The sequence below is a fragment of the Alligator mississippiensis genome, chromosome 4 (assembly GCF_030867095.1).
Source record: "Alligator mississippiensis isolate rAllMis1 chromosome 4, rAllMis1, whole genome shotgun sequence".
Classification (NCBI taxonomy): domain Eukaryota; kingdom Metazoa; phylum Chordata; order Crocodylia; family Alligatoridae; genus Alligator; species Alligator mississippiensis.
Window position 1 is genome coordinate 161,662,237 of NC_081827.1, and position 69,435 is coordinate 161,731,671.

Below are 69,435 nucleotides of genomic sequence, written 5' to 3' on the forward strand. Positions count from 1 at the left end.
CTGGTGGCAGCAGGGGTCCAGCAGGTGGCATGCCATATAAGTGCTGTGACCCTTGACAGGTGTCCTCAGATGCTGTAGAGAGACTGGTGGGGGCTGAGTCAGGGGCATGCTCCCCTCGCAATCAATGCTGACCCTAGGGCTGCAGCACAGGAAGTAGGGCTCTGAGCTGCATGTGATGACATAAATGACTCCACTTGGGCCTCCCTCTTTCCTGACCCAACACCCCAGTGCTGGAGGAGGGCTATAGGACATTGTGGGGGAGGGCCCAGGAAGAGGCACTCTGCCCTCTGAGTCAGCACTGACCCTAGAGATCCAGACCAGGGCTGAACTGGAGGTGCTGATATGTGACACCAAGACCCTAAATATCTGTGAGCATTAGAGCCTCCACCATCCTTTCTCAGAGAGGGGCCTGCATGTTAATCCTACTGTCTCTGCCAGGCTGAGCCCAGGGAACAGCTTGTGTCTCCCTACCTCCCTCTGACATTCTGTCTGGGTACAGGAATCTTCCCCAAATCCAGCCCCATCCAGCTGCGTGCTCTTCAGTACTACAGCTGGGGCTGCACTGCAGTGGTAGGTGACCCAATTCCTACACTATCGGGTTTCTTTGGGATCAGGACAATGCAGAAATGCCAGAATTGTGTTGTTTTCTGCAGCCTGGGAGCTGAGGTGGGTCTTGCCACCTGCTGCCTCTGCCATTGAGCTACCCTGTGCCCATTGTTACCAGCAGTGCTTGGGACAGGGACCCCAGCACTGGAAAAATATCAGTGGATTTGGCAGCTATCAGGCAACTGGTCTTTCCAGTTTTTAATTTTTTCTGGCCTCTTCATAAACAAAGCCCTCATGACCAAGTCTTCTCAAAACCAAATGTTAGCTACCTGTGAAAGGACAGGTGGAGGCCCCTGTTCCTCAAGCCATGAGACTGCAGTCAAAAACATGACCATGGCAAAACCAGCACAGCAGGGTCCATCTAAGTCTGCTGAAAACCCAAATAAGAGCCTGAAACCCTGTTGGCACACAATGCAAGGAGGTCTGCCTGAGTCTGCTGAGAGCCTGGCCCAATTGACCTGAGGAGGAGCGATGCCCAAGTCTCAGTGGGTGCATCCCAGCTCCTCAGTAAAGTGTCACCATCTACATGTGCGGCACTATTAAGCCGAAGTAAAGTAATTAATCTGCTGTAGGATAGTACTGCCTGACACAAGTACTATCCTATGGCAGAGTTATATACTCTGCTGCAACAAATGTGTAGACAGTGACCGGGGTTGGCTGGGACATATAGGTGCTACAGGGTTGGGCTGCCGGTTGGCTAGCCCTGTACTATTGCACCCTTGTGCCCCAGCCAGCCCCTCTGCAACATGTTGAGTTGGGTCGGAGTAGACCTGGCCTGGCAGGGTGACACCTGCACCCCTGCCAGCCAGGGCTGCACTGCCCCAGCTCAATGTGCTGCAGTCCCAGGCACACGTGTAAACACTGCACCTGGGAGCAATAAATTCTGGCACAAAGTGTGCCGGAGTTTATTCAGGCACACTAATATCACATGTAGATGCACCCAGTGAGTACTAACTCCAAGACACACATGTATGACAGGAAAAGAAGATCCAGGCAGCTCTTCCACCCGCTCCTGCAGATATACCCTGGCTGCTGGGAGAAGTACAGAGGGGTGCCCCTGGTGTTACTCCTGTATGGAAAATGAGCCCATGCTCACTGCCTCTCAGGGAGCTGAGAAACCCTTACCCACTACCACTTCAAGGGGGGAATAGGTCTATAGTGCAGGATGGGTCTGTGGGGGTGGTGCCACAGGGCCTCTCTATCAGGGCATGCTAAGGATCCTGGGTTAGCTTTGCCCTCTTGTCGTGGTTAGGCACCTACCTCAGCAGCAAGCCAGCAGGGTATGTGCTGATATGCCACAGTATGGTGCCGCCAGTAGCTCCCATTGATTTAAGCACCTGCTTTAGAAATGTTTTCTCACTACTGGTTTCATTAGGATTAGCTGGGCGATGCTGCAGTGCTGAGAAACAGGCAGGGTTCGGGGCCCTTCTAAATGCTGCCTGCCAGCAGGGCACGTGCAGTAATATTTTTATATCTGCCTTCATCTTGCTGTGTTAAGGCCTGGATATTCCTTTCATAAGTTTGTCCCTTATATTTCGATGTATAATTGCGTAGCCTGTCACTCTTTCAGAGCTGCTATCTATCTCCGCTTCTGACCCACTGGCTTTAAGCATGATATTGGCTGGTGTTTTGAATGGTAGGCAACATCTTATTATTTATATATGCAGCACTGTGAGCGCAAAGGAGACAGCAAGGGGGGCTCTTTGCATTATTACATTTTCTAATTTAGCGCCTTTCACTTATAGGGTATTAAAAGGCCATAACATTGTTCTCCAAATTGGCCTTAATAGAGCATTATTGGTTCAGAAGATGGCGGGTTTAGGGGTTTTTTTCCTCCCTGGGCACTGATTGTTAAAGGACATTGAACAAAATTATCCAGGAGAAAGGGAAGTATTCAGAACTGCTCCAATTTCCAACACAAATAAGCCTGCTGCTCCAAAGGACTTGCTGGAGTGCAGCTGCCCAGGCAATTAGGCAGGAGGAAGAACAGAAAAGGCAAATAAAAAGGAAAATTCTGTAGACTAACAGAACTGTGGACTCAGCTCCTATCCAGCAATAAAGTCCACCCCATCTTCTCCCTGCCCCAGGCCAGCACTGTTCCCTGAAGTGATCCTGCCATCCCAATCATCTCACTGTCACTGCATGCTCCTCCTGGCTGGCTGTATTCCCCGGCTGCCTCTTGTCTTAAACGGAGACTGTCAACTCTTTGGGGCAGGGACCGTCTTTTTGTTCTATGTTTGTACAGTGTGGTTATAACAGCACACAATATCCTTGGCATCTATGGCTCCCATCACTCAAGTACCTCACATGTAATGCTAGGGGTCAGTTTTATCTCTGCTTTACAGGTGGGGCACTGAGGCACAGAACAGGAAAGCAATATATCCAAGGCCACGTAGGGAGTCTGTGGCAGAGCTGGGAAGGCATCTGGCCCTCCTGAGTCCCAGCTCTGTGCTGTAAGCAAGAATGTCTTTTATCTCTTGAGGCTACTGTGGGGAGTGGATACCTTTCCTTGTGTTTCACTATACAAGCAACAAGCCAGCTTTGCAATCTGGCCTCAGATTGCTACAGACCAGGGAAGCACTGATCAGGAGTCCCTCCTCCATTTTCTCCAGTTGCTGGAGCAAGTGTGGAGGCTGAAAATCAAGTCACAAGTGCATTGGGTCCTGACCCTGGCCTGGCACATCTCTGTTGGCTGAGTGGGAAAGTTGGATCTAGGGCCATCCAGTGCCACGGTCACAAGGGAAGAAATTCAGTCTCCCTTAGGCTCTGGGAACACTGTCCTTCCCACCTGACCTCTCAAGCACACCTCAGCTCTCTCTTCTGCCTGGACCTAGCTCTGGCACAGTCTGCCTCACTTCATCATGTACTGTTCCTAGCTGCTGTGCTCATGGTGTGCTGTTACTGGGGTCCAGACCCTGTCCACTGTCTAGCTGTGCCTTTGAGTTGCTGGGTACTTCACTCCAGTACTTGAGAAGTCTGTGCTGGGAACTGCTCTGAGATTCACAAATAAGATCCTGGCATAACTGCCTTGAAGTCAGTGGGGTTTCACCAATAATGGATCTGGCCCTCCGTTAGGACACTAAGAGATGCTAAGTACTACTGGCCTCAGGGTGAGGTTGCTGGCACTTAGTGTCCCTCAGGGTTAGGCTGGTATCTATAGAATCAGGCACTTGGAGAGGACTGTGGTCACAGCATCAAGCCCTGTGCTCACTGAAGTGTAGGAAGCCGAGGACCCTTTGTTCCTTTGAGCTCTTCATCCCTAAAGCACAGGCCATGGGATAGTGAACCAGCTCATGGTGGGTGGTGGGGGAAGAGATGGTCTTCTCACACCAGGCCAGGACAGAGGAGATTCTGCTGAAGTCAGTGAAATGACAGCAGTGTGGGAGTGAGGTAGAAGAAGGAAGAATGAGGCCTCCACTCTAGCACCAGCCAGAACCCACCCCCACTTTCAATAGCCAACCATGCACAGAACTGCCCAGGTCCAAGGAGGTTCTCAGATGTGCTACTTCCTCCCGAGGGTCCAGGTGTCACCCGAAAAAAAATCTTCTGTTGGGATAGGGAGCTGTTGTGGGGCCAACCTCAGGGGAAACCCTGATCTCTCAAGATCTCTGGCAGAACTGGTCAGTTCCACGTCTTGTCCATCTAAACCTCAGGCCAAGTCCTCCCCACTCAGTCACAGGGGTGAAGCTGGGCTGATGAAATGAAGGCTCTTACTCAGCCACTAGCGAGGGGCTGGATGCAGGAACCTCTGAGTATAACCCTCTGGCTATGCATACAGGTTCTAAAATCTCTGATACTGCATATACACGGGGCTGAGGCCAGTTGGAGATTCCTTTGGGAATCTGGGACATTTCAGACACTTACTGGGGGGGAGAAGAAAACCGTATCATATTCTGTGAGGACTTCCATGGAGGTCATTGGTTTGGAGAGCCTCAGGTGGAGCCTCCTCAGAGCATCTGCTGCTCATACCAGCAGCCTGGACCTACCAAGAATCTGTTTCAAGCTGGGGGCCCAAGAAAAGGAGGCACCCCACATTGAAGGCTGCCTTTGAAAACACTGGTGGCAGCGGGCAGGAGTGAAAATGATGGATCTTCACAGAGGGCCTGGCCCTCCAAGGTCCCTAGCAGCCGCACACAGATCTCTGCTGCCTCTGTGGTGAACTGTTCAGCTCCCTATGGGTGATTTATTGCTGAGACACAGCGCGAATGCACTTTTTCCTTTTAATTATCAGCAAGAGAGAGGAAGAAAGCCCACCCTGCCTTCCTTTCCTGTGCAAGTCATTGGAAGCAGTGGCAGCAGCAGCTCGTGGGCCAAGATGGCTGTTAATTAAAGTGCTGGCGCCTTCTCCTCTGTAAAGTTTGAAGCTGTTATTTTCCACTCCAGCGAAGCGCAGAAAATCCGTCTGGGGCTGACAGGAATGACACTGTGGTGGTGAAGGGAGCACTCTTTGTGAGGGGGGCAATTTGAATAAAGAGCTGTCCCTGCTGACAATGCCACCCAGGCACAGGCTGCCCTGACCTGCCAGGAGACTAGGTGTGGGGACCTGTCCTGCAGGGAAAAGCTGGGGTCTTCCCTTAGCTCCCATGGGGGGCACTGTGGCCTGTTTGTCATGTGGTGGCCAGGGTCCAAAGACAAGCAAATAAGCAGGGGTGTGCAAGGGAGGGCAAGGAAAGAAACAGCCCCCAAACAGACAGTTGCATTCATCACCAGCCCAGATGCCACCAGAAGGTAGGGGCAGGGTCAGGGACAGGCTATGATAAGGGCAGCAAGGCCACTTCCCCACCTGTTTCTACCAAGTGGGAAACTTCCTACTTACCCCCTCAGCCCAGCCACTGGGCCTTGGGCCTTCCAGGCTGTGCCCTTCCCCTGTGTGGGGGCTGGCAGCACTGGGAGGACTCTGGGGGTAGGGGGCTGTGCTACTCCAGTGTGACCCAGCTCAGGGATGCACGAGGTGGGGGGGAACTAAACAAGGCAGCAGCAAACTCTGCCTGGGCTAATTTGACAAATATCTTGATGGAAGGAGACGCATCTCACTTTATGCAACCTAAACACTTTAATGCAATAAAGTGGCTTGTGAACCAAAAGCAAACCACAACAGACAAAACAGAGCAGACAGGCACAGAGCTGGGGGGGGGCTTTTAACCCCCTCGCTACTGCCTCCCGCTCCATCTCTCCTTCCCAAGTGCATCTCAATCAAATCGTTACTCCAGGTTGGGGAGGGCTGACATGCCTGGAGAAATAAATCAGGGAGGAAAGGGATCCCGTGCAAGGAAAGCAGCAGAGAGGGAGCAGGCAGCGGGGAGGGCTCTGATATGTCTCCCAGCCCTGGAAACAATGAAAATGTCTCACCTACAGAATCACTCTGGTGGGGATCAGAAGGGCCCCAGTGTCCTAAGCCCTGACTAGGATGCCCCAGTGTCCTAAGCCCTGACTAGGATCTGCACTGGTAGGCCAGGAGGCATCACGCTGCCCACAGCCGTTCTAATGAGACATGCATAATGCAAGGCAGCAAGGGAAGATTGATATGTCATAATAGCTAAAGCTCCCTGTGGGATCCTGCCCTGGGAGCCGGGCGGCGCTGCCCAGGGGGCAAAGGGCACTGTCTGGCTGCAGGTGGGCACTGCAGGGTGTGACGCCCTGCAGGCCACACTGGCCACTGTGCCATCAGGGCAGGGTGCAAGCTGTCACTGCCCCTCTGCTTTGCCCCTGGAAGAGCAGGAAATCATTTCTATTTGGCTGGCTGGCAGAGGGATCAGGGCACTGTCCCACCACAGGAGTCTCCCTCCCTGGCAGCACCATACCTAGACTCCTGGCAGCCCCAGGTGAACTTTTAGTATCAGGCCCCGCTTTGCCAGAGATCATGATAACAACAATCGTTATTTTCACCATTTTCGGGCCCCCTTTCTGTCCAGGCCCTGGGCAGCCACCCAGGCTGCCCATGCCCATGTCCTGCCTGGCTCCCTGGGGACAGGGGAGGAGCACAATGCCTTCCCTCACCCCTATCTTCAACTTTTCCAGTGTTACAGAGAAAGAAAGTGTGTGTGTGTGTGTGTGTGTGTGTGTGTGTAGGGGGGTGGGATATGGTCAGTGCATCTGTCTCTGGCTACAACTCCTGACAAGGGATCTCCACTAACCGCTCCTGGCGAAAATCAAAGCTCTCTAATCACTGGAGCGATCAATCACCCGATCCATCGATTAAATGCTCCCTCTCGCACCGGGCTAAGTTCCTCCGCTCGGGTCCGCTTGTCACACGCTGCCTTTGTGCATGAGCAGAGAGTCCTATCACCGAGCTCGCGCTCGCTCTCTCTCTTCTTTTTTTTTCAGAAGTGGGTGGAGGTTGGGTGCACTGGGGGGGGATCAATGGGCAGATAACATCTCACTTGAAACGCCGGCGAGCGCCAGGCGGGGAAGGGAAGGGTAGGGAAGGGAAGGGAAGGGAAGCGAAGGGACCACGCGGAGCCCGGCTCGCCGCCGCCGCTCGTTGCCCGCAGCCGGCCGGGGGCAGCCCGGGGCAGCCGGAGCATCGCGCCGCCCTGCCAAGCCGGGGGACGCCTGGTCCGGGAAGGCGCGGCCGGGCCCCCTGCTGCCCCCGCTTCCTCTCTTGCGCCGTGCCCCCCCCCGCAGGCACCATTGCCCCCACGGGGAGGCAGCGGACTCAGCCCCTTCCGCGGCTCAGCATTGGAAGGAAAACTTTGATCGCGGCTGCCATCGGCGTGGTGATGATCCTGGTCCTGGTCATCCTCATCCCGGTGCTGGTGAGCTCGGTGGGCGCGGAGGGGCACTACGAGATGCTGGGCACCTGCAGGATGGTCTGCGACCCCTACCTGGGCAAGACCGCGGCCACCACGAGCGCCAGCATCCGGGCGGACGCCGACACGCTGAGCGACCACAGCGGCGTCCCGCCGCCCTCCACGCTGGTGCAGGGCCCCCAGGGCAAGCCGGGCCGGCCGGGCAAGCCGGGGCCGCCGGGGCCGCCGGGCCCGCCCGGGGCCATGGGGCCGCCCGGGCCGCGGGGCGAGCCGGGGAAGCCGGGCCCGCCCGGCCTGCCGGGGCCCGGGGGCAGCGGGGCCATCAGCACGGCCACCTACACCACGGTGCCGCGCGTGGCTTTCTACGCGGGGCTCAAGAACCCGCACGAGGGCTACGAGATCCTCAAGTTCGACGACGTGGTCACCAACCTGGGCAACCACTACGACGCGGCCACGGGCAAGTTCACCTGCAACATCCCCGGCACCTACTTCTTCACCTACCACGTCCTCATGCGCGGCGGCGACGGCACCAGCATGTGGGCCGATCTCTGTAAGAACGGGCAGGTAAGCGCGGGCCCGGCCCCCCCGGCTCCGATCGCCCCGGGAAAAAGTTTCTCTGCACCCCCCGGGCCAGACCGACACAGCCTGCCCCAGCGGGCTCCCAGCCCTGCCTCCCACCAGCTGCTGCTGCAGCCGCCCCGGGCGCCTCGCGGAGCCGGCGCTGTCCCCCGGAGCGGACACACGCACATGGCTGTCTGCCCGCTCTGCCGCGGGATGGACGGGGCTTTATCCCTCCTCCTGCAGCAGCGGCCGGAGCTGGGGGGAGGGCGGGGAGCCGCATCTCAGCGGGGAAGATCGCTGGATGGCAGGGACCGGAGCTGCCTGATCTGCCCGGGTCGGCAACTTCTTCCCGAGCTGCCTCTGCCCCGGTGTGAGGCTCGGAGGTGCAGGGATCGGGCTCCTTTGCAAGTTCCTCGCAGTGCCTGGCTCTGCCCCTGGCCAGGGGCTGCTGCTTTCCCCGGGGGGCCGCCCGGGTCCTCCCACCGTTCACAGCCACCCGCTCCACTTTCCTCAAGTGTCTCCAGGAGCCCCAAGCCCCAGCTCCCAGCAGCAAAGGTCCACTCTACCCCTCCCTGCCAGATCCCCGGGGTGAAGGTGGCAAGGAGAAGCTGCGCCCAGCTCCTCTGACCTTCTCTGTTAGGAGATGCCTGAAGGACCTAAGTGCCCGAAGCCCCCCGGTGCTGGGGGCTGCACAGACAGCGAGAGGCTTGGCTCTTGGCCCCCAAATAGCCTTGGATCTAAATCTGATCTAAAGACTCATATCTAAACAAGGCAGGAGAATGGGGAAGCAGCCAGGGGCTGCATCTAAGTCGCACTGCTAGGCAGTGGCAGGAGCAGTATAGGAAAGTTCATTTGGGTCCCAGTCCTGCTCTGAAGCCAGGCCCCCGCACCCATGCTTTCCCTATAGCCCAGGCCATGGAGACATGGGAAGAGTCTCAGTGCCTCAGTTTCCCCTTCTGTAAAATCATAGAAAATGAGGGTTGGGAGGGACCTCAGGAGGGCATCTAATCCAACCCCTTCTCAAAGCAGGATCAGCCCCAACTAGGTCATTCCAGCCAGGGCTTGGTTGAGGCGGGCCTTCAAAACCTCCAAGGATGGAGAGTCCACCACCTCTCTAGGTAACCCCTTCCAGTGCTTCAATGGGATGACCAATCATACCCTCCTTCCTAAGGCACTTCAAGGCCCAAAGCTGAAAAGTGTGTTAAAAGAACGGGTTGGTTCCTTCTTTCAGCCACATTCAGTGTTGTTCTATTGGCCCAGGAGGCCAAAGGACTAGAAGTGCCCTGGAAATAGACCTCAAAGAGCTCACATCAAATGGGGCACCCCTCCCTTACTGTCCGAGCCCCTAAGGTCTGGAATAGCCTGCCATTGGAGCTGGTTCAAGCACCCACACTGAACACCTTCAAGAGAAATTTGGATGCTTATCTTGCTGGGATCCTATGACCCTAGCTGACTTCCTGCCCCTTGGTCAGGGGGCTGGACTCGATGATCTTCCAAGGTCCCTTCCAGCCCTAATGTCTATGAAATCTATGAAAAGGGAGGCTCAGTCAGACAGAGTAGGAATCATGGATGGGGCTCACCAGTCAGCACTATGTAGGGTCATCCCAGTGGCCCTTTTGAGCCTTTCTATCAATGAAGTTGCCTTGTCAGGAGCATCTCCCCTGGGGTAAGAAAGTGAGGTCCATCGGCTGTGTGGGAAGTTAGGTCTGGGCACACACAGATGGCTTAGTCCCTCCAGTTCCTAATTCAGCCCCTTTGCCAGGATTAATTTCCATGCAAGAATGTTAACAATAAGAGCACCCAGGCTCTTGCCACATGGGCGTGAAACCGCTCTCCAAAGGGGTTTGCCCCAGTATCTGGCAAATGTCCTCTCCCCTCCACTCATTGTCTGTGTTCTCGCGAGCTGTCTGTCCCCTCTTCCCCCCCACGCCTCAGCCCTGGGCTGGCAGCATGGCAGTGCTGCCCCACAATTGGTAGAGCTCTCTGAGATCCTACTAGGAATGCCCAGAAAATGTAAGAGGTTGTTTTAGACTCTTAAATCTGCCTTTCTGTACATTGTGTCACTGTAATCCCGCCTCCCCAAAGAAAAACTGTGTGCGATTTAAGGCACAGATTGTCAGCGTTAATGGTGACTTTCCTGTCACACTTTAAATGTCACCTGAGCTTAATATTCTTTGGTGTCACACACTATTATAGTGGTGCAGTCGTGCCACCATAGTTAGGGCTGCGTTTCAGTGATTCATTTGTAGGGAAAGGAAGTCTGAGAATCACTCCCCTCCCCTCCAAGGCTGTATATTCTGTGGCTGTACATATCTACCAGAGGACGTGCTTTTTCCTCCTCCAGTATTTCTTCTGAAGTTTTCCTTAGCATATACTAAAGAGCAGGGTCTGGCCTCAACAGCAAACTTGTCCTTGGCCTTTCATTCCTAGAGGATAAGGTGCCCTTTGCCTCTGTCCACAACTTGGGGCTGTGGCCTGGCTCCTGCCTGCTGCGGGACTGATAAAACTGCTCATACTATTTATTAAACAGGAGCCACTGGAGGACCTACCTAGGATAAACCACCTTGTGTCAGGATGAGAGAGACCCTCCCCCAAGGGGCTCACAATCTGCAGAGACAACAAGGCAGGACTGGCGTAGAGAGGGGAGGTGGCTTGCTTAAGTGATGCAGCCAGTCAGCATCCAATCCAAGCAATCCTGAATCCCAACTGGGTGCCCTGGCCACTGGTCCAGCTCCCTTCCAGCCCCTGCACTCCCTTAGGAGACTCCAGTTGGCAGACTTGGCTGTTACTCCGTTACCACGACCAACTGATATTCTGTCTGAATTTCCATACATGGGCTCAGGCACACAAAGGGCTGAGTCTTGTGGCCCCAGATCACAGAAGCACTTAAACAGCTGCTTAACTTCAAGCAGGCAAGTCATCCCATAGAGATCAACAGGACTGAGTCATGTGCTTGAAAGCTAATCATAAGATGCTGTGCCTGAGTGGCTTGAAGCCTAGGTATTTAGCACCTTGCAGGGTCAGATGGTATTTGACAGCTAGGATTTAACCCCACACCCATCATTTGTCATTGATAGCAGTGAAGGGGCCAGAATCAAGCCTATATACCCAGTATTTTCACCCTATATGATTACCTGAATAATAGCCCTAATTAAAAAGCACACTCTCTCAGCTCAGTTTGTTGCTCTTATGAACTGAAATCTGGAATCCACAGTTTTGATTGGATGGTGAGATTATGGCAACATTTTAAATGTGTGTGTTTACTTCTCTTATTAATATATACTGTAATGCCAATGATGTTGATATTTTGCCATTAATGGAAATAGCTTCCCCCCTATTAATAGCATTGCTTCAGCCACATTCCCAAGGTACCCATCTCTGCAGCTTCAGACTGAGAGATGTATTAAAATGCAGACACAGTGACAGGGTCCTGTTCATGAAGCTACAGGGAAGGAATGTTCAGCGGGTCCCAGGTAGATCTTGGCACCACACTCCCTCAGGCTTCTGAGGAAACCTTGGTCATTGCTAATATTTAATACATTTTTCTCACTTTACAAAGCATTTCTGTGCTAGCCCATGCCAATGCTGACCTGAGGGAGGAGCTGAGTGGCTTGCTGCCCTTGGAATCAAAAGGGAAACTCATGGCACTCCAGCGGCACAGGATGGAAGGCAAAGTCAGCACTGAGCCTTGCCCCAAAGGATGAAAAGCTACATCCCTCCCTTGCTTTATTAGGGTCTGATCTTAAACCCATTGAACACAATGTAGTACTCTCTCTCTTACCTTCCTTGGCTCTGGATCAGGCTTGCTTGGTTGCAGCGGCACATGCACATTTTAAATGTTTAAGAGCTGGATCCAGCAAACAGTTATTTATTCTTGAGAAGCTCTTTGTAGCTGCTGTAACTTCCCAACCCTGCAGGCACTAACTACCAAGTGTACAGCTCTCTGCTGTGAACCGATCAGTTGAAGTCACTGAGATGACTCAACAGCAAGCATGTTGGCCCTGATTCAGGGAAGCATTTCTATTCCAGACAGCAACGAAGCTGGTGCTTCATTTTAAGCCATTGAAGTCAATGGGTTAAACACATGCTAAAAGTTAACTGTGGGCATAAGCGCTTTCCTGGATGGCAGCCTCTGCTCCGTAGTTGTGTTTGCAAAATCAGGTACTAACAGATGAATTTATAGGAGCTGCAAAGCTCCTCGTCAAGAGTAAATAAAATCAGTTGCGCGTGCCTCTGCAATACAGCTTAATCATCTTAACTGCGTTAATAATCATGGTTCTGAATCAAAGCCATTTCCACACACTGGTTACTAATTACTAACAAAATATCTCTGTTAAAATATTTATAAATCTACAGCTTACAAGGGTGCCAAGTGCCTGGGCACGAAAAGTGCCATTGGAGGGGCTAAGTGATCAGTTCTCAAAGGGCTTGAATTCAAAACGCTGCTGAGATATTTTTGAAAGCAAATGACAGAGTAGTTAGATTCCCACTAAAAATAGAATGATGTTACTTCCCCTCAAATAAACCCAAATGGAAATAAAAGGCACAGGGGATCCCGCCACAGACTTACAGACCCACACCGCCTTCCCAGTCCTTAGTAAACCCTTGTGATTTTGAGTTGCATGATAAGTCAGGGATAATTGTCTTGTCACTGGACCCCATGCCTGCTGAATCTGGTAGGAATGCTGCCCTTGACTTCCCTGCGGGCAGGATCAGCCTGTGAAGCCCCAATTAGACACAGCACATGGGGATATTCTTATCTAGAAGCAGACAACTGGACCCATTGTCTTTAATGGGAGCTGTCCATGTCAGGGATGTGCTGAACTGTTCTGTAGGATTGTCACCTTTCAGGATTGCTCAGCACTCTGCAGGATGGAGCCCCAACGATGCTTAAACTGCAGATCTTTTGGAGCAAAGCCCTTCGTTTTGTTTGGACAACTCCTGCCACACTCAGTCCTGATCCTGATTGTGGTGTTGCTGGAATACAAATAAATTGTAATACCACACAACACTCCTGCTCTTCACAAAAACCAATGGCAAACAATTTACTACCTTCTACTGGCTAAGGATCGGGCCCATAATTCAGTCTACTGAAACTTGAGGGGGGTTTAGAAGGAAACATTGTAAATCACCATCCCATTAAACTCCATAACCTGCACACGTGCAGAGGTGATGCCCCTGGGGAAATGCTAGACATTTGTTTTTGAATGAATAAACGTCGAACTCTGCTAAGCTTTGCCTGATCTATGGGGGCAAAATGTATCTTCCCAAACTCTGGTAAGATGGATGTGCAATCCTTTAAAAGGCATCAGACCTGCACCAAATGCTGAATGTCATTTTTATGTATAATAATAATTTGTGTGTGTAAATGAGAAGGGAAAAGAAAGAGAGTTAGGACTCCTGGGCTCATTTCCCATATCTTGGCAGTACTATTGTACATCTGTCTATTTAACTGAAGTCCTTGTGAACTTTTTACTGTAGTGTCTAGGGCTCAGGGCAGAGAGTAAGGGGGGTCTCATGGTTAGAGTGGAGTCCTGGGAGTCAGGACTCCTGGATTCTCTTCCCAGCCCAGGGAACGGTGACATCTCAAGTTTCTTATGGAGGAGGAGGGAAAAGGAGTCACGGATTCTATTTCCATTCATCTTTGATCTCAGAGAAGTTACTTCACCTCTCCGTGTCTCAGTTGCCCTGCTCTCAAATCCTGGATCCTAATGCTGATCTTGTCTCATGCAGCGCTGTGAGGCTAGATTCATTCAGGTCTCTAATGTGCTCAGCTGGAGGGGCTGCAGAAGGGTGGATAGGTATGAAAATAGGAGGCATTAAAATGGAAGGGTGAGTGCTTCTGTTTGAACGGGCAGCAACAGAGACGCCTCTATAACAATAGAAACCTCACTGTAACTAGCCACATGGGAATAATGATTACCTAGATCATGCCACGGCACTGTTGGTGATAGCATCTGCTGGACGTGAGCCCACATTAGAAAGAAATAAGGTCCCCCTGGCAGCAAAGGGCTGGCGCTAATTGCTGATGACATGATTGGAATCCATTGCACATCCCCTTATGCTCTGAAAGGAGGGTGCTGAGGGGCCGGCAGACACATTGATTCCCACATCTCTGGCAGGGCTGATCTTTCCCACCTTGCATTTTCTGTAGGGGAAGGCAGCTAAAGATATTCCTAGAGCATGTGGGGAGCAGTCTCTGTCTGCTTTGTGGCACCTGCTGGGCCACCTGCTGAGCAAGCCTCTCTGAACTGAGGCAGCAATTGTAATCATAACAAACCCAGTTTTACACAGGGTCTGCACCCCCCACCCCCTCCCATCAGGTCCCAGTGGGTATGTCTCACCCCATGGCACACAAACCCCAGGATGAGATTGAGCTGTCACCTACTGCCTGGGCTGGGCTGAGGCAGTGCTGAAACCTAGATCCTGATCTTAGGTTTAGGGCAGTGGGTCTCCTTCCTTTTAGTCTCAAGGCAGCCCTCAGAAAATGCCAGCTCTTAGCTTCTCCATGCCTGAAGAAGGGTGTTTGTGCCCAAAAGTTTGCAAAGAACAATTTTTCCAACTTTAATTGGTCTAATAAAAGATATCACGTCTACCCAAAAAACCTTGTCAGCTCTTAGCTTGCACTCTTTTGTTGACTAAAAAAAAAAAAGGAATAGAGCAGTTTTATTGCAAAGAACTCAAAAACACCACAACAGGGCAGGGTTTTTTCTTGTGAATCATGCATATCTTGTGAATCATGCTGTGGTGTCCTGGTTAAAAATCACTGGTTTAGGGAGTGGGCCCATCTCTGCTCCATATTGAGTATGCAGGGCTGCATCCCACTCCCGAGCAAGTACAAAAGCTCCCCCACAAGGGGAAGGCTTGGCCTCTGTTATGTGTTATGGCCCTGATCCAGCAGAGCAGAGGAGCACATTAAATTCCACGGGATGTAATCCCCTATAATTTGCCAGGTCCCTAAAGTACTCCCACTTTCCCCTCACAGTCTTCTACCACCCCACTGGCCCACTATGCTCCACTACTCCCCTGCCTCACCATCTGCTTTCTGCCCCGCTCCATTCTCCTGCTTCCCCTCAGCCTCCTTCTGCACCCCATTCCTCTGACTCCTCATGGTTTCCTGTACCATTCTCTGCCTGCTGCCCCATGGCCTCTCTTCTCCCCATCTCCCTACCCCATTTCTGGCTCTTACAAGGTAACCAAGGGACCACCATCTTCCTTTCAGGGCACCTATGGCTTCATTACTTTAGACAGTTATGGGAGATGGTAGCTGTTTGGCTACAGTGAGACTGGAGGCAGGAATCAGACCATCATTGAAACTCCTTTACACACCAAATATCCCAAACCATTGTTACTGCTGCAGCTAGGGCCAGGAGTGAACCAGAAGAATCCCAAGGTGGCAGAGAGGTAGCTGCCTTGGGGCTGAATGTGGCTGGGGGGCTGGAATGTGACACAAGGTGTGGTCCCTGGGGAAAATGCCCAGGGTTGTGGAGTGAGCACAGCCCAGTGCTCAAATACCACGGTGGTGAGAATGATACCCTGGGTGGCATAAAGCAGACCCATGTCCCCTGTTCCCTCCTGTTGGACCTGTCCATCCCTTTTCATAGGTAAAGGGAGGAGGAGGAAGAAAGAAAGGAGCTGACACCTGCACCTGTGCCTGTGCCTGTGTGTTACTGAGGGAACTTGGCTCTAACACAGGGGTAGGCAACCTTTGGCACAGGTGCCAGAGCATGGCACTCAAAGGTATTATGCTTGGCACATGCACCTTGGGGCAGACAGTGGGGAAAGGGCTGGGGCTGCCACATCAAGGATTCAGGTCTCGTGCAGGTTGCCTGCCACCCTGGCACACCAGCATTTTACAAGTCAAGGTTGCAGGTGTGTTTAGCGCTCTGCACAAAACATTGCCAACTCCTGATGTAACACTTCTAACTGAAACAGGCAAGCAGGGCCAGGGGAAAGGTCAGCTAACTCACCGGCCACTGACTTCTGCCTCATTACAAACCAGGAGCTGCAGCGGGTGGGCAGAGGTAGCAGTAGCAAGAAAAGGGCTAGTGGGCTGAGAGCCTCTCCTAGAAAATGATTCCAGAGTTAATTGGGAAGAAGCACTGCAGAGTCTGTGAAGGTTTAGCCCTTCAGAGAGCCCATCACATCCGCCACCCCCATGGAGGGCCAGGGCCCTTAGTGTCCTTCACTCAGGGCTGCTCTGGGGGTGAGGCATACCCTGAAGGTCAGAGCCCACCAGTCTCAACCCACAGCTCATGCCCTTAATTAAATTCCAACCCTCACCCAAACATGAGGCTCTGGCATGGGATGGGAGGTGTGTGGTCAGTGTCACTGTGTCCTGGGCAGGAGTGTGCCCACAGGCCAAACCTTGCAGTGTGAACAGGACAGGAACAGTGAATGGGAGTGAGAGAAGAATGATCTCCCCTACCTCTTTGGGTATTTCTAATATGTGCGTGGCTGCTACCTGGGCCCAAAAGGCGCCTGTCTCTTGTTTTAGCCTGTAATACAGGGGTTGACAATGTTTTTGGATAGAGTGCCAAAAACACCCACAACCTCAACCTGTAAGATGTTGGCATGCCAGGGGTGGACAGTGTAGAGGCTGCAAGGGGCCCAACCCTTGTTGTAGTGGCAGAGCCCTGGCCCCTTCCCCACATCTGCCCTGAGGGGCATGTGCCAGGCAAAATGCCTTTGCGTGCCACACTGGCACCCGTGCTGGGGGCTGCCCACCCCTGCTGTAACATGTAAGATTGTTTTAGCCTGTAACATGTAAAAAAAATCCCCTAGCTCCTTACATTTAAGCTTGATAACTTATTAACCCCAGGTCCAGGGTTGCTGATCTATCTTTCATTTTAGCTGAATTCCTACAGGAATGGGTCCATCTCATCCCTCATTTGGGGATTTTGTCTGCCTCCTGATTTTAAAGCAGTAGCCTCCCGTGCTGGTCTGAAGAGAGTGAGGTCTCACTCTTTTAGCCTGGCAGTTGGTTCATGTATATGCATAATGGCTTGCATGTTATGATATTGAGGACTAAAGAAGTACTGGGATAGAGAAATTTGGCCCCTGATTTTATTCTTAGAATTAGTATTATGGGTTTTAGTGAGCAGTAGTAGGATTGCAACATGCCTGTGGTCTGTACAGAAATCTAAACCACGGTACAACTGAAATTGAGTAGACTATGTAACACGATCTAGTGACCAGGGGCTCTAGATGATAAAGATTACAGATTTATCCAGAGAGAGATTCCAGACCCATAGACCTTGGGGACTCCCGAGTTTTGCTACCAGAGCTATCTTTCCTATGAAGTGCTGCTTGTATATAGGGTAGTCCCAGGCTGCATTACAGCCGTGCACTGCATTTTAGGGGTTTACTGATCCATCTTTAGGAACATAGGGCCAGACTTACAAACGAGCTCAGCAGGTTGGGAGCTTAGTTCCTTCGAAAACCTAGCCCTTAATAGCTAGAACTGTCAGGACAATTAGCTTAGAACAGGCTGGGTTGTAAAGCTAGTTGTTTCCCCCTCTCATAATGCAAGCTGCATTCAGACTATTGTCAGCTTGAACCTGGGACATTTAGCACCTGCAGCACAGGGCTGAAGCAGCAATCACATTAGCTGCAAAGAGGCTAGTTCTGGATGGTCACTAGAAGAGACAGGATCAGTGCGCTAAACCAATGCTAAGCCTGAGCTTCTGCAATCACACACTGAAATCTGCACATGTACCAGTTTAGCCCTGCAGAATGAACCCAGGTGCAACTGAGCACTGAGGCATGCTGCCACCATTTCCCCTGTGCAATCTCAGCAGTAGGCATGTGCCTTTTCTAGAAAAATCATTGACAAAGGTGAAAAATGCTGGGTCAGTTGCATTATAGAGAGGGGCCTATATTGGCTTGTATGCTGAGAAGAAACCTTAGCTATGCATATAGAGACTTGCAGGCAGTTATCACGGTGTAAGTGCAGAACTCTGGGAGCTAGGATCAACACTGCACTGATTACCATCTGAGCTGCATGGGTTTGTTCGATGGGAAGCAACTTCCTGAATATGTAACATCCCTCTCTTAAATGAGCTGCTAGTCCAGAATATTCTGCCTGTCATCCAGCAGGGCTGACGGACTCTCAGCTCTGGTGCCTGCTCAGATCAGCCTGCTCAGATCATCCAGGGCTGATTTTCTGGGTTTCAGAGCATGTGTTACCATCCCTGAATAAATCTGAAACTGGTGTATTTGGGTCCAGATCACTTACTCTTCTGGGTTTGCTCTGTGTGTAATGATGACAGATCTTAGCTATGGCATCCTAGCAGGGCCCGTCAATTTACTTGAAATCCAAAGAACCTGGGTCATGCAGTTTCGCTTCAGCGTTATGGAATCAACTGAGCTACAAGGCAAAACAGGCATGCTGCCATGGGAAGGGTGGCCTGAAATGGGGATTGTCCTGCAAGAGGAAGGGGACAGTTATGTAGTTTAGTGCAACAGGAAATGCTTTTTCAAATTCCTTTTCGTTTTAATGCTGGTGGAATCTTTGTGGATTTAAATCTTTCCCTTCAGCATCCCAAAGACAAAGGTAACAAATGCGATGCAGGACCCAGGCATGAGAACCAAGAGGAGGAGCTCGCTAGAAAAGAACTGATGGCAACTAGCTTGGTTTTCGGTACTGCCTCCCAGAGTGCTCAGCCCCGCAAGGCAGACCCCCTCTTTAAACCATGAAACTGATTTAAAATCATAAAACTTAAAAAAAGCCAAAAACACTTGTGCATTAGGTTCTGTAACATCTGGTTTGTGAGCCTTTGGTATAACTGGGTCACATTGCTCAAACTATTCTTTGCAACCAGGAGACACTGGGAACCTACCACTCTTGAGAAACAGAAGCATTCAGAGCCTGCCATTATCACAGGGTCCAGAAGTCAGCAGTTTAGGCAAAATACCAAACAGCATAATTAAAATGGAAAAAAATGACAGCACAGAGCTAGGCTGTCCCAAGTGTAGTGGGGCAAAAAACGAACACAGACACAGGAAATTGGCTTTTTAAGTTTCTTTCACATTTTGCCATCTAAAGCCCCAGTCCTGCCAGTGTACATTTGCTCATGACAGCAATCTAATTGAAGTCAATACTCCCGTGTCTAAAGTGCCCAAGTACTTTCAGGATCAGGCCTTAAGATGTTACCAATGACGCAAGGAAGGAGATTTTGTTTTTAATATAAGAGGTTTGATCTTGCTGGCATCCCTTCCATGCTCTTCTTTGTCCTGAAGGTAAATAAATCCAGGGGGATGGGTTCTGTGGGACAGAACTTGTTCTTTTCAGGATTCTTCTAAATTCCTCCTATTGATTTCAGTGGAGCTGAATGAACAGTGGGTCTGCGCATATTGGACCTAGGGGCCAAACCTTGCAAAGAACTCAGGACCACATTTTTAAATGTGCTATACCCACAACAGTATTTCCCATGCTTCTGACCTTCTGGTTGTGCCCCCCACTCCTTTCTGCTATGTGTCAAGGGGGATTTAAGCCTTCCTCAAAGGCATTGGGGGTTGGCTGTAGCTAAGGGTTGGGGTTTTGATTGGGGTGTGCCAGTGCTTCTGCTGGGACTTAAACCCAAAGGTTGCTAGCTGGAATGTCTTGCCTCAGGGTCAGGCTGATTGGTATGGACTTGTGCGGGGGGGTTTGCCATCTTCTGCCGCAGGGGGCATGGCAGTATACCTGGGATCTCTTGAGCATATATTAACAATCTTTTACAGAAGCAGAACGGTTGTCATAGTCCCCCCATTTTACCTGTAGCAGGTTAGGGTGTTATCTCTTGTGTTGTGTTAGGGTTGACAGTAGTTTTACTAAGAGGTTGGATTATGAATTTGTATAGGATGGTTTGGATAGGGATGATCCTGCCTCAGACTGGGGGTTGGACAACATGACCTCTGGAGGCCTCTTCCAGTCCTACTTCTCTATGATTTTATGAGCAGGGCATCTCAAATGCACGCAGAATGCTGAGCTGTTCTGAAAATCTGGCCTCAGATATTGCTCCTTTGAAAACTATGACCTGAGGCCCAGGTTTGCTGCTCCCAGCAATACTGAAGTCAGTGCTCTGCCAGACCAGAGGCTGGCCCTTATGGCTTATTTGTAAGCCACACCATAGATGCTGGTTCTGGGCATGTGTAGTTGGCATTTTTCTAAGACAGCATTCCACAGCTCTTGCTAGGCCAGGGGCAACAACAGACTTTGCTCTGCCTGTCAACCTGGGTTTTAGCTTTTGGATTTTCTGAGGCTCTGAGCAATGTCAGAGGGTCTCATAAGCAGCATCTGACTTGCAAGCCATGGGTTAGAGACCCTTGCCCTAAGACACATGGAAGGATTATTTTTCAATAGCTAGACAAGTCTTGGTGCAGATTTGGTGGTGAAATTTGAAGCTAGCCTGTTATTTGGTTTGATGAAGACTAGAGCAGACTGTGAGAAACTTCAGAGGAGCCAGAGCCACGTAGCCCTCTGGCAGATGAAATGCAGTCTCAAACAAATACCAATTGGAAGGGGTATTTTGAGCTGCTTGGGTTGCCTGCTCAGCTCTAAATACTGAGGGCTGTGACCATGTAGGAAAGGACCTGGGCATCACTGTGGACATCTGTGTGGCAACCCCTGCTCAATATGCAACAGGAGCCAAAGACCTAAGCCTATGCTGGGATACAGAGGGAGTGGTGTAGGAAAGTCATTCTGAGGCAGTCCTGATGCTGTTCTATGGACCAATGGGACATCCCACCTGGTAGTTCCGGGCACCCTGTCTCAAAGAGCAGAAATGGAGAGAGGGAAAGGCAATTAACATTAGAGATTTCTGTATGAGGAAAGAGGGAAGTGACAGGGACGCGTTAATTTAGAGATGAGACAAGTAAGGTGGGATATGACAGAGGGATCTGGAACCCCAGCAGGAAGAAAGAGGTGAATGGTGCTCTGCTTTTCACCTCTCTCCCAGGACAGGAAGCAGTGACAGGGCGTGACAGAGAAAGGTGACAGACTAAACCCATTAAAGGAAACATCCATTTTACCAGTGGGACCCAGCATTGGGTATCTGTAGGGAAGGCTGGGTCTGAAAAGGGGAATGTTCCTTGTAAGAAGGCATAGGTAGGACCTGGGGAATATGTTCCTGCTGGGAGTGGAAGGGTGAGAGAGATCAGGCTTCCATGTACAAAAGGGCAGTTGCAAAGCAGATCCGATTCTCTCTTTGGCTTCAGTTTTCCCTTCTGTAGAGTGGGGCAAGTGGTACTGTTTTCCTTATGAAGTGTCTTGAAGTCAATGGATCAAGAATGCTGACTTGTGGCTTGTGCTTGGTGTTTCTGCTTTACTTCCTTGGTCCTAGAGAGATGCTGCTCCCTACTCCTCCTCCCCTCAGTCCTAGGAAACACAGTATGAGCTGCTCTCCCCTTTGACTAAGTTCTGGTCTGCATGTCTCTCCTGCCCAAGGCCAAGGTCCTGCCAGCAGCTCCTGGGCATGCACTAACAGTGTACATGCACATGCTAAGCCACGATCAGTCCTGCAGGAAGCAGCTTCCTGTACTTCCATTCTCTTACACGAAGGATACATTTGGCCCACACTCTTAGCATCTTTGTTCTGTCCTTTAAATAGAAAGGCTTGTCTGCTAAGCAGGTTTCGGGGGTGGGGCACAGGGAACTGCTGTGTGTTGCAGGATTGGGAATGAGGAGCTAAGGGAAATATTAGAGATGGCGAGGCCTATAAATAAAAGCACATCAGGCGCTATCCTTAAATGAAATATTCATGAGCAACTTCAGTTCCAGCCTTTTCAGAAGAAAGATGCCTCTTTTCTCCATTGTGTCGAAGGGAGGGGAGCAGAACTGACTGTCGGTGAGCGAATGCAGAGACCCTCTGATGAGGAGGGGACTCACTAGGCAGCCCAGATCCCAGTCTGTTGAGCATTGTCTTGAGGGGGGATGCAGCAAGGGAAAGAGGAAAGGGGCCCCAGAAATTAGAGGCCCAGTCCTGCAAGGTGCCATGCAAGTCCAGGGAGGTCCTGGGAGCCTTCACCTCCCACTGAAGACAAGGGGAGAAGGTGGACATTAGCACCTAACCAGAGGTATGTAACCACTTGGGCTGTGCCATACAGGACAGGAGGTCTCAGGTACCAGGACAATGGGAGTTTCCCTCTCCCTCCTGTCACTTTCTATCACCAGGACGCTACTGTGATGGGTGCTATATGAACACATAACAAAGAGCTGACCCCTGACTTGGAGAACTTAGCACCTGCCTAGGAGGTGGGAGACCCAAAGAAACAATGGGACAATATTGCATGACAAGTGGTGCTCTCAGCCTGCAGATCCAGAGGTGGACAGTCACACAGGCCCAGCCACAGCCTCACCACAGGTGCCTGCTCAGACCTAGGACCTCCAGCACATCCCATGCTTGAGATTTTTGGCCGTTCATCTCCTCAGTGACAGTTGGGAGGCAAGAATGCAGCCTTTACTTATTTCCCTGGTTTGTTCTTCCTGTAGACTGTAGCAGAGAAGTGGAAAGGCCACAGGCATGCAACTCGTAGAGAGAAAGAGAGTCACTGGATATTTAAGCTTTTAAGTATCTATTGCATTTACCCTAGCAGTATTGAGTGGTGACTTGATTACAGTTTGTAAGTGCTGTCAGAGGGAGAAAATACCAGACCCTAACAAGCTCTTTATTGTAGTAGAGAAAAGAGGAATGAGAAACCTTAGCTGGAAGCTCCAAAGAAAAACTGGGCTCAGATTTTTAACTGTGAGTATGATTGACCACTGGAACAATTTCCCAAGGGCAGCTGTGGATTCACTGCCCCTGGAGCCCTTGGATCCAAACTGGCTGCCTCACTGGACAATGGTTCACCACAAAGCAATTAGGCTCAAAGCAGGGGAGATGGGGTAGCAATTACAGTAACAGCTGTGCTATACCAGAAGTCAGACCAGCTGATCTCTGGGCTTGAATTCACTCAATCCAGGAGTCTATGTAGAGTTTAAGACCCTACACACCTGCTTCTCTCCAAGTTATTGTAGGATCCCTGTTGGATAGAGGTTCCCCCTCACTTCCTGCCCCCAACTGCTATGCAGAGTAGTTGTGCCCAAGATATAGCTGCTGGGTCCCACCCCACAAGTGGTTGCACTGCAGTGGGGATGGGCAGAGCAGCCATCATCTGGCTGGTTTTTACAACCAATGAACTGGAGGCAAAGGTGAAGGATGCTGTACAGATGCAAAGTCATGGTCATCCTTCATCACTGTGGCACCTTAGGAGCTCTGACATGCTGAGCAATTGCCTCAGAGCAGAAGCATGAGCTATCCCAGTGAAACAGGGTGGCCTGCCCCTTTGGGAGGGGCCCAGGAGCAGCCAAACCTGTGATAATCAGACTCAGCAGTGAAAGGAGCAGGTGGTGCCCATAAGGACCTGAGAGCCCAGAGCTTCAGGCAGGCAGAGTAATGGGGGTAGTGAGAGATCTTCAAGCAGACAGGTCTCTGAGGCTGTGCAGCTGGCTCTGTTTGGTGGTGGGGAGGGTTCTGTTCTGGGGCCACTTGGTGAGTTTTTCTTGTTTGAGGGATAAGCTATTCTCTGTGGGAAGCAGGCTTGGGGAGAGAAATCAATCCTTCCTGAACTGGGACATGGCCCACCAGGTGACAGGGAAACTGCTCTCACCTTTCCACATGTGAGTCCTGGAGCCACTGTGAAATGATGGTCTCCAGCAGATAGGCTGTCTGTGGGCTTGTGAAGCAATGCTTTACCAACATGCAATGCAAATGTGTGGCTAGGAATGGGCTCTCAAAAGGTTCTTGCATGTGATGCATCTGGCATCAAGCATGCGAACTCAACTCCCTGCCTGGGATCTGCATTTTTTAACACTGAAATTAGCAAAACCAAGATCAGCCCAAGTCTCTTCTCTCCAAGCTGAGAGGCTTCTGGGAATCCTCCATCTGAGCTGCTGGGCCCACACCCTAGATTCTCTCTGCCCAGAGAGCCCCTCCTCTTTGACGCCTGGCTACATCCCTTCTCCCTGCCTCAGCAGAACCCACAGCACCCTTTCTTGGAAGCATAAACACCTCTTGTCAGGACTGGGTGGTTTCAGACAGCAGATCCTGCCACTTTACCACTACCTGCAGGGCTGGGGGAGACAGTCTGCTGTGTGATCTCTCAGAAGTTGTCGTAACTTCTCCGAGAATCTGCTTCTCATATGTGTGAAACAGATCTTGTTTCTCATATTGGCTCTTGTGCCCAAGGCAGGCTTTGCACGGTTGGAGTAGACAAGACAGAGAAAGCACGGGAGCAGAAATGACTCAGCTGGGGTCAGCAGCACAGCTAGGAATAGAATCCAGGAGTCCAGAATCCCAGACTCTAGGCCATCTGCCCCACTTCCTAGTCACCAGGCTGTGCACCTGCTTGGCAATAGTCCTGTTCAGTGCTGCTTTTACAGATGGGGGAACTGATGCACTGAGAGAAGGAATGACACAGTGAAGGTCCCATGGCACACTAGAAGCAGGGTCAGGATTAAAACAAAGGGACCCAGGGTGGGCTCCATCCATTGCTGTTTTAACTAGCTGGTTCAGGAAAAAAATGAACCCATACAGCACAAGTGCATGTGGCAAGCAGCTCTCCCATGCTGGAGGTTTTATCTCCATCTTTATTTTTTAACGTAATCTTGGTGGAGAGGAGAGGCAAACTATTAAATGCAAACAAAAAAATCTTTATTAAATACCATTCAAAGCAGGGTTTATATAACTGACAGGATCATTTAAAGCTCACACTGAGCAGCTGGTGCTACGTTTGCTGACACACTCCAGATGAATTTATATCCTTGCTCTCTGAAAGACCATTCGTTTTCACAGACAAACTACTTAGTTTATCAGCACCAGACAGGGTTTTTTTTCTCCTCTTCGTCCCCCAGCCCCCCTTAACCTCTCTCTCTTGTCATCAAACTAGCATGAAGTAGAGCAAATTCCAAATAGGACCTGCACATGATTTGATAGCCAGTTCAGCTATTAGTATATGCCATCGGTTGCACAGCAGAGCACCCAATTTGAGTCTGACTGTCGGGGCTATCAGGGAGGCAGTGTGTGGCCTAGTCATGAGGATGTTGTTGTCATAGCCAATATTCCTGGATTCTTATCCCAGCTCTCTGGCTGACCAGCCGGGTATCCTTGGGTAATGTTCTCCTCTGGGCCTCGCTCTTTTTTCTCCTCCTCATCTATTTAGACCAGCAGGTTCCGACTTACCTGGTCCCACAAGCACAAGCCAGCACATGGGGCTACATCATCTGGCCTGTGAGGTGCCACATGGGTCTAGAAATTTGGTGGTAGGAATGGTGGCAGCAGTGGGCTGGCAAGGCTCCACAGGTCAGCTACAGCCCATGAGCCCTATCTTGATCACCCCTGATTTGGACCATGAGCTCTTTGATGCAGGGATAATCATTTACATCCAGGTCAATGGGGCCCCAAGTCTATTGCCAGCCAAGAGGTCCTGCTGTAACACAGGTAATAACCCCGCAAAACATCTGCTGTTGGGTGTTTAACCTTGAGCCTGCCTCTGCTCTTTTGGTTCACATGGCAAGTCCTGTAGCATAAAAGTCTCTCTCTCCCTCTCTCTGCATACTCACTTGATCTGGTATGATTTTTTAACCGCTAAATAAGGCTTTACATATTGCAGGTACTCTGCCAACAGCTAATTAGCTGCTGCATCACCCCTGTGAAATGTGATGGGAAAACTGAGGCCTGGGGGCAGGGAGGGGTTCACCTAAGGCAACAGAACAGTGCAAGGCTGGGGGTAGGCTGGGGGATTCCTGGCATCCCAACTGTTCTGGGGCTCCCACGGAGATGTTCCGTAAGAGCATCCCTTCTTGGCTGAATCTGTCCTAGCCCCTGCCCATTAACAGGCTTAGATTTATAGCCAAAAAACCTCCTTAATGCTTCTCCACTCAACCGGGGAATTGCTGCTTGCCAAGCACTCCACCGTAGGGAGACCCCACAACTCCAGGCAAGGCAGCTGACACCGTAAATCACTTGGCTTCCGTGCAGAGCTGAGCGAGGCCCTTAGTGTCCTGGGGAGCACAGCTGTGTGCTATTAGTACCCTTTGCATGTTCATCGGGAGGGACAGAGGCTGAAAGAACAAGTGTTCAGGCCCGCATGTGCCTGTATATCAATATCACTTTGTGTCTGCTTTACCAACCTGGAGGTAATCTGGCGTCGCTAGTAACAAATCTATGGCCACGGAGGAGCTTTAACAGTTGTCACTGCTGCCTGTCACAACTGCTTGGAGCTAGTGCTGGGCCAGAAGTCCGATCGTCCTGCTCCTACAACCCATGCCCTCTACCAGCCCAGGAATCTGTTTGCTGCTTGCATGAGAGGGGTTCATGACACACAGCAGGTGTGTTTGGGCCAGGCGGGAGGGAACAATGCTGCTGGCTCACTGCAGTCCTCCAGGGAGGGGCAGGCAGGCTCCAGTCAGGGGCAAACAGCAGTGCTGCTTCAAATATGAACTGTAGCAGAGTTGGTGGCAGGGTTGGTTAGTGTGGTAGAGATATGCAGTTGCCTTTGCTTGTTCTTATGTTCTTTCTTATGCTCCCATTCCTGCTTGGGCCAGAAGCCCCCAGCTTCAGGGAAGAGGGCGATACCCAGGGTGTTTCTGCCCCAGATGGAAGGAGAAGACTAAATCTGCAATGCAGTCACTGGGTTTAGACTAGAACCTTTGTTCCATCATACTTGTGGTCCCATCCTCTTGCTTTCTGTCTCCCCACCTGTCCACCCTGTCATGTTCACTATTACATATTGCATGTTCTTAGCTCTGGTACTGTTCTTGTTAATCTTGCCTACATCAAGTGCTGGTGTATTATGGCCTGTTGTGCCAGGCTTTGGGCACATGCCTAAGGAAAGACAGCTCCTCTACAATGTCAATTGACTGGGCAAAAGGTGGGAAGGGAGCCAGCGGCTGGGAGAAATCACCTAGGGTCACCCAGCTTGGCTGGCTCAGCTGTGAATACAAGTCAGGTGTCCTGATTTCCAGGTTAGCCCCTGAATTACATTGCCTTCTGATTGTGGCCAGGAAGCCCATTCTGAAGTCCACCAGCCCTGTTCCACCAACCTGAGAGAGGGGAGTGAGCACCCTGCTCTCTGTGGAGGTGCCACATGCCAGGGTCACTACCCTGATAAACCTGTGGCTCTGCTGCTGACTTGCTGCGTGGTCTTGAGTGAGATTTACTGTATCACTCACCCTCCTTTGGCTCCATTTGACCCACTGGTAGAAAGAGACAGAAGAGCAGTGACTCAGCCCGCGGTCTCCAGGTGGGAAGGGCTGAGTGTTTCTGCTCATGGCTCCACATCTGGCTTGGAATGCCAATCCAAGACACCTCCAGCTGGAGCCACGGCTTCCAGCTAAGCCCACCCCCATCCTTACGCTTGTACAGCTGGCCCATCAGTGCTACGTAAGTGCAAGAGGCAGCGCTGCTGGAGCAGCCTTGGCTTTGGATATGCCATTTATCTTCACTAGTTAGGGTATAATGTCATAACGGGCGAGTGTGCTCTGACAAGGCATCTCCTTAACGAGTGAAGATGAATGGCCCCGGTGCAGGCACGGAGCTGATCTCACCGCTGTTCCTGTTTATCTAGCAGGCGGAGTGGGGAGGAGGGGGAAGAAAGGACTGCCAGTCACATCGCTGACGACGCTCAAAGCAGCAGAATAAATGACTCTTTCAATGCTTTGTGCCTCATCAGCCCCGCGCTTCCACCCCCTGGAAGGGAGCAGTGTGTACGCGGGCAGGATCAGAGGACACTTGCGAGCACCCCTGGGCACGCGTAATTAATACAGAGAAGCAGCTCTGCATCTGTACAGTTCCTTTTCCTCCAAGGAACTCAGCAGGGCATCAAAGGGCAGGGCAATGGGGTCACAAGCATCCTCTGATCCCACTCAGGCACCCACTGCTCCCTTCTAGGGGTTTAAACGCCGGGTGGATCAGGTGCAAAACAGCAAAAAAGTCCTTTATTCTGCTCATAAGGTGCAGTCCACTTACCATGACCTCCCTGAGCCTGTCTGGGGCACCAGGTTCCTCAAGCACTTGGCATCTAGCCTGTCCTTGGTGACTTCTCATTCAGTGTGTGAACAGGAGCCAAGCTTGCCAGAAGCCTGAACACAGCTGAGCCTTTGATAGCTCTGTGCCTCAGTTTCCTCTATGTAAAGTGATCCCTTTTCCTGCCTTCCCTCTCAGCATGCAAGCTCTCACAGGTAGGGTCTGCCTTGTGCAATGCCATAATGCCACCATATTAAGAACCCACAAGCCCAGTGGGTATTATTTTTAGTGCATCAGTGTGGAAAATGGAGTCATAGAAAACGGAGGTGACTGGGTCATGCAACCAACTGGAGCAGCACTGAGAATGAGACCAGGAGTTCAGAGCCTTGGCTCTGACCCTGCTTGAACTCCACTGCCTCCAGAAACTCACCCTGAGTAACTGCTGAATGCTTTGGGACAGCTACAGCTCAGACTCAGCCCAGTGCAGTCCAGAGCTGTGGGTGTAGGATGCTGTTTTCTAGCTCCATGTTCTCTGTGGCTCTTCCCTATCATGCCCTTTTCCTTAGTGCCAGTGTTCCAGAGGAGTGTGAAGCACTGGTTTGTGGAAGGGACCCTGGCAAGTATGCTTAGCTCAGGAAACCACCTAACTGCAACATCATTGACTGGCAGAGCCAGCGAGAATAAAGCCCTAATTAATAGAAGCTGGGAGATAAACTGATCACATGTGTCAGCTCCTTCTTCTCTTTAAGCAGCAGTGGCCATCCTCCCTGCTCTCTGTCCAGCAGCACCAGGGAGCCAAGTAGTTAGGCCTGCGGAGGAGCAATTATGGGATTGGACTATCTAGAGTACGATAGCCTACTTAGGCCTGGGCAGCATGCATGGAGTGATGTACAGGCAAAGCAAATATGGTCCCTGCTCCACAGTGCATATAGTCTAATTTCAGTGAAGCTGGCACTCCTCTGGTTGGGAGGAGAGGGGAGGAGCGGGGAGAGGGAGGATGGGACAGTGGGGCTCAGCTAGCCCTCTCACTGCTGGTGTGTCTCGGTGTTGGGGACCACTGAGCAGCTGTGGGTCCCTACACGCAGAACAAACACATTCCTAGTCAAGGTGAGCTTCGCTTTAGGCAGCAGGAAGGTGAGCAAGGGCATAGAGCAGGTGCATCTGCTCTGCAGCTGTGCCCTCAAAACCCAGTGCAAACCAGTACTTCTGGCCCAGCTACTATCTGCACAAAAACCAGAGTATGAGAGGAAGGGGTATTTTGGCTCATGGAACAGCGTGGGGGATTGGGTGCAATACACAGTGAAGAAGGCTGGAGGGGGCTAAGGGGAAGAGATGACATGCCAAACAAAATAGCTTATGAATCGGCTTCCATAAAAAGATGTACCAGGACCTCCTGGCGTCTGTTATTGCTTTGTTTGTTAAATATTCCCCAACTGAACTCAGGCCTTCTTGGTGTCTGTACGAACATATGAGATGATCCCTGCTGAAGCACTATGAAACCAGTACTATGGCAGCAGTGCCTAGAGACCCCTGCTCAGATCCAGGCCCTGTCACACTGGGCACTGCATAGACTTGAAGTGAAAGAGGCAGGCTCTGTCCCACAAGGCAGGATAGGGGATTTATTGATTAGATTTTGATGCTGCCCTCCCCAGAAAAGGCTCAGGATGGCTTACAATACCAAACAAGGTACAGGAAAAAAGATCAAATATTACAATAGAACAGTATATAATAAACAACCAGATCCCCTAACAGTGCTCCCAAAATTTGACCTCTCCTGCTAAATGCTGCCCCCTCTCCACAAAAAACAGTCTTTTGGCACTTCCAGAAAACGTCCAGATTTGGAGCCTCAGGGGGAGGCAAGGGGCTCCAGAGCCAAGGTGCAACTTCAAAGAACATGTGTTTCCACTCAGCAAACTTCACGTGCAAGAAGCAGCTCCTGTTTGACTTTAGGGAGCATGATGGAACCTAGCGTGTGGAAGAAAGGAAGGACTGCCCTCCCCACCTCACACAGAGGGGACATGAGGTCTCAGAGATGTAGGGCAGGCTTTCCAGAGCTCAGCTCCCATGCAGGCACCTCAGGAAGGGCCAGATGCTGAAGAATTCAGGAGCTGAAGGGGATGACGGGCTCAGCTAATAGCCAGATGCAGACTGTGGCTCAGAGAGAAGGCAGTAGCCCCTCCCCAGCTCCACATGCTCTCAAGCTTTGGCCATCTGTGCTTGGGGTAGTTCCCAGTGTGCCCTTGCCCTGGGATACCTTGCAGTTGAGGTCAATGGTCCAGATGCACGTGCTACAGTTAGAGGTGCCAAACGGCTGTGGCAGTGTCCTTCCTCAGGCTCTTGGTTTGTTGGTTGGTATCTGGACCCCAGGGGCCTAGAGTCTTGGCTCAGTGCATTACAAGAGCCTGTACACCTTCACTCAGGCATGTCTCTTGAAAGCACCATTCTGGAGTCTCTTTCAAGCAGAGCAGCCATGAAGTGCCCAAGCTATTAAGACTCCTGTGAGGACTTCTCCAGCCCCCCACAAAGCACACTCTGATGGAGACAGGCCCTGCCATTCCCTACAGCTCTTCTACTCCCAGCCAGCACTGTCTTGTGATCCTTTCAGTCTTTTGCCTGGAGCATTCTGTCTTCAATGGGTTATGCCAGGGGCTCTCTGGCTCACTTGCAGCATTGGCTATACCTGAGAGAGTTTCAAGGATGCCATCTTTCCCTGTTCAATAGGACTCTGTATCTAAGATACGCACTTAGGGACTCAGTGCAAGAAGGGGCCCTGGAATACCTGTCCCCGTGCAACCACTGAGCTCCATGCCAGTCATCCAAGGAACGGGGAGCCCTGTGGCAGCAAAAGGGAGGAAGTGTTACCCATGGTTTGAAGGCCCTCACAGGACAGGAAAGGCATTTCCCGCCCAGCTTTAGCTGTGAATAGCTGGGAGTTGGATCTTCCAGAGTGAGGGCCAGAGAGTCAATGAGAAGTTTCTTCTCCCTTCATCAGCACCTCCCATGCAAGGGTCCCCAAGACCTTTACAAAGACATGAACCATGTCACTCCTGCAACAGCTTATATCTGTCCTGGAGATTCTTGGATTGACTGAGGCTTCTGTGGTGATACCTGAAAGGCCCTGACAATGGTATCCTGCTCTTTATTTTGAACACCCAGTCACCACCAGTGGAAAGGGATGTGGAGGTGCAGAGCAGGGAAACTGCTCCCCCAAGTGCTCCCAGAAAAAATGAAAGAGCCAGGCAGGTACAATGGCTCTGAGCTGTACCAGATCAGGATGACCAGGTCTTCTCTTTCTGACTCTCTCAGTGTAGGGGAGCAGAGGGTACTTCTCCCTAAGCACCACACCTGATGGAGTAATGCCCTAATGGACAATCTGAGTCAAAGGGAGGTGGCAAGCACACATTGCTTACAGCCTCCAACAACAGTTGGACTGCAGAGATTAAAGGTTAGAGCACCAGTAATGGCACCATAGCTTCAGCCTCCCAGGCCTAAGGGCTGCAACCAGCCTATGGCCATCTACTGAGATGCCCAGGAGAACAGGGGTTCTGATGACCTATGGGCTGTGATAGGCTCTGCACATGGAATAAGTGTAACACACAACTCATAGAATACTGGGCATTTATATTAACTTTAGGCTCTTTAACTTAAAGTGACTTACGCATACATAAGTGACTGCCTTCATCTCCATGGCTCTCTATCTGTTCTCCATTCCCTTCTAGTCGTCTCCAGTCCTCCACAAAGCACACACTGCTAATTTTGGCTCCCACTCCAAAGCTCCTACTGTTATTACATCTCCCTTTTTCAGAAAGATTTGAATCTCCTAGAATCAAACAATTAGTCTCTCTACATCTAGCAGGTGTTCTTATCACTCTACTTCCAGAGGCAGTAAAAGAAGCATTGGTATCCCTTTTTTCCTTTATGCTTGAGTTGTCCATCTGAGACTCCACACGTACAGTAGACTCATCTGATATTTCTTGTTTTTCTGATTGGGCTGTTGACACAGGTTCAATTTGTTCCTCTTCTTCATTTCTCTCTTGGACAGGTCTATCTGTTTTCATCAGATCCCCTCTGTTTCTTCCATATACATCTTCCTCCTCTGCCTCCCCCATGTAAGAACTCAGAGCAACGAAGTGTTTAATCACCCTTGCAGGTTTCCATGTCCTTTCTAAGTGACTGTAAACAGTGTCTCCATTTTCTAGAACTGCACACTTTAGCAAAATGGTTGTGTTTGCTATGACTGCGACGTTTTTGCCAGTACGCAGGACAGCATCTTGCAGCATGACTATAACCACGTTTTAAACAGCCTTTCATTACCTCTAATCTATCTTTGTTTCATTTCTTCCACTCATGTCAAGTCTATAGCCCTTCAGAGGGTTAAATTAGCCTCCCTTGACAATCTTGAGCTCATTGTCTGACAGAAGACTATACACAACATGATCCTTAATGAGGGAGTCACACAGTTCCCCAAATTCACAAGTTTGTACTGCCAGCTTAAACTCAATCACATAGTGGTCTGTATTTTCCCCTTCTCCCTGACTTCTGGTGAAAAACTTATGCCTCTCATATATCATGCTATTCTTTGGTGCACACTGTTATTCTTTGGTGCACAGTGTGTCTCCAACTGCTTCATTAAGACTTGCATTTTCTATCTGCTGCCTAAATGTGTTATATTCCTCTACTGCTTCCTCACCTGCCACATGAAGAAACAATGTGGTGTGCAGCCTTTCATTGTTCTTGTCAGCATCACTTGCAATGCAATACAGTTCACATGCTTCCTTCCACATTGTCCAGTTCAAACATGAACTTTCCTGGAGCCTTTGGCTGATGCATTTTGTCTATCCTCTAATACTTTCAGTTTTAGTTCCCACGCCATGTAGTATTTGTAATGCATATACCTCATTATATTTATTACTTTGAATGTCTTTAATTAACTTAAAAGCACTATATATACATGTAAGTGACTGTTTTTGTCCCCATGGCACCCTATCTGTGTCTTCATTCCTCTCCAGCTGTTGCCTGTCCTCCACACAAGGCACCTCTGATAACTTTGGTTTCCACTCCAAAGTTTCTACAGTCATTAAACACTAAGCTTTTCAACAGAGACTGCAACAGAGCCATGCAGCAGCTCATGGGTAGGGACCTACTTAAATTTCAGTGAGACAAAGGGTTTTTCATTGGCCACTCACAACTGTAGAGCCAAGTTCACAGACATTTTGCAGCAGCCTCAACCCATGCTGATGATTGGGGGAGAGGCAAAAACCTCATAATTAAATAGCAGATTCTGTGGAAATATATAAATTACTGTATTATTATAAATCTGATTATTAAATTTAAATCTAAATATTTGCGTTCTGGGAAACATTTTTGGGGGGGGGGGTCAGTTCTGCGGGAAATCTCAGCCAGCGCCATTTTTCATGGCGATTGTGGAGATGGCCATTTTTTACCAAAATCACGAACCACAATTTAAGTAGGTTCCTATTCATGAGGCTTTGTGTGCAGCAGAGATGACTGCAGGATCTGGGCCACAGGAACCACATGGAGACAACAAAGCAGAAGGCAACATTAGATGGGCAGATCCCAAAGCAGGGCTAGTGCTGGGGATCTGACACATGCTTCAGAATGAAGATCTTTCCCCTTTTCCTGCCTTTGGTCACCCCCTGCCAACTGGTGCATTTGGTACCAGGTTGGGATGCTGTGTAGTGAGCCAGCATGGAATTTAACCATAGTAGTTTTCACCTGCTGCACAAAGCAGCATGGTGGACAAGAGATGCTGTGGCAACATCCTTTCCAAAGCTGATGGCTGCACCCCCCCACCCCAATTCACTCAGGATGTCATTAACCCCTTCACAGTAGTAGCAGCATTTGCTCTGACACTTGAACTAATGGATCTTGCACCCTGCCTGACACTTTGCTCTCTGGAATGTGATGGGACTTTGCGTTGATAATGCAGGACTGCTTTATGGGGATGTGCTGGGGGCTTTGGCACAGGAGAGGTTGGCAGGTGAAGCTTTTGGCATCTGGGTGCATGGGAAAATTCTGAGGATTGTGGGGGGACCCCTTTCAGCTGGGTCTGTCTAGAAGGGATCAGCAGAGAAAGAGTTAACAAGTTTAACAATCACATTGTCTTTAGGTTTCAGAGCAAACATCAATGGGGCTAGCTTGAGCCCTTCACACCTGGGCAGAGCTCTAGTACCAGGCTGACACAGACTCTGGCAGCTGCCACTGGGTTGATCACACACTGTCCTTTGCACCCCAAAGGCTTGCAGCCTATTTTTAGAGGAAGAGCTCTGACTGCAGAGCACAGCTTCTTAGCATATGCAGGGTGAGGGAGTGCATGAGCCCCTGGTCATGAACAACAAATCTCCTTTTAAAAACCTTCTTACCAGAGACAAAAGAGCCTGGAAGCTGCAAGCGTAGGCTGAAGCTATATGTGCCAGTCACATGGCAGCAGCACATATGGTGCAGAAGGCTTCCATGGTGCTGAGACTACATTGCCCAGTGTCAGCACATTTTGGGCTGGGCAGCAGGAAAGGAGGCAAATGCACCTTAACCCTGGTTTTCACCTTCATTTTCACCCCACCACTATAGACCACACTGCTTGGCAAAGCAGTTTCAAGTACCGTTATGAAAGGCATCTGGAGCCACATCCCCAGCTGATGTAAATCAGAGCAGCTCCAGGAAAATCAAGGGTAGCTTCACAGGTTTATGTTACCTGAGGTTCTTGGACCCTCCTCCTGTTTTACAGCAGTTCATCTCCACTGAAATCAGCAGCTGTGTTGCAGGTGTGACCTGGGGAGGTCCTAGCATTAGCAGACTATAAGGGAGGCCCTGAGTCATCAAGCCTGCTCCCCAGCAATGACGTAGTATAATCCTGTTCATCAAGCCCTGTTTCAAAGCCACTTTGGTTTCTGGCCCGATGACTCCTACTGCAAGGCTGCTCCACAGTCTCCTATTCTGGGGTTAAAGACTTTCTCAAGTTATGCCTGGACCATTTATGCCCATTGGCTCCAGCTGCCACAGACTGGTACAGCTCCAGAGCTCGTCTGGCATCCATAGCACTATACCTGTTAGTACCAGTCCAGCCTTACTACCTTAGTCTCTTTTCCCAGTAGTCTGGGCTCCCTGGTAGTCCTGGGAGTGCAAAGCAGCAGTCAATCCAATTTCAGCTTCTGGTGACCCTGATGACATTACACCAGTTTTCAACAGCTGAGGATCTAGCCCAGAAGTTATTTCAGAAGCCAGCTCACAGCTTCTGGATGAAATCAAACAAAGGCCCAGTCATGGAAGGGAGGTCTGTACAGCAGACTGCAGGGTGATCCAGGGATTTGCCCTAAAGCAGCTAGACTACTTCCAGGACCCAGGCAGCATTTCTGCAGCTAACATGGACACCTGTATACTGTATTGCAGCCTACCTGAAAGGCAGTGGTGGCTGGATGGCTACTAGTGAGCCTAGCCAGTTTTGGTCAGATACATTTGCAAATCCAGCTCTTTACAGGCGCAGTACATCACAGGCATGTTTGGCCTTGAGCTCTTGTGTAAGTTTGGCCCCAGCTATGGGCACACGCGGAACCTGTGACAGTCTGACCCACAGGATATGATTCTCCTTCCCTTATGCACACTGTAGCAAGTGCAATTACAAGATTGCAAAGATCAGCATTTTAGAAATCTATGTAACCACCACATGGGCTGTAGCCTGGAACACCCCACCTGCATTTTATTGAAATACTTAGCCTCCTTCTTCCTCCCCCACCACCATTCTGCCTCAGTATTGAGTCATTGGGCCTTGAAGTGGCATGTGCCTTGGTGGACCAGGTGGTGTTACACTGAATGGTCAGCAACTTGCTCCTCCCAGCCATTGGTGTCGATACCTCCATGCTTAAGGGCGACCTTGAGTAAGTCTTTGTGCCATTTCCTTTGGCTGCCCTTTAAGTGTTGGCCAACAGAGAGCTGGGAGAAGAGCAGGCGAGGGAGGTGGTTCTCGGACATCCAGACGCAGTAGCCCATCCATCGGAGTTGATTTCTCAAGAGCAAGGCTTTGATGCTGATGGACACAGCTTCAAGGAGGAAACTCACACTGGTCAAGTGATCCTCCCATTTGATCCCCAGGATTCAACCCAAGCACTGCTGGTGAAAGCTCTCAAGGGTCTTAATGTGGTATCGGTAGGCAATCCAGGCTTCACTGCAATAGAGGAACATGTTCAGCACAACTGCCTTATAAACCAGGACCTTTGTCGAAGAGCTCTATTTTTAAAGACATGTTGTTGCAGCTTGAAGAAGGCAGCACTGGTACAGTTGACCCAGTGCTGGACTTCTTCATCAGTGGTAGCCCCTTGAGAGAGGTGGCTGCCGAGATACGGAAAGTGCTCCGCGTACTCCAGAGCTTCCCTGTCCATGTAGATAGCATGAGGGATGTTCAGCTGGCCTGGGGAAGGTTGGTGGAGAACCTTCATCTTGGCAACACTCAAGGACAGGCCAAGTCTCTTATACAAAGCATTGAAGAGATCTAGGGTCACTTGCACAACCTGTGCAGTGTGAGCCATCACACAGCAATCATCTGCAAACTGAAGGTTGTGGATATCCTTGGTGGTAAGTTTTGTTTTTGCCCAGAAGTGCCCAAGATTGAAAACCTTCCCATCCAGTCAATACTGGATACTGACGCCGGATGGTAAATCATCTTGACTGAGGTAGATGATGACAGTCAGGTAGATGGTGAACAGGGTGGGGGTGAACACGCAACCTTGTTTGACCCTGGTCCAGATGAGGAACCCAAAATTAATATCACTCAGTAAAAATACACAGGAGCTAATACACATAGTGCTGCAGTCCAGATAAGATTTAAGGCTGGGAAAGGCAGGTGATACTTCCCCCTGGTGAAGTTTGGCCCTGCAAATGGAAATGGCATCCCTGACTCTCCCATTAAGTCTGCATAGGCTTCTTGAAGGCAGTGTTGTGATCTGTCAGGCAGCAAGTGGGTGAAAGTCCACAGGCTTTGTTCTCCTAGCTCATCTGGGCATTTGTGAAAAGTTCAAATTACAGGTTAAGTACAGACTGTCAAAAAGGCCAAGGCTGAATAGATTCAGTCTTTGCAGGTTAATTTAAGCTGCGTAGATTGAACCAATAAGCAAGTGAACAGACATTCACTTTTGATTGCAGGAATGCAGCCACATGCTCACAGTGGCCCAGGCCAGAAGCCAGGGGGTAGACAGCTTGGGCGAAGGCTAGCTCACCCACCCTGCAAGGGTAGGGGAGGCTTGCAAGGGAGGTCCAAAACATCCTGGGAGGCTGGGGGACTGTGCATTAACTTGAATCTAAAGAGCACCTGGGACAGAAGTTCAATACACTGATTTATCCTAAATCAGTTAAATGGCCTTTGGCTGTTTTGAAAATGGTTTACATGCGCTGAACTTCAGTTGTTACAGATTTAAACTGATTTTCGATCACTTACATAGGTTTATGTGTAACTTCTGTCCCCAGCCACAATGGACAAAGAAAGGGCAGGGAAGCAGATCTGTAGAGTAGCAGTGACTTTCCCAAGGAAGGATAACCAGAGGCAGGACCAGGGTATGAACCTCACTCCCAATTTCACACTGATCAGCACCAGTACTGCATCACACCCACTCCAAAGACTTCAAGAGTCATTCAGGATGTGGAGATAGGAGGGCATCACCAGCTCAGAGGGTAGCATAAGCATATCTCTACCAGTGACTTCCCAGCACAAAAGAGGTAGTGCAAGTAGCAGTCATACAGGCACTTAGGTTTGGGTTCAATCCCTGTGGGTATGCCAAGTGGAGCACAAGTGGAGCACAAGTGATAGAGTGAAGATTAGCACTGTGTCTGTGGCAAATCTTTCTTTTTTTAACTTGTACATTCCTTGACTTTCCCTTCTGCAAAATGGTGAATGGGAGAGGGGAACAAAAGCCTTTGTCCAAGAAGGTGTCTGCAAACCTGATCATACAGAACTGGAACCATTGTTCTAACTATCAACCAATTGTGCCGCACTCCTGTGATGGGAGGCAATGTATCGTAAGTAGCAAGTGCTCACCGTAACAGCAAACCTCAGGTTGCCCACGCGCATTCTTCGCTAATTAAAAGCAAATGTTCTCACAAGGAATAGGCAGTGTTTTCAGTGTGAACTTTAATCTCAGTAAAATACTTTGAAATTAGAGATAATCATTTGCAGGTTCAGATTAAAATATTTGCACAGCTTTTACCCTGAAATATGTCAAGGCTTGTGCAGCTCCAATCAGCCTGAGTGGGTGGTTTCAGCAAGCTCTCCCCTGACACACATGCATCCCCATGTCCATCACTGAGACTGGCTTCAGTGGAATTGCTCTAGATTTCTCACAGAGACATGAGAGAAGAATCAGGACCTTTTAGTTTTACAGAATGTTTCCATTATTTTTGCTCTGAAACCAAATCAAGACTGCCACAAACTATTTTATTCTAGTCCCCAGCTTTTGAGATTCCCACCAGCTCTTGTTATGAATGTCTGCATCTACAATTCTCCAAAATATGTTTTAGCCCAAATTATGTTTGCCTTGTGCATATGCAAACCGATTCAGCTGGTGATTTCAACTGGCTCATGATTCTTATACTCCCAACTTGTACAGGAAAAAAACAAGTCTATAATTCTCTTATGCAAACTCTATTAACAATGTTTAAGGTAAGGTAGCCACACCGAAGTGCTGATACATGTAGGGCTGTCAGCAGTGCCTGGAGTTGAGGTTGCCTAATGTTTTCCATTATAAGGACTTGTTTTCACGAGTTGATAACTATATCAAACATTAACCATTTGGGCTGGAATTTCTCATGCTGGGAGCCAGCCTCAGGATGGATTTGGTTGCAGGGGGGTTTTGGGAAACTTAAAAAAAAAATGGTTCAACTCTTTCTAAAAGCAAGGCAAGGGTAGAGGGTCATTGTTTGCCTCTGTTAAAAATTTAGCCATGTCATTGATAAGTACTGGGACCTCCACACTCAGGATTAGGACCCTGACATTTGGAGTCAATGAGCAGCTCCTTGCCACAGTTGTGAAAATCTGCCCAAATTTAGTCATGTTATAAAGCCTCTGAAATTGCCATTCATATAAACTCAGGTGGGGGGGGGGGGTGTTACAATTTAGTAGCTGCTTTTCTGAAGATTGTTTCTGTAGGGAGCACACTCCAGCCTAGGATGCACGGACTAAGCAGGACCTGTCCTACAAATGCCATATGGTGCTGGGTACTAGATCTAAGGGCATGGAGCTCTCAGTGCAATCCTCAGCTGGTACCCAGGAAGAAGGAAGTTTCCAAATGGAATGCAGGAGAGCAAGAAGCACAGGAAACAGGGATGGGACAGAAACAGAAAGGACAGGGACAGAAGCAAGAGGGTCTATAACCAATAAAGAAAGTTACCTTCCCAAGCCTAGGATACAACTTGGGGTTCCTGGTTTCTGCATTCCTCAGCTGTCAGCAAATCTCTGTGGAACCTGCTGATGAAGTGGGAAGTCCCTCTAGTGAGCAGTGCACCTAAAAGCTAACAGTCCACTTTAAATTACTTAGCTTGAAAGCAGTTGGCCTCTGGGACCAGGGCTAGGGACAGACATTACACATAAACAAGGTGAAGTGATCAGAAACTGGTTTAAACCTGTAACAGAACAGATTTTCAGTGCACATAAACCAGCTTGAAAACGGCTGAAACCAGTTTCAGATAAATCTGGTTGAATGTAGCATCAGACTTAACTGATTTCGGTCAAACTGGTTCATGCAATGTCTGTCCCAGACCCTTTCATGGTTTAAGCTAAACTAGATTCCCCCAGCATCCCAGCATGCTCTCTGGGCTGGGCAAGGCTCTCTGCTCCAAAGCAGAGCTGGCTCCTCCCCTCTGCTCCCTGGCTAGAGCTCAGCAGAGACTGCAGGCATCTGCCTGGCTTCCCCCTGTTCCCCACCCTCTCCTCACCACTCCCTGCTAAGCCGGGATACCCTGTCCCCTCTGCCTTACACAGATACCTCTCAGCATTAGCTAGCAGACCATATGCTGGCTAGGTCCATGCTGTGGCAGATGGGACAAAGCCAGAATCAACAGGGAGCTGGTAGTGTCCCACTGTTGTTTTCTTAATGGGGTGATAAACACTGTGTTATCAGTTCCCTGCTGGGCTGGTCAGAAGAGTGGGGGAACCCCTCCCTAATCAGAGGTCCTGCAGGGATCTGGCCATACCCCCTCTCTGCTCAGCAGTGTAGAAGGGAAGGGAGGGCTGTTCTAGGGCCCCCCAGCTTCTAGCCTGAGCCACTGCAGACATGTGCCTGCATTTCTGAGATGTCTGTACAGTTACAAACTGCTTCAGCCTACCCAGGTTAAACTGACCTGCAAAAATTGAATCAATTCAGGCTCAGACTTTTTGAATGTCTGTCCCTAGCCTAAAGATCCCAGCCGTTCTGAAGGCCCAGGTTTGGATCAGTCTGCACCCACAGGGTAGAATTGCTTTCCTCTGTTTGCCTGAAAAATGTTTGCTCACTTTTTTTCCTCTGATTGCCATCCTGCCCTCTGGGCAAGGCAGGGTATTGTGGAAAAGAGAGTAGCAACATAGGAGCAGGGGAGTGTTCCTCATCAGTGCAGAGGAGAACCAGGATCTCATGCAAAATGAACAGGATGAATTTAAGGGCTGCAGTAATAGAAATGAGATTTAATTCAGTAATAGCATATGCAGGGCCTTGTACGTGGGAACTGATAATACAAGGTGCTGCTGTAGGTTAGAAGCTCATCATATGGAAGTAGCTTTAGAAGAGCAAGAATGAGGGGACAGGTACTCTGCTCTCTTGCTGTGGTACGCTGTAGGTTTTGGGAATAATTGTACTTAACATGACACATTTGTCATGGAGACCTAGGGCTGCCTCCCATTTTCATGTCATCAGCAGCTTTCATTGGCACACTCCTAGATGTTGAGCCAACATTAATGGTAAAAATATTTCAAAGGTCAGTCAAAAAAATAGCAAGCTTTCATGCTACATTTTATTGTAGCCCCTTGGCATTGACCATTGAGATGCATTTCTAAGCAGACCCCTTGCTTGTGGATATACTGCTGCCAACATCCCATGCAGGTGATTTTTCCAGTCAACAAGAAAGAGCTAGGCTGTGCTGGACACAATGTGCGCACTGCCTCTTGCACCTCATCATTGGGTTTGAATTGTCTTCCTCCCAGGACTTCCATCAGAATACCTCACTTGGAGCAAAGTCAGGGTTGCATAGGGGATGCAGAAGCAGCTCAAAGCAAGTTTTCAATAGTTTCCACAGTCCTGTGAGCAAGTATTGTCAGGAGGAGCAATACTCCTTTCCTCAGCATTCCACATTGCCTGATCCGAATGGCTAGCTTCAGATTATTGACTGAATCTGTCAGGGATTACATTGCTAGTTATATTTACTGCACAGCCATCACAGATGCCCTGTTGTTTTTGACGGATCATCATAAATAAAATGAGCCGCAAGACTGATCCCTGATAAACTCCACAAATAGCCTCCCTCCAGCCTAACTTTTCCTTTCAACATCACCCTTTAGCCATTTCCTCACCAATTTTACAATTCTTGCATAATATCATCTCCATTTTATCTAATAATTTTTCACATGGCACCACTCCAACTTCTGTTCCAGAATCCAGATAGATTAACCACTTTCCTGTCTAGAAAATCACTTATCAGACAAAGATATCTAGTTAGTCTGGCAGGATCTACCTTTGTTAAAGTCCATATTGCATTTTCATCCCATTCTCTACTAATTATTCTTTCCTTCATAATTTATTCTAAAGCCTTCCACATGATTGATGTCAGGCTAACAGGTCTGTAGTTGCTCAGATCACTTTCTTTTCTTAAATACAGGCTCTGCACCTGCTGTTCTCCAGTGAGATGAGACCATCTGACTTGATTTTTTACAAATCCTTCCTACTGGACCCAAAGTTTCATATGCCAGCTCCTACAGAGTTCAGTGCTGGAAATGATGTGACCCACTAACCCAGATGCATTAAGTTCTTGGAGTCTTGTTGGGGTAATTTCTGGCTTTTACCCTCATTCCCATTAGCCATCCTGCCTTTATCCCCACAATCAAAATCCTCCTCCTTATTGAAACTAAAGCTCCTTACTCATATCCTTTTGGTCCATGTCTATTTTATCTTTAATCTCTGCCCTGACTTTGCTGAGTAGTAGCCCAACTTCTTTTTTTCTGATTCATTTATTTATGTGGATGAAGAACCTGGAACCATAGAATCATAGGGAATTAACAGATCAGGTCCAACTCCTTGTATGAATGCAAGAAGACTATTCCTAAACCATCCTTGTCCAATGCTTACCCAGCATTTTGTTTTAACATCCTTTGCAAGGTCTAATTCAGCCTGGCTTCTGCATTTCTCACTGTATTCCTACACATCCTGACCTCAAAGACATAGCAGTCCATGCTGAGCTGTCTTTTTTTCCCATTCTTTGTAGGGTCCCTGCTTATACCTAATATTTTTTCTGAGGTGGTTATTCATCTAGATAGGTCTGGGGCCCTTCCTTACAAACTTTCTCCCCCTGATTGGGCTGCAAATTCCATATTGTTTTTAAATATTTAACTGAAAGAAATGGCAGACCTCTTCCACACTCAAGTCTCTGAGGTCCTCCATCCAGTTGACTTTACTAACTAGCTCCCAGGTTACTAACACTTGCTGTTTTGGAAAGGAGAGCCTGTCTTACAGACCTACTTTCATCTGTCCTTCCATTTAATTTAAACAGGATCAGCTCATGGTCACTTGATCCAAGGTTGAATTTGTGCAACCAGCTCATCTACAAAGTTCTCATTACTTTCCAAAACCAGGTCTAAAATAGCCTCATCTCTTGTTGGTTCATTGATTATTTGGGGAAGAAATCTGTCAGGTAACACATCCAGGACTATCTAAGCCCTACTATTATTAGTATCATGTGCTTTCCAATCTATAACTGGCAAGTTAGTCTCCCATAATGAGACAAATCCCAATGGTATTTATCTTGCTAATAATATTACAGTGATTTCTGACCATCTCCAAATCCAGCCCTGGAGATTGATGGCACACTCCCTACACTCCCAGTAGGGCACCTTCAGGGGTGGACCCGGGTGGGGGGGAAGGGGAGGGGAACGATGTAGTAGTGCAGTTGCACCCCCTCTTTGATTCTTGGTCCATCCAAAGTTTAAAGCCAACTGCCTGGTAGTGGCAGAAGCCTTTCTATTTAGGCAACAGTGAGGGAGTCAATTGACTTCAGGGTTTGTTATAATAATCTACTTGATTCCTTCTAAACTCTTCATTCTATAGATGTTAACGACCCTCTTTCTTTTTTTAATGGTTCTGCCTCTCAAGCTATCCTTACTTTTGCATTCTGCTGTCTGTTAGCTACTCCAAGTAACTCCTATTTCACAGCCCTATAGACTGTTCTGTAACTCTAGTTTGAAACATTAACTCAAGTGTGGAAAGGTTAACTTAGCTGACATTAGCTCAAGTGTGGCAATAACTTTCAGTGAAGCACTGGATGAACTGTCAAGAAGTTCAAGAAGGCCAGATTTTGTTCTGTGAATCGGAAAAAGATGTACATTTAACTATAATGACTACAGGACTAGCAAAACAACATCTTTTGATTATTTTTGCTTAGGTTTGCCCAAGTTACTGTATGATATAGCAAATAAATGCACATTCCAATAAAGCTTTTTTCCCCTTCAATCTTAAATTGAATAACATCACTCTAGCCCCATAGCTTATTAGTGAAGCTTCTAGTTTCTTTGTAACTGGAGAAAAATGTCTGTTGTGTTATATGTGATGATGCACCACACCATCTGCACTTACATTTTCAAAATCATAGATCCACCCATAGGAATCTTTCATCATCCTTCTCCTTGTCTATCCCTTCTTAGTTTTTAAGTCTCTCACAGTGTCGCTCTCCACCTCTTGACTTATTTCTATCTTTCCTGCACTGCCCATGCACCCTTTCATTCCTGCGTTTCACTCATGACATCGTGTAATCCAGACTGTCATAATGCGGCTGTGCAAGGGGCTCCATGAAGGTTGTATAGACAGCTTGAAATCTGGCATCTCCAAATTTTTAATGCTTGGCTTTGCAACCTGCCTGCCCTTTTTGATATAATTTTTGGACATCATGCAATAACAATTGAACTGCTCGCAAAGGTTAGAGCTTCACTAAAACTCTGTCTTGCCATCCTGGAATAGGAAAAGGTGAAGAGAACCAGGTTCCCAAGGCTCAGGGCCAGGCTGCCTGGTGCTATGCAGCCATGCTTAGTCCTGGGTTGCCAGGAGAGTTTCCTGGTCTGGGTTTCCGGTGTACCAGGCTCCTATATTTTGGCACCTAAATAATGACCAGCCACTCCTTATAAGTGCTTTCTACAGACAAGGAAGTACCTTCTGAATTGAGGGCCCCTTGGCAAAGCCTTCCCTGAGGTATTGTATAGAATAAAAACATAACATAAGACCTGCCATTGGGTTAGACAATAGGTCCATCTTGCCCAGTATCTGGTGTCACACAGTGACAGAGAGTGGATGCTGAAAGGGTGAGTGAACTGGGCTTTTTTCCACTGTTACCGTCTCACTTACAGCCTCCAGCATTTAGCCCTAGGCGCTTGTACACATGACAGTCGTCACGATGTACATGTGATGAAAATACAATTTGTGTGGCTTAATGGTGCTACACATTATACGTGTGCCAGTTTTGTGGAGTTTAGATGAGTTTGCATCTTTGCAAACTAAACTACATCCGGATATAGTTTAGTTTGCAATGATAAGTAGCAGTTGTTAGCTCGCCATTGGCCACAGAGAGGCAGACAGGCTCTGCAGACATAAAAAAAAAGATTGGGCCCCTCACCACTTCTACTTTCAGCAGGTGCTTTAAAGTTTCTGAAGGCAGAAGCGGTGATGGCTCCGATCCTTTTTAGTTTTTTTTCGTTTTTTGGTGGAGCCTACTCGCCTCTCCTACAGCCAGGGGGCAACCTGCTGGCAGGCGAAGTGACCCCTGAGCTGCAGGCAGCCTCGGTCTTTCCCTCCGCAGTGGCAGCACGCCCCAGGGCTCCCCAGGTGGGCTGCCCCAGCTCAGAGGCAGCACACAGCCTGATCAAACTGTTCCCCGAGCCTGCCCACTGAAAGCTGGCCAGGCGCTGCTCCCCAGGTGGGCTCGGGGAGCAGTTGGATCGGGCTGGGTGCTGCCTTCAAGCTGGGGCAGCACCCAGCCTGCTAGTAGCCTGCCCGGGCAGACCCAGGGGGCACCACCACCATGGAGGGAAGGACCAGGGGCCCCTCACAACTCAGGGGCTGCTCACCCCCTCCTCCCCCCCGGCCGAGGGCAGGCTCCATCTCCATCAACAACAACAAAAAAGGATCAGGCCCCTCACCTTAACATGACAGAAAAATTGAAATGGTGGGTTTCAGTTAAAAACCCACCATTTCAATTTAGGGGGCATAGAATAAAACCATGAGGACTAAACCCCTGTCATGTGTAAACGTGCCCCCTGACTCCCATGCCCAATACCTACTGATGCACCTTTCCTTCAAGAATTTGTCCAATCCCTGGATTTTCTCTCCACTGCCTCAGCCTGTCTGAACATGGCTATGGCAAAGGCAGAGCTGGCCTCTCAGCCTCCTGTCTGTAGTGGCCAATATTTGTCCTTTTCCTCATCATTCCCTTCCCAAAGGATTTCTTAACACTGAAAGGTTCCCTGAAGACATGGTCTGGCAAAAGCCGTGGCCTGAATGCCGCCCTGGTTAGAATTAAAATGAGTCAGGAGATGTTCCTTCCTCAGAGCAGAATATAGGCAGGCAGGCTGTGTAGAACCTCAAGCTACTGGCACCTGGGCCAGCTGTGATCTTGTCTTTGGTCTGGTGGCCAAGATCTCTCACTGTACTGCAAGCTCTACTGGGTCAAAGCTGACAGTCCTTCTGAGAGGCAGGCAGGCTTCATCACCTTCCTTTTAGGGCTGGGAAAGCAAAGATAACAGGCAAGAGGTGACTTCTCTACAGTTACACAATATGTCACTGTAGTGTTAGGAATGCAGCCCAGAATCCCTGATGTTCACCCCCTCCCTTGGCCTGTAAGCTCATACTTTCTTTCTGTGCATCTGCAAGCAGAAAGTATAAAGGGTTGATCTGAACTACACAAGTGGCGTGTGGGTATGTGCGTGTATGTGCATAGACTCTCAGAGCTGTGTCCTTGCCCCCCAGCCTCTGCAGGTAGTTGCACTGCAGTGACCTGGATATGCAGTGCAGTCTTCCTATGCCTACTATATACCTGAAGGTTCCCGTGGTCGCCAGTCCGCAAGGATGTGTAAGGCTGGAATCTTCCCCAACTTGTGCATTGACCTCCCTGGGGTGGTGAGAAGAGGTTGTCTGCACTCTCTCCTGCTTCCCCCCATGCATTCTTGCTAGCTGGAGCAAGAGTTCATTCTAAGGTGGAAGTAGCACTTGGGAAGGTGCAAAAAGCCCCAAGGGGCTTGTTTGTCCTTCTCTGATCACTTTTATGTCTTGAATTTAGAGCAGCTGTTGCTGTAGGGAGTTTAAAAACCACAGCCTTTATGACAGGGTGTAGTCCTGTAAGGCATTTTGCTATCGCAAGTGCAGCTGGCAGGACTACAGGGGCCACCACTCCATATAGAAGGGCTCGACATATTGCTGCTCATCTGCATCCAGGAGTCCCTAGAAAGTAAACTTAGGTAGGGGGAGGGGGGGAGGCTGTTAGGTGAAATGATGCTCTCTCTCTACAGCCAATATGGGTCTGTTCCCTGCACCCAGGGCCCTCTGTACTCAAAGCACAGGAACACCAAACTATGACAAGCATCACTGTGTCTGTGACAGCTGCTTCTGCTTTTCACAGCAGCATCACTGTACTCTATTGCCATGGGACCTTCTTCATCCCTGCTCAAGGATAGGTTTGTAAGAGGGAAGGTAATTGAACAACAGCCTGCCTGTGGGCAGCTGTGAATTCTCCATCACTTGGCTCTTATAAGCCAAGGCAGAGCCTCTTTTTCTGAAACAGGTGCCCTAGAGTGGTAGGGGTCAAGCTTTTTTGGCAGGCATGCCACAAATAATCCCTAGCCCCTTGCCAAGTGCCATTCTGATCTTTCATAGAATCATAGAAAATTAGGGTTGGATAAGACCTCAGAAGGGCATCTAGTCCAACCCCCTGCTCAAAGCAGGACCATCCCCAACTATGTCATCCAAGTCCCTTTCCTCGACCCAATTTGCTGCTCTGCTTTCTGCTCCCTGCCCTATCTGCCAGTGTTTTGCCTGTCTCCTTTTTGATCTACCATATGCCACATGCAGAGGCTGTCCATGCCACTTGTGACACTTTGGCCAGAGGTTGGCCACCCCTGCCTTAAAACAACCACATATTTGAGGCAGGGTGCAGGAGAAACTGAATGAAGGTCCCTGGCCTGCACTTGGCCCCAGCTGAGAAGGGAAAATATGTGCCTATAAACCTCTGTGGTTTCCCTTACTTCATGCCCACCCACCTGGAGTTGAAACCACAGGACCAGAGTACATAACATGGGGAGAGTGTGGACAGGACCCAGTGGGTGTTAAGCTGGGAAGGAATCTGGGCTATATTCCATGATGAGCTTAACACAAGACAGGGAATGTGGGCTTCCCCTGACAGCTTCTCTTGGAAGTCAAATCCCACCATGTCCATATGAGTGACCCCTGGACTTTCCCCCCTACCCCCGCATATGGAGTCATTATGGGCAGAGTGAGCTCCAAGCCTGGTGGAGTCACCCACCTGTAAGCAGGGGCGACTATTGTAATGGGTGCACGGGTTTTAAATGTGTTTTAAGGTACTATGCTGTGTATATATATAAATATATATATATATCACTATATATATATAACTATATATATATTTCCAAAAAAACAAAACAACATAAAACCTGTTAGCCTGCTGTTGCACGTGCTGAGTGGCTGTTTCTGCCACCATGCTGCACAGCAGGGGCTGCTGCCCCTTACAAATTCAGGATGCTGTGGGGCATCAAATGAGTTCTGTTTTGCTCCTCTCATGAGATCAGTTGCACTTGCATTACCGAGTTCTGCACTTGTCTTTCCTGCTTTATGAAACCATGCAAATCCTGGGGCAAGGTGATGGCAGCATTTGCTAAATGCCTGAGAATAAAAGAGCAAATGGAATGTGGTGGCATGTGTCACCAGTGCCCCCTAATGAGCTGCTGCACACAGCAGGAGCTCCCTCATGTAGGAGACCAAGCCCAAGGACAGGTTCTGTCCCGTGCCCCTATACACAGCCTTGGCTGTACATGGAAGGCAAAGGCTGTGGGGGGTGAATATGTTGCAAAATGCCAAGAGACAATTGTCCTGCTGCAAATGCAGGCCTAATGCAAGTGACTCAATGTTGCCCGCTTGCAGAAGCCTGGAGCCAGGGATGGATCAGGAGGATGTGGTACTATGGGGTTCCCAGGTCTTAGACAACTTTAGGCAGCCTGGTTAAAGGGAGTTGTTTTGGTCCCAATTGCTGCCTCTTGGGGAATAGTAATGACTGTGTTCTCCTTCCCCCCAGGTGCGGGCCAGCGCCATTGCCCAGGATGCTGACCAGAACTATGACTATGCCAGCAACAGTGTCATCCTGCACCTGGATGCCGGTGATGAGGTCTTCATCAAACTGGATGGGGGCAAAGCTCATGGGGGCAACAACAATAAATACAGCACCTTCTCGGGCTTTATCATCTACTCGGACTGAGAGCAGCGCCACACACACAAGCCTTGCCTCACTCACCTCGGCTCTGCCCACACCACAAGGACTGTGAAGGACCCTGGCATGGGGCCCCTGCCCTGGAGAGATCTAGGGAAGGATCCCAAGCCACTGGCAAGGGGTGTAATCTCACCCTTCCCCTCCTAGCCCCAGCACCCACCTGCTCTTCTCCCCCGCATCCCATGCAAGCGCAGAGTCCATGCTTGCACTCATTCAGGGGGAGGAGGGTGATAAGAAAAGGCTGAGAGTGCTGAGCCAGGGCAGAACTGGGGGTGTGGTCCCTGCAGTACCCCCTCCTACTGCCCAAAGTGAAACCCTGCCCTGTAACTTGGCTGTGAAACCTGCCTAGCACTAGGATGGTCCCCTGGCACCCCTCTGCCACTGAGTACCTGTGCTTTCCAGTTCTCCCACTCCATACCATTGAGATCTCATCCCCAGCTCAGTGCACTCTTTTCTCCTGCTTGATACCAGTGGGGTCCTCTGCCTCATCTGTGCCAATGCCCTCCCTTCCCCTATTCAGTGCACATGGCTTGACCCTCCTTGCGCTGCCTGGCTCCTCTCCTGGGTGAATGGGTATCCACCTTTGCTTCCTGGTAACATCAGCTTGCTCTGCTATGTGTGATCCCAGCTGAGCCCCATGCCAGGCACTGAGAGCCTGCTTGGCTCCTAGCTCAGAGGGAAGGCAGGCACAGCAGCTGGCAGAAGCTACAGCAGGGTCAGGATGTCTTCAAAAGCCTGCAGGCCCTTGCGTCTCCTTGGTTTGGTTGCTGGGTCCAGGCCACCCTTTTCCCTGTCCTGACTAGCAGGGGGAGTACAGGAGCCCCTGGCCTTGCATGTACATATGTACAGGATGTGTGTATATTTATACAGATGCCTCTTCTGGGGAGTGCTGTGTGGCAATGGGACCCCCCCCCCCCCAAGCACCAAGTGGCACCTGTTTGCGCTCTGCCCTCCTGCTCCTTGTGGTCCCAGTGACAGGCCCCAGCTGTGCTGCTCCTCCCTGTCTCGTCCAGTGCTGGGGGTACTTTGCTGGGGGTGGGGTAGGGAATTGATTTTCTTATCAATATAAGAGCAAATCCATGGTAAATAAGAGCTGTGACCTCTCCTGAGTCTGGTCTCTTCTTACTTCTACTACTCTGGTTGTTCTTTCCTCAGGAGAGCAGGTGAAGGGAGGTGGGAAGGGGTGATTCCAGGCATGGCCTTTCCAGAACCTACCCTGGAGTGAGGATCAAAGCAGTGACTGTCCATCCATCCTTCTGTCCATCCATCCATCCATCTATCCACCACGCCGCATCCGGGGCAAGTCCCATCGCAACACACTGCATGGGCTCAGAGCTTGAATGAAAGGAATAACCAAGCTAATAAATAAACCCACCCCACCATGTACTAAGCTTGTACATTTGCTTTGGGTAGGGTTGGCACCCTGGGGAAGGGATGCTGGAGGGGTGGGTCCCAGGTCCACAGCTGGGGATGAGTACAGTATCAATGCTCAGGAAGGGTTAGCAATGGGACCCTTTGCAGTCATTTGGGTGGCTTGGAAGATGCAGAGGCTGGGAGACACTGCTAACTCATCAACAGTCAAGCCTTGGGAGCTAATGGCCACAGTGTCCCATGGTCAGAACCCCAGGGCAGAGGGTATGCCTGGGAGCCTGCTCCCATAGTAGCCAAGGGAGGTACATCATGATTCAGGAGCACAGAATCAGTACCTTCTAGAATGGAGGGCCATGGTGGGAGGCACAGCTGTGTAAGTTTGTTCATCCAGAGTACCAGGTTACAGACCTGGGATATCAGCTCAGTCACCGCCACTGACCCCCTGATGCTAAGACATAAAATGGGTCTCTGCTGGTTTCAGCCACTCTTTTTAGTCACAATGGGAGAAAGAAAACTGAGGCTGTTCCCTTTTTAAAGCTGGAGCTTGGGAGAGAGCACAAGCCAGTGGAGGGCTGTGGCTTCAGGAGTGTGGATTCCAGGAGTGGCTGTGCAGAAGGGTCAGGCTGCAGCACCTGGTGCAGAAAGCAGCACTCCCACAGCATTGACCTGCTCCTCCTCAGCTCCAGCTCTCTGTCTGAAAGCTCCACAGTGGATGTTCAGCACTGTCTGTCACAGGAGCAGGAAAATGCCGCTGGCTGGGATCCAGAGGTGTTTTAATAGGGCAAGAAATGAAAATGAGGCCACCGAGTCAAGGAGTTCAGCTCCCTGGTGAGCATCAATGCCTGAATCTCAGAAGGAAAGAGACTGTGATCTTTTGCCTGTTGAGCACTGGCCCAGTGGAGATCAATGGGGGCAGCACCATAGTAGCTGTTCACACCAACTGAGGAGTGACCATCTGCAGTAAGGTGGTGCATTTTGATGCCATTCTCTGAGGACAGATATTCATGCCATGGAACCAACCACCACAGATATAGCCCATGCTGGGAGCCTTGGGGGAGAGGCCTACAAATGTATAAGCCCCAAAGCATGTTGACAGACATGACCATTTGTCACATGATCAGCCACTGAAGGTGCTTTACTGCTGTGCAGTGACAGAAGTACGTGGCTGCAGAGCATTTATAAAATGCTCAATTACACAGCATTCTGAACCCTCATGAGGGTTCAGATGAAGGCACCCCAAAGCAGCGTGCCTTCGTTAATGTCTGTCAGCATGTGCCGAGAGCAGGGCTGGGCTGTGTCAGCGCTGCTTCCAGCAGTGTCTTCAGAATGGGAGGGGGAGAAGGGAGGGATGTGAGTTCAGTCTGGGGTTTGCCCAACCAGTGCTGGAGGGTGGCATGGGAGGATTGGAAAGGTGGAAGGTCTCCAATGCACCCACCTTCCCTTCTCCAGAGCAAGCTGGGGAAACCCCAAAACAGACCTCCCTCAAGGAGGTCCCCCAGTCCCATCCTGAGACAGCACCAGGAGTTTGGAGAGGTGGGTAGGGCTAGGGTCAGATGCTGTAAACATGCAGCCTCTGTCCCCAGATCAGCTCCAAGTGGAGCTTGATCACCTACCATTCTGATTCAACAGTGAATGTCTGTTGGGTTGGGAAGGTCAGTTTAACTCATGGCACTTTCTGTAAAGCACCATGAGTTAGACTGGGGAGCTGTACATCTGTCAATGCAGTTTGCACTCCTCTTGTTCACCTCTAGGTGACTGCCCAGCAGGGGGCGCTCACAATAATGCCATGACAATGGGCAGTCCAGCTAGATGTTATCTGGGTGGGATACAAGCCAACCTAAGGCAGGAGGTAAATATGCCCATCACTGAAGTTGCCAGTCTCAGTCATCAGACCAAGGACTGAGCACTCACTCTGGTATCATACCTACCACTCTGACAGTCCAGGGACCTGACTAATCTTCCAGATGAGGACAAATGCCCTGTTCCCCTGCTGTGGCTGAGCACCTGCTCTGTGGCTGAACAGAAGGTCCTATCTCACCTGAGGAGGGAATGGGAAGGCATTATCTGTGCCAGCATTAGCCATGGCACTTCTGAAAGAGGAAATGGCATGACACTGGAGTTCAGTATTCTGGACCTTCCTCCAAGCCCCACTGCTTCAGCCCTTTATCACAAGGTATGATTCTTTCTATCTGAATTCTACCATCATCTGCCTCACTAGGTTCTAGTGGGCAGTCTCTTCCAGATGGTTGCGCCCCCCCTGCTCAGTTTATTGGTCTGTCGTGTGGGGGTGGGAGAGTGTCTCCTGTGCGATTGTTTCAGAGGCAGCTGCTCCACAAAGCAGTAAGGACTCTGCCTCCTTCAGTGAAATGACCCATTGAACTAGTCCCAAAATTGGCTGCCCCCCACACCCAATGTTTCCACAGTGCCAGCATTCTCCTGGCAGGCCTTGGTAAGTATACTCAACTGAAGAACTTTGATGGTGGGAGAGCCCTCTACTCTGCCCTCACCAAAGTCATACTACCCCCACCAAGTGGAATGAGGCTTTAGCCACTGCTCAGCAGCCACTTAACATGAAGATACTCTCACATCTTCAGCCAGCCAGTGCATCCCATTCTGCGGCTGGTGTCTTCTTGGAATGCACCATGCTCTCAAGGGACCCAGCTGCTGAATGAAGCTGAATAGAGCTGCCACCACCATGTAGTAGCTCCAGTAGCTCTCGTAGCTTGACAGGGACACCTGCTGTCTGAATTTCTGGCGGCAGATGCAGCTTAGTGTAGACATAGCCTCGCTGTCTGGGGAAGCCACTCCTGCTTGACCCTGAGCCCTTCCTGAAGCTGGAAACCTACACCAGCCCTTTCTCACAAAGATGTGGTGGTGATGACAACACATTCCTCACACCCTTTAATCCCACAGCTAAGAGATTCAAGCACCTACCCAGGACATGGGAGACCTACTTGCCATGCCCTTCTCTGCCTGGGAGTGTGTAATTGGGCACTTCCTGTCCTGATATGGGCACTTTCAGTCCCTCCTGTTGAAGCTGCTTTACTTTGCATGGAAAAGTTGAAGATCCATTGGCCCAGTGAGACGGAGAGAGACTGCTGGACTCTACAACTGAGTGATGTGTACCCTCATCTGAGGAGTAGGAAGACATTGTTTCCAGGCCTGTACCAATGGAGGGTCAGATATTTTATACTAAGTAGTCGCTGAAGCAGAACTCAGAACCCATCCTCCCAGGGGTGTGCTCTAACTATGCCATTAGAGCAGTGGTTTTCAACATTTTTGACCCTATAGCCCACCTGCAAAGGGAACCACACAAACTCCTCTCAGCAGACCTAATTAGCCCATACACTGAGCCTTGCAGAGGTGACTCGCTTCCTGTTCAGGAAGCAAGAGCAGCCCAGCATTGCAGCACAGTGCAGGCTGGTGCCACAGAAACATTCAGGGGACAGATCAGCTCCTATATACTGCAGACCCAGCCACAATACTACCACAGCTCTCTGCCAGGGGTGGGTCCAGAATTTGGCAAAGGGGGGTGCAGGAGCAGGCACCCGTGGTGCAGGGGTGGTTGCACCACCTCCCCCAGTCTGATTCCCCTCCTTGTCCCCTGCCCCACTGCCCCAGATGTGGCAGACCATGACTGGAGCCTCTGGAGACTTTTTTTAAAGCCCTCAAAGCAACTAAGAACCTCCCTGTCCCCATCCTTAACAGAAGAACATCCCTTTCCCTCCCCTTCCCTTCCTTGCCTTCCTGCTGCTACTGCTTTCCCAGGTATCCCAGGGTGGGAGAAGCTTCAGAGCCCCTCCTGCCCACTCCAGTCAGGCTAGGAGGCAGCTGGCTCAGCCAGGACAGAGGCAGTGGTAGCAGTGGAGATGGGTGTAAGGAGGGTTTCACCACCCTGCCTCATCCCTGCAGGAGCAAGCACAGGAAGAGGGAACCCACCTTCCCATTGCCTCTGCTGCTGTCACTGTTCCCAAGTAAGCCCACCCCTGTGCAGCCTGGCTGGCACTCAGGACTGCTTTGAAGCTTTTCCAGCCCCTGGACAATTGAGAAAGCAGTAGCAGCAGATGGGAGACAGGGGAAAGAGAAGCAGAGGGGATGTGCCTCTGAGCAGCTGGTAGGGAAGGGGAGGGAAGCTAAGGGGAGAGAGGTGATGTACCTCAGAGCGGAAAGGGAAAGGAGGGGATTTTTACATGCTCTGCGGAGTTTAGACGAAAAAGGGGGGTGCAGCTGCACAACTGCACCCCCTCTGTATCTGACCCTGCTCTCGCAGACCAGCATTGGGTACCACTCAGCTAGTCAGCCAGGCTCACTCTCTCTCTCTCTCTCTCTCTCTCTCTCTCTCTCTCTGGCCCAATGAATATTTAATCATTCCGTTTTGTAAGGTGTCATGCTAGAAGCCCATCCTCAACAGACTTCCCATGGCTCAGTCAGGCTACTCAGCAAGAGGAAGGGCTGAGTGGATCCTGCTGGAACGTCTACCACTGACTCCAGAAAAGGGAGGCTTCTTATCCTGTTATCCATCCCTTACTGTAAAGTGGGTAAGGGGTTAGATGCATGCTCTGGAACAAAGTCTGAGACCATCCAAAGCTGTAGTTAAAGAAGCCCCCACCTTCAGGGGCTCCTTATTTCTTGATGTGCTCCCACGCATGAGATTGTAAGGTTTCTCTCCCACCCTGTCCCCTACCCTTTTGGTCACTGTCTTGTCTTACTCTGGGCAGCTTCTTCCTGACCCTTTCCCAGCCCAACACCCTTTCCCATCACAGCTCCACCAGACTTTCTATTGTTCCTGAGCAACAAGAGCAAATGCCATGCCTGGTACTCCAGGGAAGGAAGCATCCAAGGGAAGCCAGGAGAGCAAGCTTCAATCTGGCCTGCATATCCTTGCTATCTTAAACCAGACATGCGTGAAGCAGGCTATTCCCCAGCTGAGACAATTAATCCATTGCTCCAGTAGGAGATGCCTCCCTGTGGACCACAGCTCATTCGCTCAGTATCATACTAATCCTTGAGGATTTATTATGCCGGGTGCCTGCAAAAACTGGGCTAAGAGGTGGTCCCAGATAAGTCAATGACTTCCCATGTTACCAACAAAACTGACTCTGAAGCCAGCTTCAGTCATTCATGAGCAGCTGTGTTATATTCAGTGGCTATGAGCTGCCCGTTAGCTGATAGCCCAGCTTCTGAGACACCAAATCCTCACGCCACCAGCTGGGCTCAGCTTTATGCTTGTGTTCACCCATATAACTGTCAAGCCTTTGTTTTTGAGTTATGCCCTTCAAATTCCCAAGGGCTCTGCTGCAGAGTCCCACTGGGATTGAATACAGTCAAGATCTCTTTCTCTTTTCTTTTGGTTTTTTTCATCTTAAAAGTCATGTGAGGCTGGAAACACAGAACTGCCCTTGGTGGGTAGGAGCAGATCAGCAGTAGCTCTCTCTCTCCCCAAGGCTTGGGTGTACCCTGACCCTTCACACAAGAGCAGTGAGCCCTGTGTGCCTCCTTGCTGACATTTTATGGACATTGCTCCTGTTATAGGCAGAGCTGGGAGCTCTGCCTATAATGATGGGTAATGCCAGAAACTTCCCATCGTGAGACCCTGTTCCCAGTTGCTTATAACTTTGCCAAACATTAACTGCTCATGCTGAACACCTGCCTTGCATTATTTTTTCTAGAAAATGTCATCCAGAAGAATTCAGAAGTTATCAAGAGTGAGCCTAGGAAAACTGGGTTGTTTTCTAACAATGAAAGCCTTTTGGTGAGTTTTTCCAGTGTCCTCAGGCAGGCAAGGTTCTTTGGCCAGATGTGATATCTTTTATTAGACCAACTAAAAAGTTGGAAAAAAGTTATTTTCAAGCTTTCTGACACAAACACCTTTCACCAGGCATAGGGAGACTCTGCTGATGTAATGTGTTCTCCAAGGTAGAAAAGAAGCACATTTAAAAACAAGCATGTCTGGGATGTTAGATGTTAGGCAGGTTGTAATGTGTCATAAATCCAATGTCTATATTAAGTCCATGATTTTTTTTGTATCCAGTAGATTATGATGTGAAGCCTGTAGGCTCATCTATGAAAGGTGTGTTGTAAGTTCCCTTTGAGGATTGGAAGTGACAGGTCAGAGGGGAGTGATTGTCCTGTGAGAAGTGTGCACCCACAGGTAGTTGGGTCTTCTTGTCTTTGATAGATTTTCAGTGCGTCTTCATTCTGGTGTGCAGTTGTTGTTTGGTTTCTCCTACATATTTTCCATCAGGGCATTTGTCGCACTGGATGAGATATATTACATTTCTGGAGGTGCAGGTGTAAAATCCAGGAATGGTGGCAGTTCTGTTGTGGGGTGTAGTTATTGTGGGACTGGTGGAGATGTGTTGGCAGGTTTTATTTTTCTTGTCCTAGCATAGTCTAGATCCATTTGGTGTGGTTTGGGTCATTGGACAGTTGCTTCTGGTGCTGAGTTTAGCAAGGTTCAATGCTTATATAAAGGCTAGGATTGGTGATTCTGTAAAGATTTATTTAAGAAATGGGTCTTTTTCTAGTACGGGTTGCAATTGTTTGAGGATTTTCCATATAGGTTCCAGGGAAGGATGGTATGTCATAACTAATGGTGTGTGTTTCATGGGGATTTTCTTTTTGTACTGCAGCAATTCTTTGCAAGGTATCTGGGTGGCTCTTTCAAAAGTGCAATCTATCTCTCTGGAGGAGTGTCCTTGTTGCGTGAAAGCCCATTTGAATTTTGTGAGGTGACCTCATCCTTTGGAGCAAGGACTTAGAATTTGGAAGGTCCTGGCCTGAGGGCCAGGGAGGTAACTTTTGTGTATGAAAATCAGATCAGCTGGGCAAAGAGACTGTGACAAGGATCCAGGGGAGGCAAAGGCACTAAGAGTAGATGAAAATTTTGAGAGGGAGCCACTGGCAATGATCAGAGAGACAAGTGCAACAGGAGTTCAAGATGGAAGAGTGGGAGGGACCTGGGAGCTGGGGAGGGAACTGTGATTGGAAAAAGAAAAAGAAACTTGAGTAGGAGGTATTGGAAGGGACTGAGAGTAAGAAAGACTAGGACTGGGAGCAGGGTGCCTAGAACTGGGATGAGGAGTCTGGAGGGGTGACTCTGAGACTGGGTTCAGAAGCTTGAGAAGTGAAGATGAGGCCTTACTAGGTGAGAAGAATGGAATTAGAACAAGGAGCCAGTGGAGGCTTAGAGGCAGGACTGGGATAGGGATAGGTTAGAGAAGAAGTGATCAAGCTAATGGGGGAATAGGCAGAAGACTGTGCATTAGAGCACAGACCCCCTTCCAGATTCTAGACCAAGGTCCCTGAGCCTCATCATGCCTCCACTGTCAGCAGATACCTGTGAAATGCCCTAGCAACATGTTCTGTACCCCTTGAGTCTTGGTCTTCACAGAGGATGACAGCCAACTACTGTCACCAAGACAGACTGTCTTGGTACTGGTGGCAGAGGTCTGTGAGCTCTAGTCACAACTCTAGAGGTTCTGATTCACCAGCTGAGCCATGTGCAGGCCCATACAATGCCACAGGATGGAATATGGGGGCTTGAGTTTGAGCGTTTAAAGTCTGGGAGACTGCCCACAAAAACTCCATTAAATAATAGTACAGTAGTAAGGTCACCAAGCCAAGCCCTTGTAGGACAGGGATTGCCAAAAATCAAGGCTGTCTGTGCAGCCTCAACCCTGCTTCCATGTGTGTAGGCATCAGGAGACACTGGGCACCTCTACACATGCTCCTATGGCACTGTTGTTACTATGCCATCATTTAGTACCTTTTGGAAGTACTAAATGATGGTGCAGTAACAGCTGATACTGCACCATGTGTGCAGCGCATGGTTCTTTTTAGTTGCTATGTTGCTGTAGCAATGTGCTCTACTGAGGGAGCGCATCACTATGGTGACATAGCTGTGGTTTTTGCCCGCGGATGCTACATCACCCTAGCACGTTGCTATGATGACTTAGCATCACATGTAGACGTGCCCAGTATATACTGGTCATTACAGGGGCACTCTTTTCCCCAAAACCTTGAACAGTGTATAGGATGGACAGTGCTCACTGATGACTTCTCTATAGTGCTCATGAGTTAAGTATCTGATGATTCAAAAAGCATTAATGAGGGGTGGGTTCTTGGATAACAGTTAGGGCCATAGCCCCTTAGCAAATGCCATGCAGGGGAAGAAAGATCATCACCCCTCTACACAGATGGGGAATCAGCTTACCTCATGTCACAGAGAGACTCAGTCACAGGAACAAAACCACAGTCTCCATCCTGCTAGCCCTGTGCCCTCTCCCAAATTAAAGTGGCCCTGCCAGAGCTGATTTCCACAGCTCTTGTCAGTCAAGCCAAACAGCCTAGAAGATACAGGGAAGAATGAGCCAAGCTACTGCTACAGCCAGTGAAGGAGCATCCAGTGAGAGACCAGGCCTCATGGGCCAGGTCTGGCCAAAGTAAGATGTGCAGCCATGAACAGCTGTCGTGTTCAAGGACCACCCAACAGATTGTGAAAGGGAGTACACACTCTTAGCCAGTTATGCAGGTAGGGAACTGGTGTGAAGAGACTTGCCCCGGTCACAGACAGAGTTACCAGCAGAGCCAGGAGTCCTGACTCCCAATCCACACACCTACCCCAAGCCAGGAAGAGACCCCAGAAGATCTGACCCCCTGTTCTATTAAGGCTGTAGAGCCAGGACAGGTGCTTGTAATTCCTGAGAGCCAGCCAGAATATCACTGGCTCAGGCACCTGCACAACAGCCTGGATACTCACAGGGAAAAGACATCCCTGTGCTGCAGCTCCCTCCCTATGAAGTCGGTGGTCTCTCTGCCAGCAGTCCCAAGAGGGAGATCTAGATCATCTCCTCCATGAAGTCATGCCAGCTGGCATGGTGCAGAGAAAAGGCAAAGACTGGATTTACCCTTAGCACCACTTGTCCAATTCTAAACTGACCAGACAGCCAGGCTAAGTCATCTCTCATCAGGTGCTCAGGACACTTCACAAGCATGTGTCAGACTAGCTAGGAGTCACCATGGAGGGAGAGCAGAGAATGGAAATCAGCACTCCTGGGTTCTCTCCAGAGCTCTGGAGAGCACTGTATTCAAGAGGCTGGACCTGGGAACTAGGAGTCAGAAGATGCTGCCTCTGTGATGTCTGTCTCCATGAAGGATGGCCTCACGAAGATGATTGTCAGCCAGCACATGTGCCATCCATTCAACCCAGATGCGCTGTCCACATCTCCTGCAGCAGGGAGTTTTAGAGGTTGCAAAGGGATTTTCCTTCTGATTGACTTCCTTCAAACCTGTGTTCTCCCTCTGGAGAAAGGAACAGGGCTCAGGCATTGGGCCTGTGTCAGGTCAGATTCAGATTTCTGTCTCCAAAAGGGAGAGTGGAGCAGGGCATTGCTCCTGGGAGTATATGAATTGCTCATACCTGCCCTTACCCCTTTCCCCACTATGAAGGGGAGCCCTTGGAGAAGAGCATTCCCAGATTTCTCAGACCCAATTAACTGGAGAAGATAAAGTAATAAGTAAATAAATCCTGGAACTGGGACTCATTACTGTAGTGCCAGGGCTTGGGAGCACCAGTGAATTGTGATGTCAGCTGTAAAACATGATGAGAAGGCGGTAATTAATGCCTGGCTTGCCTCCAGCCAGCTCTGCTGAGCCTTTAACCTTTGGGCTGTGCTTGAGTGAAACACAGGGAGACTGATGTTTGGGGGGTGGAGAAAACCTGCTCTGCCTCCAGCTGGGGCTTTGGGGCAGGGGGAGCCCAGCACACAGCATTAAGGGCAGGGTACAGGTAAGCAACAACTCATTAAATAGGCTGCCATGTATGTCAGAAAGCCTGGTCTGGATCCTGGCATTGTCCCACAAAGAAAGCCCAAGGCCGAGGGTCAGGGGAGGGAGTGACCCACCCCAGCTCTCTGAGCTCTCAGCCCAGCGAGTCATTTGGTATCCATATCCTGGCTTCCATTTGTCTGTCTGCCCCATAGGGAGGCAGATATGCACCCCACTTTGAAAAGTGTCTAGAGTTTGACAGCCAGCAAATGTGGGTTATGGATACTGTGGTGTGGCACAGAGTGGGCTCTGGGTTCCTGTGCTCAATTTGTAGCTCTGCCCCAGACCCTTATTGTGGCCCTGTTCAAGTCATGCAAAACTAACGCTTTGTGTGGCAGGACCCTAGGGATACAGCGTGGTGTGGGTCCAGCCCTCTTGGGCATGCAACTATTCTCCAAGACTCTTAGCCAAAAAAAACACTGGAACAGGATGGGTGGTTGTTGAAGCCATCTTCCTATCCACTCCCTTCTGATCCAGCCTGTGTGCATTGAACAGCTCAGTTTCACTCCTGGTCCACCATGCATGCCATAAGCCACCAAGCTCTGGGCTCCCTGGCTGCCAGCCCCAGCACAGAGGCAAGGTGCAAACTTCCCTCCCTACTGGTGCTGCTCTCATCAGGCCAGGCTTGGATCAGCAGGCAGGATCAGGAGCCAGGAGATCTGGCTTCTAGTCCTCACTCTCCTGACCTGTAACAAGGTGCTGTCCCACCCTCTGTAATACACTTTGTGTGTCTAGCTTGGGGCAGGGCCTGTCTGTGTAGCGCCCAGCATGCCAGGGCCCTGCTGATGGTTGGCACAGTCATATATATAGTACCAGTGAGTTGTAGTCTGGGAGCCCATGCTGCCGTGGCCCATGCAGGAGCCTACAAGGCTGTCAATCCAACAACCTTCACCAGCACTAAGCTCACTTGAAGAGGAAGACGTTTTCTCCTTTCCTAAAAAGCCTCCTCCGCACCTGCCTGGTGCTGTCAGCAATGGCTCACATCACAGCTTGTGATACCCTAATCACTTCCCCAGCAGTCAGCTGGGTTGTCACAAACGCTGGGCTGTGAACGGATTAAGGAAAGAATCAGACACAAGAAGGGATGATTCTCTCTCTTTCTCCAAGTCTAGCAGTAGCTGGGAGTGTAACACATTCAAGGGGCATCAATGCACCTGGTGCTGAGTTACACCATGCTGCCAGGAACCCAAGTGCTTCTGGATACAGGGCCAGGAGTCCCAACTCCTGTGAGGACTCCTGATTTCTATTCCTGGCTCTACCCCTGACTCACTATGAGCAAAGCACTCCCCAGCTCTGTGCCTCAGTTTCCCAATCTGTAGAGTGGAGCTGAAATACTTTCACAGGGCACTTGGAGAGATAGGCTTGGAAAGTGTGTATTATCAGCAAGTGCCAAGAGTTCTTACCCTCTGTATAAGCAGCAGCAGCATTATGCTGACTACACTGAAAGCAGCCCACAGCTCTGAGGTTAAATCTGACAGACAGCCCCTGTCACTTCCACACAGGGCCAGAGACCTCTGACTCCTCCAGGCCATGGAAGTGAGACTACAGAAGCCTGGCTTGCCAGTAACGAGCTCTTTCCTGCCCTCTCCATGGGCATGCAGCTCTTGACACCTGCAGATTAGCAGTGAGCTTTCCTCTCTGCCTTGATTCATGGCTTTGCCAGCCACTGAGTCCCAGAGGCTGTGCAGAGTAAGTCCTGTTCAGGCAGAGACAGGGCACGTTCTCCCACAGCATTCACTCCAGGCTTTGCCTGAGCAGGAAAGAGAATGGAGTGGGAGGGAAATTTTGGTCTGCAAGGCTCACATGTGGCTACTGATGGCTGTGTGGTCCTGGGGAACTCATATCCACACTGAAATAGCATATAATGTACAGGAGCTGCACTGTCACACCCATCAGAGGCCCTGCTCCTTGCCCCAATCCTACCTAGCCCAGCCCAGCCCAGCCCAACCCAGCCACCATTGGCTTCTGCTGTTCCCCAGGACAGCAAGAAGGATAGGGGAATCCCTGGAGAACAAGCATGGTGGTGGGATAAGGGGGCAGACATGGCTAATCGGGCTACCCCCATCACCTTGCCCCAACCGGAGCTCTTAGGAGAAGTGCCCACAAACCCTCTACCTTGCACTATAAGTGTGCCAGGTACATGATCTGTTCATGCTTTTGGTGACATGATGGGCTTATTTTTCCTTTCCTTCATGTTGTGCCTGTTGCACCTCTAAATGATGGGCCTTGAACTCTCCAAGGCAATGGGAGGGCCCGACTGGCCCCAACTGGGGGAGCTGAGGGCCTTTAGCAGGGACATGTACCATGCCTATAGCCATGCAGCACCTCAGCCCCCTGCAAGTGTAGGGCAGTGTTGCCCCTCGGCCATGTGCACATGGTGCTGCAGGCTCCTCAAGCTGGAGGAGGCAGGCCAGGGGGAGCGAACCTGCCACCCACACGTGCAAAGTCACCACATGGCTCTGCAATGAAGTGAGGAATGAAGAGCTGCAGAAGGCACTTGCCGAGCGGCTGATGGACAGACAGACAGCTCTCAATTGGGTCTGGCCCCCTGCCAGACGCCTCTGCCTCTGCCTCTCCCTCCGCTGTCGCTGCACACTCGTGAGTGAGGCACCGCTTCAGCCATTGCTTCATTTTCTCAGCTTTTTGCTGTCTCCGCTAGTTATCAGGCCTTGAAAACAAAGCGCTCAGCCCACAGTCTCTTCCATTCCAGTGGCTCCCTGATGCCTAACATGGCCTGACAGCCACTCCTTCGTGCTGCACTGGTCATCAGGCATTCACGTCACCAGGGGCTAGTGGGGGACAGTGCCAGAACAGGGAGTGTGGGTCAGCGCACTGGCCCATGGGAAGGTTTGGAGTGGGGAAACCTGAGGAACGTGACAGTCCCTTGCATGCCCCTCCCTGACCCTGCCAAGAGTGGGAGCACACCAGGACAAGGGAGCAGCTCCTCAACTGTGGGCCAGGTGTCCCTTGTGTACCAGCCTCACTGCCAGCCTGGGCTGTATGGTGGGAAGCCAATGGAGTGAGATGCTTGAATAGCTCTGGCTAGGAATGTCTATGCTTCCTCCTGCCAGTCTCCTGGGTGGTCTTCACCCAAGAGGTCTGAGGCTAGGATCAGTCATTCCCCAGCAGCACAGGATGACCCATACATGAGAGCACCCAGGGGGATGTATACCAGACACCAGACACCCATCACTCTGCAGATCTGCCCAGGCACTGGCTTCTTTTAGCTGATCTTAGTCCCAACCCTGTAAATCTATTCAGCCCCTCCCTCCACCACAAATCATGCATCCACTATTTGGGTCAAAAATGTTAGCAAGCAGGGTGTCAGCGAGCTGCTAGAGGAGACTGTGGCAACATCAGGTAGTCAGTATGGAATGAACCCAGTCAGTAGTCATAAACCCAAAACGTGTCATATAATAGAGAAGTAGCATCATCCAGCCCCTTCTGGGGCCAAACAGACAAACATGCTTTGAGCCCAGCACAATAGTTTGGAACAGGGAGTGAAGAACAATCCTCAACACCACTGAATATGAGTGCACAGAATGCGATTCCTAGAGCTGCGCCAGTTCACTCACAATGGCATAGGGATTATGGATTCATCTGAGCCTTGAGCAGGGGAGCTGCATGCCCAATACTCCTGAGCCCGGAGGCACTTGTGAAGGCTAGGGAGCAGGCACAGACAGAGTGATTTTGTGGCATAGCAGGCTGGGGAATCGCTGGGAGGAAGCGTGCCCCCGAGAGACGATGCTGCCTTGAGCAAGCAGAGACTGCATACGTGTTTTCTGTCTTAATTTAATCATTCTGCATTAGGTCACGTCATGTTCTTTTATGTTACACCACAATCCCCAGACACTGCAGCATAAATACATCCTCTGTTGCAAGGTTACCAGGCTAATTTCTAAGCATGTTACAGTAACTGAGACCACACTTACTGCACTTACAAGTGAGTGACTGCCAAAAGCCCTGGGGGTGTGCTAGCTGTGTGTGACTGAATGGGGACTCGACATCAGGACTCCTGAGCATTCTGATGCTGTGGGTAAGCCACTTCCCCACTCAGAGCCTCTGTTTCCCCATCTTTAAAAGAGAAATGATACAGACAAGCCCTTGGCTGGTGTAAGGTGTGTACAGACTTTGTCTCTTCCCTACTGTATGAACTCTCTACAGTAAAGTGTGCCCAGGTTGAGGGGTGGGGGAACTCACCTAGTTGCTGTGCTCTTGTCAGTGCTCTTCACAAGGCTGCTACATTGCTAGCAATTGTCTTTTTTTTCTGATGGACATCCCTGTTGGGGCCCTTGCAGAGAAGCGAGCTGATCCGTCCCACAGAACACACAGTCTAAGGGCCCAATCTTTCTTGATCCAATGGACTGCTCAGAGGAGAAAGCTCTTCTCCCACTGTTAAGTATGGGCAGATTTATATCCTTCCAATCAGACGGTTAAAAACAGGCAAGGATATTGGGTACCGCTGTTTTTAGGTGCCTAAATTACAACACCTCAAGCCCAAATGGCACAAAGCCCCTGACATTCCCACTAACTGGTCAGAGTGATACAGGCCCAGCATGTCCAGAAGTCCAACTCAAGATGGGCTGAGGTGTCGCAGCTCTTAGGGTTGTAACTTTTAGGGCTCCCACTGCTTAATGGAATTCACCACATCCAGACTAAGTACAATGCTTAGGGAGAGTGGGTGTTTTGGGAACAGGATCTACAGAAGCTAGCACACATAGCATGCAGCCACCTAAACTAGCTAGGAGGAAGTGTTAAGGACAAGGGTGTGCTGCAAGTCTCCTCTGTCTTGGAGATGAAGCTGCTACTTTTCGGTTGGAGTGAGGTACTAGCACTGACTCGGACATACAGCTTTGAGTTCCTTCCTGGAATGAGGTGCCTAGACCCTTCTTTCAATCTTGGCAAAGCAGAGCTGGAAGGGGAGTTACCAACTACTTCAGTGGTTGAAGCCCTCATAGTGGCTGAGGCTGTGGAAGATCTGGGTTCATCTCCCTCCCCTGGGAATACCTAAACTACTAGACTGCAATGAAAAGGCTCTCACTCCTGTTGCACTTTGCAGGGAACATTTAAATACTCCTTGGACTAGAAAGAGGGAATGATGCATAGCTCAGTGACTAGGGTACTCATCTGGAAGGGTGAGACCTGGGATCCAGTTCCTGCTCCAGTAAACATTTCTGTACTCTATGTAAGTGTTCACCAGAGCATGGACTAAAATTCAAGTGCCCCTGCTCCCAGGTGAGAGCCCTAAATACTGGGCTATAAAGTCTCTTTCTCTCTCTGGCTTAATGAATATTTAACTATTCTATGAGAAACAAGGATATTTTGGTTGATATCTTTTATTGGACCAACTGCAACCTGGGATAAAGTCAGCCTAGCTTTTCAATGCAAAGCATTCTTCTTCAGGTCCTATACAAGTAGGGCCCTCTTCTTGAAGCCATGAGGTGACCTGAAGAACAATGCTTTGCTTCTGAAAGCATGTCTAGCGATCCAGTTAGTCCAATAAAAGATATCAACCAAAATATCCTTGTGTCTCTCGCATAACTCCTGGATTATCATAGCTGCATCACACTAATGCTATCTTAACTATTCCATGTACTTGCAACAGCAGAGATTGAGGAAAAAACACCATTCACACCAATCCAGAATACTCTGTAGACAGTGGTTAGGTCATTCTCCTAGAAAAGTAGGAAACATGCATTCAAAACCCCTCCGGCAGCAGAAAGGTTTGCATTTAGGTAAAACCTCGCCTCCCGCATCCTTTGCACTCTTGCATCCTAGGCAAGTGCACCAGACACTAGGCTATTGAACAAAAGAGCGCATCTGTAACAAACCTAGCCCCAGCTGGATAGGATTCAGCCCCAGGCTCCACCTGAGAGTAGTCATAGAGTAGGCTGAGTTACCCTTCAGGGCTACAGTAAGAGGGTCCCGCCTACACAGGCCCTGATAAGCCCACAGCATACAGCAGCAAGCTATCTGGACATAGATTGCCGTACTCCTGACCTGCTTGGAACTCCTTGCCCAGTTCTGACTTTGGCTTTTGACTTCAGCTCTGCAACCCTGACTTCAGCTTCTGATCTTGGCTTCTAAATTCAGCTCTGTACTCCTGACTCTGGTTCCTGCTCCATTTCTCCAGCCCTAATCATGGCTTCTTACCCCCGTCCTCTTCACGCAGGTGACCTACCCTGACCACACACAACCTGGTTACTTATAGCATCATCCCTTCCTTCTTGGGTGAATTAATTCTTAGTCTGTCTACACCCACCCAATTCCTGGGTCAGGAACCCAAAAGTTCAGAGATGCAAAATCAGTAACTTCTCCTGAACCTCTTGGCCTATGACACCCAATGCATGCAGCTGTCAGGGCACAGCTGTTCCGCAAACACAGCTCTTTCATAATCGCCTCGGAGCCTCCCCTTCCTTCCTTCCTCACCTTCAATCTGCTCTAAATTTATCCTTCGCTCTTGCTGGCTGTAGAGACTCATCTTGTTTTGCAGGATTATTTTCACTGGCAATGGGAAGGTACATTTCGAAGCACCGGAATCTGAGGTGTGAGCTGCTTTAATCTCACTGGCAGGTATCAAACCTTTACGTCTGCCCCAAAAGGTGATAATGAGGCTGAAGTGACGGAGGCACACGCAGCAGGAGAATATTAAAAGCAGAGCAAGGCTACAGATGTTGCCAAAAAGACACATCCTTGCACCCTTTCCCTCCCCAATACAGAGCAGGCTCCTGCTGGGATAGTGCTAGCTGGAGGGGCCACAGATTCCAGTATAAATCCACCTGCTTAACCTAAAACACAAGGACCACGCTCACAATCCCAGCAGGGCAAGGAGTAGGCAAAACATACAAAGGATACATTTTGGGGAGCGACAGTTACCCTACCCATTGCCCCTGGGGACTGTATGGAACCCTCTGAAATACTTCTTCCCTATGCTTGGAACAGGTGGCTGGTCTCCAGCAGATGGGAGCCCCTGGCCTCCCCCATGTGTGACCACTCCCTGGCACCCTCCAGAGAGGAAGTGGATGAACAGGGTATGTGGTCCACCAACCTAAGATCATTTACTCAGCTAGATAAATGAGGAGAGCCCAGGGCCTGTATTTCATAGAATCATAGAAAATAGAGTTAGAAAGAACCTCAGGCAGTCATCTAATCCAACTCGCTGCTCAAAGCAGGACCACCTCCAACTAGATCATTTCATCCAGGGCTTTGCTGAGCCGGGCCTTAAAAACCTCCAAGGATGGAGATTTCACTGCCTGTCTAGGTAACCCATTCCAGTGCTTCACCACCCTCCTAGTGAGAAAGTTTTTTCTAATATCCAACCTAAATCCCCCTTGCTGTAACTTGAGACCACTGCTCCTTGTTCTGTCATCTGTCACCACTGAGAACAATCTAGCTTCATCCTCTTTGGAACCACCCCTCAGGTAGTTAAAGGCTGCTATCAAATCCCCACCTTAGTCTTGCTGTCTGCAGACTGCAGACTATAAACCCAGTTCCCTCAGCCTTTCCACAGAAGTCACGTGCCCCAGCCCCCTCACCATTTTTGTTGCCTTCTACTGTACTCTCTCCAGCTTGTCCTCATCCTTTATATAGTGGCAGGGCAGGGGGGTGGGGTGCAAAACCGAATGCAGTTCTCCAGATGTGGCTTCACCGGAATAGAGGGAAATAATTATTTCCCTCAATCTGCTGGCAACGCTCCTATTAATACAGCCCAGTATGCTGCTAGCCTTCTTGGCAACAAGGGTACACTGTTGACTCATCCATCTTATTGTCCACCATAACCCCCAGGTCCTTTTCTGCAGAGCTGCTGCCTAGCCAGTTGGTCCCAAGCCTGAAGCGGTACATGAAGTTTTTCTGTCCTAAGTGCAGGACTTTGCTCTTCTCCTTGTTAAACCTCATGAGATTTCTCCAATTTGTCTAGGTCACTCTGAATCCCACCCCTACCCTCCAGCATATCTGCTAAACCCCCCCAGCCTGGTGTCATCCACACACTTGCTGAGGTTGCACTCTATTCCATCTTCCAGATTGTTAATGAAGATGTTGAATAAAACTGGCCCCAGAACTGAACCCTGGGGCACTCCATTTGATACTGGCTGCCAATTAAACCTTGAACCATTGATCACTACCTGTTGACTCTGATGATCCAGCCAGCTTTCTATCCACCTTACAGACCATTCATCCAACCCATACTTCTCCAGCTTACTTGCAAGAATGCTGTGGGACATGATATTCAAAGCCTTGCTAAAGTCAAGGTATACCACTGCTTTCCCTGCATCCACAGAGCTAGTTATCTCATCATAGAAGGCAATCAGGTTGGTCACTCATGACTTGCCCTTGGTGAATCCAGGCTGACTGTTTCTAATCACCTTCTTCTCTTCCAAGTGCTTAGAAATGGATTCCTTGATGACCTGCTCCATGATTTTTTCTGGGGACTGAATTGAGGCTGACCAATCTGTAGTTCCCTGGATCCTCGTTCCCTGTCTTAAAGATAGGCACTATATTTGCCCTTTTCCAATCGTCTGGGACCTCCCTGGATGGGCAGATATAAATTATATTTCCTGGCAATGTAATTTGCCTGAATCTCAGAAACTGCATAATGTGCACAAAGGTGACCACACTGGAGTTTCCTGGTGTGCTACTCTCCGAAAACATGATATGTTTGTAGGTGTGGGGAGAGGAGTGTGCTCACCAGGGAAGCTGTGGACTTAGACTGAGCAGCAATGTCAAAGCCACCACAAGGGGTCTGGCTGTATTTGAGGATCTGGTCAGATTTGATACCTGTTTGAGGCCTTTGTGTTCTAGAGGAGGTTCTCTTGACCTGGTCTGGGTCCCCTAGGATGAGGTGTGCTAAGTGGGAAAGGTGGCATTGGGTGATTCAGCAGCTGAAGTTCTAGAGGGGTTGGTTGGCACTGAGACAGCCAAGCTCTTAGCTTACTGTTTGGGGGCGTGAGGTAGGGTTTGTGTACTTCACATAAAATGTGGCTGTACTCCTACATAATCCAGACTGTGTGTGTACAGGTGGGAGGTAACTGCTAGCAAAGGCAAACAGGGGCTGAATTGCCCAACCTCAAGAGGGGATACAGTTCTGAGCAGACTTGGACCATTTTGCTTCACTATATTGAGTGGAACCTCAGCACATTGTTGGAAGCTGACCCTGATGATTACTAATGACACCTGGCTTGGAGAAGGAAGAGAGGGTGCCTTCAAACAGCCAACGTACTCCTGGGCTCTGAAGTGAAATTGTTGGTGGTAGTAGAGCTTACTCCAAGGATGCAGGTTTGGCTGTTTGGTGTATGCACAGAAGGAGGCTGATACGTGACTAGAAGGGAACATGAGAAGATGGAGAAAGCTAGGAGTGGGTGAGGGAGACAAAGGCTTGGAAGGCAAGTAAGGGGGAGCAGCAGGAACAGAGCTGCCAAGGATGCTGAAGGGAAGACAAAGAAGACTAGTAAAAAAAGAGTGGCAGAGAAGGACCTGCATCTGCTGGGATGTCGTGGGCTCCTGGAACAGGGCAGCTTAATCATCTCAATGGACTGCTTGCTCTGTTCTGTTTCATGTTCCCTTAAAGTTGTTTGTTTCTCTGAGGTCTTGGCAGCTCCCCACAAGCCATGCAGACCTCC

The 69,435-nt window shown here is 49.8% G+C and overlaps 1 protein-coding gene across 1 annotated transcript; it reads left to right on the top strand.

Moving 5' to 3' along the window:
• The first annotated feature begins 6,940 nt into the window (after positions 1–6,940).
• Positions 6,941–49,960, top strand: C1QL1 (complement C1q like 1). Its single transcript, XM_006278583.4, has 2 exons — positions 6,941–7,919; positions 48,428–49,960. The coding sequence occupies exons 1-2, from the start codon at positions 7,326–7,328 to the stop codon at positions 48,605–48,607; spliced, it is 774 nt and encodes a 257-aa protein (XP_006278645.3). The 5' UTR covers positions 6,941–7,325; the 3' UTR covers positions 48,608–49,960.
• The last annotated feature ends 19,475 nt before the right edge of the window (positions 49,961–69,435 follow it).

What these genes read in the sequence shown, in the direction of transcription:
- C1QL1 (XM_006278583.4), top strand. Translation starts at nt 7,326, where the DNA reads ATGATCCTGGTCCTGGTCATCCTCATCCCGGTGCTGGTGAGCTCGGTG. An exon ending in ATCTCTGTAAGAACGGGCAG is followed by an intron (nt 7,920 to 48,427) that starts GTAAGCGCGGGC and finishes CCTTCCCCCCAG; the next exon opens with GTGCGGGCCAGCGCCATTGC.